Source organism: Papaver somniferum, chromosome 3, assembly GCF_003573695.1.
Source record: "Papaver somniferum cultivar HN1 chromosome 3, ASM357369v1, whole genome shotgun sequence".
Taxonomy (NCBI): Eukaryota; Viridiplantae; Streptophyta; class Magnoliopsida; order Ranunculales; family Papaveraceae; genus Papaver; species Papaver somniferum.
Window position 1 is genome coordinate 29,180,037 of NC_039360.1, and position 72,089 is coordinate 29,252,125.

The 72,089-nt window shown below is 34.9% G+C and overlaps 1 protein-coding gene across 1 annotated transcript; it reads right to left on the reverse strand.

The window, feature by feature from the left end:
* Window positions 1-50,270: 50,270 nt before the first annotated feature.
* Window positions 50,271-54,272, reverse strand: LOC113355685 (cytochrome P450 734A1-like). Its single transcript, XM_026598601.1, has 5 exons — window positions 53,758-54,272; window positions 52,526-52,749; window positions 52,191-52,435; window positions 51,520-51,922; window positions 50,271-51,171 (listed from the first exon to the last, which is right to left on the reverse strand). Exons 1-5 carry the CDS (start codon window positions 54,038-54,040, stop codon window positions 50,710-50,712), a joined length of 1,617 nt encoding a protein of 538 aa, XP_026454386.1. The 5' UTR covers window positions 54,041-54,272; the 3' UTR covers window positions 50,271-50,709.
* Window positions 54,273-72,089: the final 17,817 nt, after the last annotated feature.

A 72,089-nucleotide genomic window follows, 5' to 3' on the forward strand; every position in this document is an offset into this window, starting at 1 on the left:
AAGTCTATATAGCTATACAACTTAGTCTCAATAGGAGATAGAATATAATAGACTTCTGAGTGATAGATAAGTTTTAGTCTCCATACACCTTTTGTTGATGAAGTTCCTCCAATCTCTCCTCGACAGATCTTCGTCTTCAATCGATGAACGCCGTGAAGTCTAAATATCAACTACACATTCTATCCTAATCCGAGATATAGCTATAAGTAGACTATAAATCAAGACTTATAGTTTTGATCACATAAACTTGACAAACAAGCTTGAGATACCAACACTTGCGAGTTCGACCGAGCAGTGCTCTAACAGTTACCCCCTATTATGCTATGGAAGTTTCTACAAACCTGTAAGCCAGCACGCCATTACTTTACCACTTCCTTTAACCGCTCTTAACTGTCACTGATGTGGTTTTTAATTTTCGTTGTTGTAAATAGATTCGAACTCTAAGACTTGTGAAGATTAAATTTAAATATTTAATGAAAATAATAAATAAAAGAGAGAGTTAATGGGACTAGGATTCCACCGAATTCATAACATGAGGTTCAATTATTTATTCTCAACAATTATCGCTCAATAAATAAAATAACATCGACTCTTATTTTTGCCAAGGTAGATTCTCAAAATATCAGTTATAAATCGTAAGCATGGGACATCAAACGTTTAAGCAAGCATGACCCATCAAATAAAATGATAACTAATTAATCAAAATCATAATTATATTTTAATTAGTGCAAAAGTCAAATAGAGAATAAAATAATGTTACCCATGCATGAAATTCGGATTCCTCCGTCTACCCAGTGTAGGGGTCTAGCTTATCATGATAAAAACACACTCAAAAATATAATTAATATCTCAAATAGTGTTTTATTAAAGAAAACTAATAGTACAATGAATCTGCAACGCTGTGTTGGCGTTACAGAAGTCACTGTTACAATGTTTGTTGCAAACTGAAGCTATTTGTTACAATGGACTGTTACAAAGATATGATAAATTAAGACGCTAGGATGTTGGAAAAATAAGACACTAGAAATAACGACTGCAGTTTGCAGTCTTATGTTCTTCGTGGCTTATTATTCCTGCAGGTGACGATTCACTCTGCAACTTCCAATTTTACGCTCAGTCTCTGCCCCTAACTCTCGATATTCCTTGTTTGCTTCCCCAACTGCCTTTTATACTCCACAACATACAGATCTTCTCGGTTTAATGCAAAATATCCTTTCTTCAATTCGTTATTCTCCATTGCCATTACAGGGAAATTATTTCCCTGTTTATCTTCTTCTCGTGACTGTAGCAGTCCACATGCTCCAAACCCAATGATACACGTCTCTTGGTTGATCTGAAATCTATCCAACCACACGCCATCTTCCCATCTCAGCAAAAAAAAAATCTGAGAAATATCTTTCTCTTTTTTTCCGCGTGCATGCAGCAAAATCATGCGTGTATGGGCTGTCAAAATCTTTCCAAACGTAGTAGATATGATCTCTGTAAGAATATCTTCTTTTACAGCTTACAAAGCTTCTAATTGAAATCAAAAGACCAAGATATTCTCAACTGCCTTGTTTCTCGAGATATCAATGGGAGCTTCCTCTTCCTTCCATTCCAAGACAATTATCAAGCCTGTTCTGTCCAAACAGGCCCAAAGCAAACGAAGTCCGAGAATAAGTCCAACATAAACTCTCACGAAATGTCGCCAGAAATCTTCGCAGGTGAAGGTGAAGTTTAACTTTCCTATTTCACTTCGAACTGATTATCCTGCCAAATCCAGCTGAATCAAATGACTATACAATCCTGTTACGCTCAATACAGTTATCCCAATCAATCCAAGTCGTTCATTCTCTGTAAAACTGCTCCAAAATCCGATCCAAAATCCGGTGATTTCTCCTCCCCTGTTTACCTAAACTCAATGATTTAGCCAATTCCGAACCAATGAAGCACCTATATCATCTTTCTTTATCCATAACAGGACTATCTCATGAAAATTAGCGATTGAATCTCTCCCGAACATGCCTTAAAATCAAACCCTAAATCTGATACTTCACTGCAAATTCTTCCCGCCAAAATCCAAATTCAAATGGAGAAGATGACCCCCTCCCTAATCCTGTACTGGTGTCCCTTTAGCACTTTCCTTATGGGGTGTAAATACTAATGAAGGTTCCCCTTATCCGTTGTGATGCTCCTTAGTAATTGAGGTGTCCCTTAACCAACATTGAGAGTCCGAATAACACGTGTCCTCCGGAGTGCAAAACATCATTCTTCGAGCAACATTCTCCACGAGAGCTTATTTCCTTCAAAAGACTTAAAACAAGATTATTAGAGATAAAATAAGTCCTAGCTAATGTAATTATGGGTAAAAATGCGTCGCACTTTCGTGCTTATCAGTTACCACGACTTGTAACTTCCTTATCATGGGGTGTTGCCACGCCACATGCTGCTGTAAACCACTAGACCAATACCCGTAAATAATTCCCCCACATAACGTATTTTGATTTCTCGTGGGAATTATTATAGTCATAGATTGTCTCTTGTCTTGTCCAGGTTGCCACAATGTATTTGAATGAGTAATAACCTAAGCTATCCAGACTTTTTCGAAGTGACATAGCTTGAAGAGACAACTCAGTTCCAAGATTATGTGTGACTAATAAGAAGTTTACTATAAGTTGTCATTGTTTGCAAGCTTATGATAATGGCGTACTTGCGGCAAGTTTGTGGCATATTTGATTATGCTAGTCATAATAATACACAAAGGTGCCATCGCAATAGCCATGTCATGAGAGGCACGACGAAGTTGTCCAAGGCTACTCTGGAAGTTCGCCAAGGTGGCTTGGTAAGTTTGGTGGCATTGGACACCATCTAATATTGTCTTGGGTCATTTGGTGGCGTAGGCAACCAAGTTGATAGCTAGTCAAGTCGTGGCGCGGGGAACGACCGAGTTAATAGCTAGCCAAGTTTTGGCGCGGGACACGACCAAGTTGGCATGGCCATTGGACCCTAGGACGTTGGCCATGTTGGTTTTTGGACACGACTACAAACTTTGGTGGGACGGGACAAGCTAGTGGCCATGGACACGAACCAACCTGGCTATAAGACACGGCCAATTTGGTCTGGTCATGGTACGTCAGCCATGTTGGTTTGACTATGGGGAGTGGCCATGTTGGCCTGGCTATGGGGCGCCACCATGTTGGACTGAGACGCTGGCCATGTTTATCTGGCAACTCATCTTGGCTATTTGGCCTGGAAGCTTGGCCATGGCCAAGTGTAGTTGGTATTGGCACTTTGTTTATATCATATGAAACATATTCAAAGAATTCAGCCGTGGAAGTTCTGCGACTCAAAGTGATGTTCAATGTAATTTTGTACTAAATAATATGCTTCTAATAGTACTTTTATTTAAGATGGCATAGTATCTCATTCTGAATATTTATAATTTGTACCATCAGTATACACTGATCAATACATGAAAATTCGTATGGCCATACATAAAATAATGATAGTTCATCCGGGTGAATCTCTTAAATCTTGCAGGCATATTCAAGGACATTAGGACCATTAGCTGGATACACATTATCAATTTTCTTGCAGAATATGATGTAGAAGTACGAATATATAATTCTGATGCCAGGTCAGAAATTCACACATTTATTTCGTATTTTCTTTGCTGGGCAGAAGCAATATTACAATTTTCTCCCTTGTCAAAAATTCACCATCAACAATAGAAATAGTGGAAGAGTCTTTTTCTAGGTGGTCATATATTTTCCAAGCATTTCAAATTTGAAAATATGGACTTTGGGAAGGATATGGATTTTCCAAAAAGCGTTGTCTGAAAGGTATTTGATTAGGGGTTATTTACTGTTCAAGATCTCATAAGAAGGCTTAACTGAAAATACACCATTGTTAGATTCAAGCTAGGTGAGTCTATCCACACCAAAAGTTCATGATTTTCTAGGTCTTATCACTAATAAAGAAAGATTTAAAAAGGCCAAGTTTCTAAATTTTAGTGTCATGATCATCAATGAAATAAGCCGCAGATAAATTGTGATTTGGTTATTCCACATAGGGGATGAGATGCATTTGGAATCCATGAATATAAGAATAATTGACCATTTTTCACTTCCCATGGAGTGATATCATTAATAATTTCTAGACAAGTGCAAATGCCTTTCCAGATCCAAGAAACATCATTAGTAGTCTTATGATGCAATGGATGATAATTCTTAAAGTATTTACGCTTCAATATAGTGACCTACAAATCACTATGAAAATGAATTAGGTTCTCTGCAACTTTGAAAAGAAGAGAAAGATTAAATTTTTCAAGTTTCTTAAAACCAACGCCACCTTGAATCTTATGAGAGTAGATTTTAATCCACTGCTTAAAGTAAATGACATCTTGACATTTTGAACGATGAATGACATGCCAACTTTGGTCAACCATTTTTCTTTCCATCTGGCAACCTTTTTAAATAAATTATCTAAGAGATGGGCAAAATATTCACTCCTAATGTTCACTTTTTGACATTAACATATCCAATGAGACACACACAATGATCAGGATGCAAATTATTGCTGGAAAAACATGTTGAGTTTTCAAAATTATCGACCAGATCCTAGAGATGGAGATAAAGTCTTTGATGAGAGAATCAAATTATCACTTTCAGTTTGAGAGGCCTTGGTGAAAATTAAGTAGTCATCGGCAAAAGGGAGGTTGGCCTTGTCTTGATCCCCTAGAAGGTATGTAAGCACAACGTCCCATGATACCACGTCTATCTTTTTTCCTCATCATGTATCAACAATCTCATCAGCATGATCACATTATCGGCAATATGTCTATTAACAAGAATTTTTGAAATAATCTTGTAATTAATATTGCATAAAGAAATTGGCTGAAAGTCATCATGTAAATATGGGTTATTAACCTTTGGAATCAGAGACAAAAAAAAATATTTATTTATTTCAGCAGAAATTCAGACTATAAAAAGTTTCCACTCATCAGTTTCAAGATGATGAATAATTTGCTTGTAGAACCCTGGTAGAAATCCATCGGTGGTCAAGTACAATCAAAGAGGATATCTGCTTAACCGTATCTCTAATTTCTTAAAGGGTAATACGACTTATAAGATTGGTGTTATCCTCAACAGTGATGCAAGAACCAATGCAATTCAGAAATTCTATATTATGATAGGGTTTGGAAATGGTACCAATAAAACTGAAATGGTTAACTAGAAGGTCTTCAAGTATATGTCTATCCTTAGACCACATCCCATTTTGTAACTTCGGGACTCAACATGATTTTATTGTTTTCTCTTCTAAAAATAGCATTTCCATCAGTATTTTAATATATTCTTCCTTGGATTTCTAAGCATCTCGGTCTCCTTGAATTTTTTGGCCAATGTTTCAAATTTACCTCTACTTTTGCTATAGACCATGCATTTAAAATAGATGGAGAATGCTCTTCAGGATATGCATGTGCTTGTTCAAAAATATAACTTTTTGGTATATATTTCTAAAATGAGATGCATTCCAGTTCTTAAGGGAAAGCTTCTGATGTTTAAGTTTGATAGGAAGAAGATCCTCTTACTGAACCTGAATAAGAGTTCTTGACAACATCCTGAGAAGCAGGGTCTTTACTCCAGCAGTTGAAGTACATATAAGGTCTTTTAACCTTGGTGAGAATGTGCGTAGATCACTAATATTATTGGAATTTGATCAAATCCAATAATATCAATATGAAAAACCTAAAAAAAAATCCCACAATGATTGAATCAAAGACCATTGCCAAGGCCCCCGCTAAATCTAGCTCTTATCAAATTGATGTTCTAATGTCTGTTAGACCAAGAGTGTGTGTATTAATATAACCTAGATCATTAAGGTCAGGTTTTATCAATAACGGTCTAGATAATTGGAATTCAAGATGTAGTATGATTGATGTTGGTGGATCTATTATGGACAAACAATATTAGTAATATTATGGTCGTCCCATGAGAATCCATAGGATATCGATTCTTTCACCAATCTTCTTACTGTAGTTACATCGCTGCAACGTTTTATTATAATATTCAAAATAATAAACAACGGTAGCTAGAAATTTTGGCTTACTAGGCCCGAATAAATGATATCATTAATCATTTTGTTACTGGATTGACAATCTCACACTGAAAATCACTTTTCCAAAGAAGAGCAATACCTCCCGAGAAGCCAGCTGAAAGATAATACCAAGTACAAAAGTAATTAAAACTATTAATGTATTCGATTATTTTGGGGATCTCGTTCTTAGTTTCAAATAGAATTATTGTGTTATGATGTTTGGACCTAATGAGGTTTCTTAAAGAATTTTGGCTTTAGGTACCAAAGCCCTAATAATTTCAAGATAAATTTCTCATGCTATCAAAATGAATAACAACAAGCAGAATACATGTATAATAAGACACACATAACCTCAACACATGATAGATATGCCAAACATTGATAAAATAGTGCTCAAGCAGAACCTTAATACAATGCTCAAGTAGCTATGCAGAAATGAGATATCCAAATTGTTTAAGTGTCCTTCAATTTATTTGAAAAAACTTCAATGGAATGACTGAATCCACTCTGGAAAATAAATAGAACCTCTGAATCTTTTCTTCGACTACTCTCAAAAACTGATTAGAAAAAGTTAAAGACAATAGTATATTATACTCGCCGGATTAGGGTATACAGTGACAAAAAGGGATAAAGTTACTAAACTACCCTTATCACTTCATCTAACTCATTGGTAATATCTGCTGCATTTACTCTTTTCACTCTCATTCTTCATCTATCTAATGATCAATTCCTTTCCCCTTCTCTATATTTCCTCGTTGTCAAATGAAAAAAAATCGTCGATTAGAAGTTTTGTATTTTCGATTAATTCTTTCAAATTCTATCTAGTACTTTATTTTGTTGTTTGAATGGCATATTAGGTGGGAAAAACTGAAATTGTTGAAATGCAGTTATATGGTTGTTGAGGGGTGAATTTAGGTTTGAGGTTCTACTCGTCCTAGTTAGCCAAATGACCTCACTTTACCAAGAATAGTAAGAGAGAGAGTTGTTCTTTCATTGTACCTTGTCCTTCTTTATATAGACTTTCCAAAAGCCCCTTCCTTTTATGACATCATGCCATGTGTCATAAACTCCTTTAATTACTACTAATGTCATTCCTTCTCTAATAAAACCTCTTTGTTTCCTATTAAATTCTCCCTTATCCTTTTCATCTAATAGACACTTTCTTAGTGGACTTGGGATTTAGTCCCCAAGTCCCCATATCTCATGTTGGGCTTGTTCTCTTTTAGGAGCACATTAGCCCAGCTAAGGGTAATATTTTTCATGTATCAACAACGGTCATCATGGTATCTCTTCACCTACCATGATGACTTTTCAAATTTATTTCTGAATGTAACATTCACAGAGTCGTCATGATCTCCATCCATATATCTTGACTACTAGTGATTTAGTATGAATAGTCGTCGCGTTTTCAAAAGCTAAACCATGATGATTAATAATTCCTAGAAAACAAGTTTTCCTGAGTCCAATTTTGTAAAAATAACAAGATGACTAATATACAATCATCAGTGTGTTGCATTTTCGACTATGACGACTGTAAATGCGAAAAACCAACGTTTGATCAGCATGTTTCATTTCAGTCGAGCATGCCGACTTTTCATAAACTGAATTATGAAAGTTTGAATTCCTTGGATAGTTTCATGAATTAAACCAACAAAAAAAAATCAACTATTCGGCCAAAATCACAAAAAGCCCCTCAAATAAAAAGAAAAATCAACTTATTCCATCAAAGACATCTTAAATTCCACCCAAGTTGGGCGTTTTTTTATGTATGAGTCCTCAAATTAAGACTGTTTTAAAATAAATTTTATTAGTCGAACCAGATGTACTAACAATTGTATGATTGCCCCACTAAACGAGTAATCGAGAAATTGAAAGTGGTGAGTGTGGCCTCAAACCAACAAGATACAAGACTATTTTTTGCTCAATCATGAAGAAGATATGCGACTAGCTAGCAACAAAATTAGTTGGACAAACTATTATTTTTGATGTGATTGATTTTCCATCAAAATCAGAGGGTTTTGTCTCATTACAATGTAATGATGATTGGCGCCCCCATGTGACCATACCCTTATCTCACCTACATCAAACTATACATATCACGTGGTTTATAGTTACACTCTCACAGTCGAGAAAATGATGAACCAAAGAAGTACATAACTAGATAGTTACTATTGTCAGTAGTGTGTTTTAAAATGTATCCGGCCAATTAAATCTTTGTGACAAAATCACAGTATAAATACCAACAGCATGCTGCACCTTGATTGTAATGGCTTTTGCCATCGCCAAAAATCTATGAGTGCCATTTGGATTATCTCTTGTCATTTCTTTTGATACATGCAATAATGCAAAGGCTAGCTGGTTTGATTTGTTACACGTTCCATAAGTGTAAACTGTAAAAATTGATTGTTATTCATATCTTTTTTCTTGGTCTATAGAATAAGAATGTCGATCGACAACTACTATCATCCACTAACCATTTTACTAAAGTTTTTATATATAATTTTACTAAATATCCCATGTAAGACATGCAAATAATAACATTATGCGTGAAAATCCCAGTTTCTTTTGTGAAAATTTTAATTTTCCCAATGACATCACAAGTGAAAATCATATTTTTCGGGTGATTATCATTATTAAATTTAGAAAATTCAATTTTCACAATAATATCATGATCGGTGAAAATATCAGTTTTCACAAGTTCGAGTTTTGAAAATTCAAATTTCTTCGGCTAGTTTCATAAGAGATCGGTGATAATTCCAATTTTTGCAAATGCAATTTGTGAAAATTTCAATCTTCTGTCATGCGAGATTGGTGAGAATTTTTGTTTTCATTCCTAAATAAAGTGAAAATTTCAATTTTCCGTCATGGAAGATTAGTGAAATTTTTTGTTTTCATCCTAATTAAAAATTTTGGTTGGTAAAAATCAGACTTAACATTCCAGTTTTTCACCAGTAATTAGCACCAATCGTGCTCGATGATAATCACAATGTCACCTGTAATTATGACATGAACACGGCTATTTGCATCATGTCATGATATATTAGTAAAACTGATTTCCCAAAAATGAATGAGTACTGTTTTCCCTCCAGAAGATTTGACCCAACAAAACAACGTAATCAACCTGCTTGCATTACTAATGCAACAATCTTCTACCAATGAGATTTTAGAAGGTGCATTTTCATTTCCAATCAACTTTTCTGTATTTGTATCATTCTCATGATGCAACTAAATACGCAAATTTGTTTTTGTGCGCCATTCATTCAAAGTTTGCTTCCAAAAATCTGGCAATGTAATTATCACCAACAAATCTTCAAGCTGTATTAGGTTGAGATGGAAACATTTTCATTAGAGGATAGCCAGTTGATAAGGGGAGAAGAGAGACAGTAGTGGTGAAGACGCGCTGAAAATTACGAGAGAGAAACTGAGAAAGTGATGGAATAAATCTCTAAGTTTCCTAATTAATGGTAACAAACAAATGGAATAATATCGCAAATAATGGTAACAATATATTTGACGATGACTAAATGACCGGAAAAGACGAAAACAACCGGAAATTAAGCTGATTGACCGTGTAAATGGTGAATAACTATTTCAATGATAAGCTCCCACAAAAAACGCTCATACTAATCACCAGTATCATCGGAATCCTTATTAAAAATATTTCTATAATTAATATGTAATTAATTAAGGTTAAATTAGTCTTTCTAAAAAGTAAAAATATAAATATAATCTAAAACTATTCATCTTAACAGGAGATCTTATTTTTTTGGACTACACATATATACCATCTTAATGATGGGTTTATGGAAGAGAGAGGAACCAAACTTGGATTCCTCAGAAATTTTTACATTGGGGTGGTTATATAGATATCCAAATTTTATGGGAGATTGTCAATCCGGTATATTCGGTGGTGAGAATTATTTTGTACCATATAGATTTCGTAATGGTAAGATGCCAATAACAAATATAATGTTATACGTATTTTAATGCTTTATTTTTTTTGTCTTTATTGGAAACTCGATAAATATGTAAAACTAGATGAACAAAGTGGTATTATTAGAAAACGATATGGATAAAACAAGAAAATATGTTCACATAGAGGCTAATAGAATGCAGTTTAGGAATAAAATTGATAATCTATTAGCAACGGTTTGTACTTGGTGTAAAAACATGCAATCTTTAGAGGAACTTCTAACTAATCAGTTTCACGAGATCAATACTTCTTTTTGGTTTGTAGATAATCAACTTTTCTTCAATACATTTCTCAGTGCATTTCAGTGAGGAGTTATTGCAAATTCCAGATGAAACTGATATATATGATATTATGGAAGCTTGGACTTCTCCAGATCCAAATGGGTTATCCCCTGAATTTTATCAGTCTCAATGACAAGTGGTAAATCAAGATGTTATTCAACTTGTTCATGGTTTGTTTTATTCTGGTTTTCTTCTTAAGCAGTTAAACATGACTAGATTTTATGTAATTCCTAATAATCAGACAACTCATATATTCTTACAAGATTACTTCTAAAATCATTGCAAGAAGATGAAAAGCACATTGAGAAAATTATACAACCAATGCAAGTTTCTTATGTGGCAAGTAGGCTTATCTATGAAAAACAACTCTGTAGTCTAAGAAATAGTTCGTACTATGAAAAGGAAAAGGAAAACCGGAACGGTGGTTGCTTAGCTTTGAAAATGAACATGTCTAAAGCCTTTGACATGCTAGAATGGTCATTCATTATTGATGCCATTAAAAAGTTTGGTTCGATTATAAATAGTGTCAACTTATTCACCAATGTGTTAGTGTTACTTAAATTGAAGTCATGCTCAATGGTTTTCCATGTTAATCTTTTCATCCAACTAGAGAAATCAGACATGAAGATCTCTTTCTCCTTATCTTTTCATTACCACTATGGACGTTTTTCTAGAAGGCTTACATGTAAAGAAGTTAACATGAATAAAAATAAATAAAAAAAACGAGCTTTAAAATACAAACATTTGTTGTTTTTTCTTCTTTTTCTACAAAGCTAAGATCACCCCTTAACTAGGTATCTACTTCAGGTGATTGCTAATATCAGTGAGTGTTTTGGACATGTCATTAATTTCAGTAGATCTTCAGTCTACTTCAGGACCCAGCTGATTGTAATGACTTAGCATGTAATTCAACCCAAAGAAAAATACTTAGGTCTCTCATATTTCATAAACAGAAACAACACGGGTCTTGTTAGAGCATTGCTCGGTTGAACCCACAAGTTTTGTTATATCAAGCTTGTTTTCAATGTTAGATGATCATAACTATATCTTCATTTCTAGTCTACTAGGTCAAGTCTCGGACTAGGTTAGAATTTGGTATGTTGAGTATCAGACAACACACTTGAAGACTGAAGATCGACGAAGACATTTGGAGAGCTTCTGTATCAGGTATGTGAAGACTGAACCATTCTATTTTACTCACTATCTTACCATTCTATCTATTTGAGACGATTTCGTATGACTTCTAGTAGATTTAAAAATAAGAAGAGTTTCAAGTCAAGGTTGTCTTGTTACAAATCTCGAAATATGATTCTAAACAAAGATATTCAACGATCCTTAACAATATTAATTATATAAAATTTATTGTGTGAATTAATTTGTGGATCAATTGAAAATTTCCCTCACAAATTATTTCATCATGTGGGAATGTTTCAAACATCATAAAAGAGAAATATTGAACTTTCTAATATTTCTACTTAGGGTAGGTTGGATAACCAGTTCGTAAACTATGGATATATGAGTTTCAGAAATACAGGAGGATTGGCGAACCAGTTTATAAACCGCAACTTCAGTTGAGGACTATTCACAAACGCGGTTCACGAAACGTTGGGAACTGAAATTTGAAAGTTGGTATTAAAGGGTAGCAGTTGACGAACCTGTTTCACGAAGCGTGATCAACTGAGTTGGGTAGTCTTGTATGGTTGGCAGACCCCATTCACGAACCGTTGCACCATGACTCGTGAACAATCCTAACGGTTCACGAACCATTCTACTATCCCAGTTTAAGATTTTAGTATATGCATTTATTTTTCAAATATGTTTAGCAGTACTAGAATTCTATCAAACACTTCTAAGACTTCATTGATCACTCAAACACTTATGTATATGCATTATGATTAAATTTTTAGGTGTTTTGATGAACATCAATTTGCTTTAGTTCTTTAGCATACTTGCCAAACTGAACAACATTATACACGATTCCAGAACTGATTCCTAGTTTTTATTCTTCGGTTGTATTTTCAAGAACTAAAGTGTTTGCTTGATTCTCAAGTTATCTTAGCTTGAATTCTAAGCAGCCCCTGGTCCTTGAAAATCTATAAATAGAGATGCTCTTTCAACTGGGAAATTCAATTATTGATAATTTGTGTCCTAGTTGATTCTAGATTCGTCCTCTATAGACCTAGATTTCCTCTTAGAAATATAATTAGGTCTACGACTAAAAGATTTTACTTTGAGGATTCGTGAAGCCAGTTCCGACTATCTTTACCTTGACAGTTCTGACTATCTTTACCCTGATCTTGCTTTTCTGTTATCGAGATTTTCGTAATCTCTTTCAGGCAAGATAAATAGTAATTACAAAGTTCTCTTCATCTCAGACTTTATGATTCCTCAAGATAGATATCTGAAAACTGATCTTAATTGATATTTTAATGATTATTCTTAAGAGATGGTTAAGAATCTAGGATGCTCTTCGGGAGTCATAAGTTCCGGATTTGTGAGGTTTGCTAGCTTCGTCTATTGCAAACATATTTCCTAATTTGATCTTTGATCATGTTGATGGTGGTTTTTAGTTCAGGGCTAAAACCGTAAAACTCCATACTTGTATACCTGCTTTCTGCAAAGAAGTAGAGTTGTCAAGAAGTTGATGAGCGTATATACCTCTGGTTACATATGAACTATGTAATTCAATGTTTACGAAATTTATTAGAATGAATTTCATTTAATCTCCCGTCTGCATTATTCACTAATGCAGAGCTTACTGAGTATATGTCCCATGCTATGTTCCCCAGTTGAACTCTTAATTGACATGATATGACAATTAATGTTCACTCTCGGCTGAGTAGCATGAATTTACCGGAGTATCAGGATTAAGATGTGCATGAAGGTACTCAATCAAAGACGCGCAAGCTGCGCTGCTCTCCAAGATAAAAATTAGTGATTTTATACCAACTTGTAAAATTAACCAAAACTGATTAATTTTGTGTCAGCTCACAAAGTTCAATTTTTCCGACCTAATTTTACCAATTTACAAAAATTAGGTTTTTGCTCTAAACGGTTGCACAATATCTCGATCCCTATTGGTCGAGACTAAACCTAGGCAAACTAGAAAATTGGTCCATCATGGAACTAGCAGGAGCATCATCCTACCAAAAGTTGAAATATAAGAAATAAAGGGAAACTACGACAAATAGAGGAAGCAGCAAGAGAGGCGCAGCCGCGCCACTTGGCCGGTCGGTTTTCCCTAACTGGCGCCGCATATTACCGACCGACCATGCTCCATATTGCCGTCTGCCGACCCCATTTCCCTTTCAACCAATCAAATCGCTTTAAAGTAACAACTTAAAAGGCGAGCTAGGTCATGACTAAAACTGACATAATTCCTCTTGAATTCTTCTTGAGTTTTTACTGTCGGGCTGTTTTCACCCCCTAAACTAGCTCAAAACCTAAATATTCCCGCGTAGGAAGATAAGAAATTCTTTTCTGATAAGAATGGAGGGGAAGATCATCAAAATCCGATTTCTTATTAGAATTCTACAGCAGTTTTAGTACGGGTCTCATACCTGAATTTTCTGATTACGAAATTTCACGAATTAACATAAACTGTTGCAAATCATCTCAGCCATCCAACTTGGATAGTTGATTTAACCGGTTTAGATCTAATTTTAGGCCGACCAATGAGATGTCATAATGGCTGCCAGCCATTCCTCTCCTATAAGGACCGATCGCCTCGTCCTCAATCTACTCGAATAGCTCCTGGCAGCTGCTTGCTTAAAAGCGATGCTCTACAAGAACCGATTACAAACCATATTTTATAAATATTTATTTCACAAATAATTCAAGTATTTGACCTAAACGCATCGCATGCTATTTCTCGCGGCAAGTCTCACGACTTGACTTATCACATATGACTGCCTGCCGCCTAGCTTACGCATGATTGGTCAAAATAATTAGGTCTTTCAAGCAAGACTCCTCAGCAACTACCATGTAGGACTTGTCCCATTCCTCATGTAACTTGCTACATATTTTCTACAAAATATTCGAGACATCAAACATGTCACAAGATGGGGGATGTTCATCGAGGTATTGGTATGGCGGTTTACAGCGTGCAGCGTGCAACACGCCCATTACGAGAAGGTGTCAGGAAAGGCGGACAGCTAGTGGCAGTAGAGAAGTAGTGGGAGTAAAACCAACCAGCTTCCCCTTATAGAAGGGACGTGATTTTCACCATTCTACACGATCCCCACTTCTCCATCACTCAACTACTTCCACTTCCTATAAGATCAGTGAGTGTTCGACTATGACTTGTATAAATAGATTTTCAATTTATTTCAATCGACGGGAGTTCATTAACGCAAGTATCCAGAAAATACCAAATAACTGATAGCTTACATTCTGCAAGCAGGTTCCATATTCTGATACAAGTCATAAAACAACCACATCTTCATAGTTCACCATTCTGATCTCAACACCTTATTTGCTTCCCTCCCTAAGATCAACCCTTCTCCTTCATTTTGTGACCGAAGCAAGACTGATACAGCCATTTCTTGGTTTATTCCAGAATTGTACATATTAATCTCTTAAATTTAAAGTACTCATGTGCAGTGCATTTGTTCAGGGTATAGATTCATTTCTCATCGACACACCCAATTTACCATTTTCAGCAGAATCCGTTTTTACCCTACTACAAATTGGCGACCACAGTGGGAGATTAATCTCTCGGTTGCAAAACCAATTTATCAATTTTTATTTCAATTTTCTCAATTTCAAAATGGTGGATCTTAGGTCGGGATCAGTAACAAATCCTGATGCTATCGGTGTCGACAATACTCCTGACGCCAATATTCCTACTGCAGACACCTATGTACCGCCTGCCAGCACCATCGATACATCCTATGGCGTTACATATTATACCACGAACACCAGTGGTGCTGGGAGCATTCCTTATGGTGTGACGCCCCCTTTCACCATAGCCAGAGTCGCTGCTACTCTTCCAAACATTTCTTCGAGCGTAACACCTCCAATCACCACCATCAGAGCTGCTACCACTCCTTCGTCAGGACGGGAGGCCGGAGAAACCCGAGGAAACCAACCTTCTATTACCATTTTTGATTTAATGGAGACGCAAGAATTCCTTGCTAGAGCTCAGACAGACATGGCTGCAACCTAGAAGGAGGTACTTACTTTTCTCAAGACACTGACAAAGCGGACAGAGCAGCAACGTCAACATCAAACGGAGCACGCATGGAACACTTTCATGACTCCTAGTGCAAAGACTTCAACAGAGCGAGCCTTTATAGATGAAAAAGATCGTGTAGTTTTTGAACGTCCATCGAAAAGAAATCAACGATCCAATTTCGTCACGTGTGAAGATCTGGAACGATTCCTCCAAAATCGAGGAAAAGAAGGTTCAACCACCGTTCACCAACACCAACCTCCTTACCCTCGTGATGTGCAAAGATTTCCTCTTCCAATAGGATATTCCTCTCCTTCTCCCCTTATGACGTTACTGGTAACGCTCGTGAACACATCTCTCGTTTTTGGAATCACTAGGAGAACACGAATACAACCATGTCCCACGCATGAAGGAATTCTCAAAATCACTTATTGGGAGAGCATACACCTGGTACAACAACATTGCACCGAACAACATAGACAATTGGTATGCGATGGTTAACGCCTTCTATGAAAAATATTTCTTTGTGTTTGAGAAAATCACTCTATCAGACCTAGGAAGAATGTTTCAGGGAAACAATGAACATCCGAACGATTATGTCAAGAGATTCAGAATTCAGACACTGGATTGTCACGATCCAGATGTGACTGAACAAAAAATAATTCAATTATTTGACCTAAAATCATCGCATGCTATTTTTTGCGGCAAGTCTCACGACTTAACTTATCACATATGACTGCATGCCACCTAGATTGTGTGTGATTGGTCGAAATAATTAGGTATTGCAAGCAAGATTTACTCAGTAACTACCATGTAGGACTTGTCCGATTCCTCATGTCTTGCTACATACTTTCTACAAAATATTCGAGTACATCAAACATGTCACAAACTGGGGGATGTTCATCAGGGTATTGGTCTGACGGTTTACAGCGTGCGGCGTGCAACACGCCTATTACGAGAAAGTGTCAGGAAAGGCGGACAATGTCGCAGTATAGAAACAGTGAGAGTAAAACCAACCAGCTTTCCCTCATAGCAGGGACGTGGTTTTCACCATTCTACAGGATCCCCACTTCACCATCACTCAATTACTTCCACTTCCTATGATATCAGTGTGTGTTCGACTATAACTTCTATAAATATATTTTCAATTTATTTCAATCGACAAGATTTCATTAATGCAAGTATCCATAAAATACCAAAGAACTGATAACTTACATTTTGCAAGCAGGTTCTATATTCTGATACAAGTCATAAAACAACCATACCTTCATAGTTCACCATTCTGATCTCAGCACCTTCTTTGCTTCCCTCCCTAAGATCAACCCTTATCCTTCATTTTGTGACCGAAGCAAGACTGGAATGACTATTTCTTGGTTTATGTCAGAATTGTATAGATTGATCTCTCGAATCTAAAGTACTCATGTGCAGTACATTTTTTTAGGGTTTGGATTCGTTTCTCATCGACACACCCAATTTACCATTTTCAGAAGAATCAGTTTTCACCCTACTACAGATCTAAACAGAAATCAAATAGGATTATTTGTTATAGGAAGATTAGTATCAAAAGTCTTCACTTAGCTTGAAGAAACTCTTAGGCTATAAAGGAAGTCAGTTATGGGAATCAATTGGGTAGAGCCTTGCGGGGTTCAAGAGACTTAAGGAGCGTGAATGTAACTGAATCGTTTGGAGGGTGGATTCAATCTCAACTACATTCCAGTCCGAAGTCTGATAGTACGCTGGTTTTTGTAACGGCTTAATACAGTTTGGTATTCAAATATGGACGAGGTCCAGTGTTTTTCTACTAATGCGATTTCCTCGTTAAAAAAACTTCTGGTGTCTTGTGTTTTTCCTTTTTCGCATTATATTGTTTATCTTTATAATTGGATTTACACACGTTTGTACGTATTCAATCTAAGTAGATCTTCCTATTAATTGGAATCAATTACGAGACTAGTTTCTTGTAAATTCGTATCTTGAAAGATAGATAAAAAGTTTAATTACTTGGCAGAATTACGGTTGAATTATTTGGATACGACTAGATTGATATTGGATATGGATTTTTGAGATCGACGAAATACTCTGCTTAACAATCAGGTTCATAGAATCTGTATCTATATACATATTACTTGAAGAAAATTTAGAGATATAAACTTTATATACATATTTTCAAGGATCATTGAGTTTACTAGTAATTTTATTAAGTTTTGTACATATGGGTTGCCGAGCGAAAAAGTTGGGTGTGTACTTGGTACCCCTGCGTTTTCAGGTCTTTTTTTTTTGTTCTCATTGAAGACCATAAGCTTGCAATATATGAAAATCATGTAATCTTTCTGAACATGGCAGAATAGTGATAGTTAAGCATGTTCTTAATGCTCTTCCAGTTCATCATATGATATCTTTGAAGTTGCCTAATTGAACTGTTTAAATCTTAAATTTCGTGCAGTCTGAACTCAGGTGAAGGAAAGACAACAATAGAGGTGTTATAATATTTTGGAAAAAATTATGCTAAGATAATGAATATGGGGCCTTGGGATTTCGTGACTTAGAATGTTTTAAAGGATTTCATATGGCCAAATCCGCTTGGAGGCTACACTAGGTCGAGCAATGTATGAGGTAAGGGTTTAGGAGCTAGGTACTTCTCAAATAATAGTATTTTAAATCATACATAGTTGAGAAATATCTTCTTTTGGTTGAAAAGTATTATCTCTGAGATTCATTTTATTAATGACTGCAACTTTTGGTATATTGGTAATGGTTCTTAGATCAAAATATGGTTTGTAAGTGGATATCAGATTTTGATTATCCTCATATAACAAAGATAAATGTAGTAAATGAAAGGAGAGGGTACCAAGTACACCGACAACTTTTCATACGGCAACATGTATGGACAAAGCCTAATATAGTTGCAAGTATGCTAAATTAAAGATCCTCGAACAATAGGCATATATAGTTTTCTCTTATCTCTTCCACAACCAATATGTCTATACTAAGAAGTCTATGACCTGATTGTGCAGAAAAGTTTTAGAACGACCTCACAAATTAATATCCAAGATCAATATAATCGCACCGATATCAAGAGGATCTTAATTCTAACAAGTATGAAACTTGCGATTTATCTTTCAAGATATGAATTCAACAAGAACAAGTCTCATTATTGATCACAATTAATAAGGACTTAAACTACCTAGATTGAATACGTACTACTTGTGTTGTTCCTATTATAAAGATAAAACAATATAATGTGGAAAAGGAAAAACATAAGACACCAGAGGTTTTGTTAACGAGGAAAACTGCAGTTGTAGGAAAACCTGGGGACCTCGTCCAACTTTAAACACCAAATGATATTAAGCTTCTACAAACACTAGCCTATTATCAGACTTCGGACTGGAATATGATTGAAATCGATTTAACCCTCCAAGCAATTTAGTTGCAGTCATGCTTCTTACGTTTGTTGAACCTCACAAGGCTATATGCAATTGATTTCCTTAGTTATCGTGATTTACATCCTAAGAGTTGCTTCAACCTAAGTGAAGAATTTTTGTATCAATCAGTATGTAACAGATAAACTTATTTGATTTCCTTTTGACCTTTCGATCTGGGTTTGGAAATATTCTTGCAATAGACAAAGTCTAGGAAAACTCATCATTCTGGAAAACTTACACTCAGTTAGATAAGAAGCCTAGATAACTTACCACCTCTTAAAAACAATCCAAACAAATCGAATAAGAGTTTATATATCTATCTTGAGGAATCACAAAGTCTGAGACGAAGATAACTTTTTTATTTCTATATATCTCGTTCCTGATATAAGATAAAAAGAGCCTCGAAGGTCAATAAGAACAAGATCAAGATACACGGACTATCAGGTAAAAGATAGTCAGACTTGGCTTCACGAATCCCTAAGTGAAGTTTTTAAATCGTAAACTAATTATGTTTCTCAAGGAAACCTAGGTTTTAAGAGGACGACTCTAACAAGCAACTATGATATAAAAGTGGAAGGGATTAGGAAATCATATTACATGTGTCTCTTTATTTATAGATTTTAAAGGATGTAGGTAGCTTTGAATTCAAGATAAGATAACTTGAGATTCAAGCAAACACTTTCTTAGTTAAGATTAAATTCTTATTAGGAATTTTTGTAAGCATGTGAGAAGTTCATCTTGAAAATACATAGAAGAATATACATTATGGTTCAGGGTTATGAAACCGTGTATAGTGATAGTTCGTACTGTCAAGTATGCCTTATGAACTTCCAAGCATAAGTTGTGATAATTAACACTCAAGAATTAAACCATGATTCACATACACAGAGTGATTTATCTAGTGAACAAAGTTTTCTTAGATTTGTGAGAGTTGTAGAAATGCCAAACATATTTGTGAAAATAGTATATCAACATCTTGAAATGACGAGGGTACCAAGTGCACCACAACATTTTCGATATCCACCTATTCAAGACACACCTTATGTGATATAATTGTTAGAGCACTTCTCGGTCGAACTCGCATGCGCTGCTATCTCAAGCATGTTTGTCAATGTTAGTGATCAAAACTATAAGTCTTGATTTCTAGTCTACTATAGCCAAGTCTCGAACTAGGATAGAAAGTGTAGTTGAGCTCAAGAACTCCATGGCGATCATCATACAAGACGAAGAACTACTCAAGGAACTGGTGGAACTTCATCGACTAAAAGGTATGTGGAGACTTGAACTTATCTATTACTCAAAAGTCTATCTACTTTATCTCCAATCTTGAGACAAAAGTCGTTTTGCTATATAGACTTTGATTATACACATTTGCTATTTCGAGCCGAGTTTATCTCGCCTACCTATTTATCGAAATATGTGTTGGTAATCTTTCGCTTTGGCCAAGTTCATCTTTACCTAGTGACGAAAGTCATGTTATGCTTCAATCACTTTGAAAATGGCTTTGACGAAAAATGGTTTGTGAATAACAACTATATAACGTCCTCTAAGAATGTTTCAATGATTGAAACGAGAGTTTAGATTATATAACCATTTTTGGATATAAGCATGGTGTGTCAACACATATATATATAAGTCCTTATTCCTTGAACCAAAGTATGCGTACTTTGTTGATCAGGAAAACCGGAACAAGAGCTATGAGCTCAGTCCGCGAACTGGCGGAGGTTCTCATCCCGAGAATATCTGCTAGAGTTTGTGAACTCCTTCCGGGAACTTAAGTCCGCGAACTTGAGTAGGTTACATCTAAAGACGATTATTTGTGAACTTATATTTATATTAACTAAGGAATGCAAATTGCAAACCGTGGCTATAAAGTTCATGAATCGATTCGAGTGAATCAAATCGTTTTTGCTTCGATTGTGTCTTGTATAGCTATATAAGATTTATACAATTGAACAACTCTCTAACTAGTTAATTTGAGTCACTTGAACTAGTTATGGTAAAGAAGAATATGGTTGATATGAAAGTACTCATATGGCTAACCATTTGGTTAATTACTGTTGAACCAACAAATGTATATGTTTGGGTAAGGTACAAACCTAAAAACATGCATTTCATTTGTGTGTAACAAGCTAGGTTTTCGATCTAATCAAAGATATTATCTTGAATCTAATCAGGTTTTCATCTAACGATGAATATTTAATGCTTTGTTACTAAGCTAACATTGATTGGAAACCCTGATTTGAAAGACTATATAAGGGAGAACTCCAGCAACTGGGAAACCTAATCCCCACACCTCTTGTGTGATACTAGTTGTATTAGCTAGAGTCGATTCTCCTTTAACCTTAGGTTTATTCTTGTAAACCAGGTTAACGACTTGAAGACTTCACTGGAATTGTGAAGCCAGACCGATACTATTTTCTCATAGTTGTGTGATCTGATCTTGCTGATTCTATCGTGTTGAGTATAATCGTAACGATTGGCTTGAGATTAATATCTTCGACAGGCAAGATATAAAAGTGGTCACAAACATCTTCGTCTCATCGTTTGTGATTCCATAATATCTTCTTTCACCACGTCGATTACGATTATTGTAAGGTGATTGATAATACTAGGTTGTTCTTCGGGAATATAAGTCTGGATTATCAATTGGTTCCTGTTCACCTTGATTTATCAAAATACGGAACAAAAAATTGTAGGTATTTCTGTGGGAGACGGATTTATCTATTACCATAGACTTTTCTGTGTGATACAGATTTGTTTATTAAAGTCTTCGACTTTGGGTCGTAGCAACTCTTAGTTGTGGGTGAGATCAGCTAAGGGAATCAAGTGCGTAGTATCCTGCTGATTAGAGATTTTTCGTGGTTGTAGTAGTGAAGGTTCAAACTCTCGGATTTGTGAAGGATAATTTTTTTTAGACTTAATAAAAATAAATAAATAATTTTATATGCACAATATTAACAAAATATGGGAGATAATTTTTACCGGGGATCAGGATTCCACCATTCACCAAAATTTATGTGATTCAATAACAATTCTTATCATGCAATTCTAGACAATATAACTCCAATCAAAGGAAATTGTGATTCTAATCATTGCCTACATTAGATTTTGAAAACATCCACTGTTAATCGCGAGCATGAAGTATCAAAAGCAATTTTAAGCATACTCCATCAAGAGAAAACACAATTGATTAATAAAAATCATTTACTCCATTTTTATTCGGTGCAATTAATCATAAAAGAGTTGCATAAATAAATTTAAATAAATTTTACCACATAACTTTTGGAAGAATGACTTCCTCCGTCACCCCTGGGATTAGGTTTAGCTACTCATGATGAAAAACCTCTCAAATTGATTCATTGATACTCAAAAGTTGTTTACAATCAAGAGAAAATGGAGAAAAACGGTTTACAACAGTGTTTGCGACACATATAGAGCGTTCAAAAAGAACGATACAACAGAGGTGTTGTTGTCCCGAAGTCGGGGAAAGGAATTGAGTATTGTCGCAATTAAGCGACACTAATCAACGACTGTCCCTGAGGGTATTATGTTCTTTGTGTTCTTCCTTGCACCAGCAGCAAGCTTTTCTCCTGCGTGACTTTCTTTCGATTCTTCTCGGCTCCTAAACTCTCTCAAAGACTCTCCAACTCTTATAAACTCTTTAACCTTGTATTTATAGTGTTTTAGAACAAAAATATCCGACCATAACACCGTATAATCTCCTATTAATCCCGTCATTGCTCGCTGCCCATATTTAACAATAATTTCCATTTTTGGCTTCTACACACGTAAACTTTGATCTTGCACGCTCTAGTTAACCTTCCCCACGCCTCCGAAGTCATCGAACTCCTCCAAAACACTCCATGCATGGCAAACACACAATCAAACTCATGTTACAGGACACGTTGCTCTGTTTTGAGCTCGTGACTCAAACCAGGATTTCCAGCCAATTCCGATCGAATCCGATGCCCACAATGTGTTCCCTATCCCATATCACAACTTCCCACCAAATTTCAACGATTGAATCGCACTAAAACACCTTCATTTTCTCGATCACAAATCTGTCAGTTTTGAATATATTTTTCCCGCCAAAAAGCTGTTTTGAATTTAAAGAGAAGATGGGTGCCCCTTAACCAGAGCTTGGGTGCGAATAGCAATTGGGTGGAAATAGTAATTTTTGGGTGGAAATAGTAATTTTTATGGGTTCCTCCGGGACATTTCTGGGATGCTTCCGGTGCATTTCTGGGGTGCCTACGATACATTTCTCTGGGGTGTAAAACACTGCTTTTTGAGCCCATTTCGACGCAAGGGCTTATTTCTCTAAAAAGTCCTACAAAGACATAAAAGAACACAATAAATACAAAATTGAGCACTAACAATACATACAATAGAGATATATTAGACACATAAATGCGTCTATCAACACCCCCAAACTTATTATTTGCTAGTCCTCGAGCAAATTTATTCTAGAAAGGAAAATCATTTGAACCCCTAGGTGGCCCTAGTGGCGGAGTGTTGTCTCCGGAGGGTTTACCAGAGGTGTACCCACAAAACCTTTACTCCATACCCTAGCTATCTACGCAAAACCTTGGAAAGCACTAAAGAACCTCCTTGGTTGGCATACAATTATTGACTCTAAGAGGAAGAACCCTTATGCGAAATTCCAATTGTTGTACACGAGTTTGCACTCAAGCATACTAAAATTCATATAAGTGACAGAGCTCTACTAAGATAGTTTCACGATGGACATCATACTCGTAGTTAGACTAATCACATGAAAAGATTAAGAAGATGGAAAAAGAAAAATGTAGATGGTTGAAAAGCGAACGGTGTTTCCCATATCTGTCTGAAGGCCTCTGCCAAGATGAACCTAACCTAAATGACTGAGATACCAGTCTGACTAATATTAACACACTGGCATATACAAGGGAACCAGTGGTTAATAATCCTAACTCTAGGTCAACATTACTGGCATATACAAGGGTACCAGTGGTCGACTTTATTAAACACACATTTATTTAAGAACTAACAACATGATTGGACCTTGTGGACCGAAGCGCATGTTTCTTGTCAGCAGATTACATGGTGATTCCCGTGGATCCTGCATTCCACGCTTGTTTAGGCGACGGAGACAGGGAGAACACACACATATTGTTATCCAAGTGTTAGTATTTATTCCGATTGGTCTACTGGTCTGGTCTAATTTTTTTTTTTTTTTTGAAAAGGTAACTCAGTCACTCTATTTCACCCTAGCAAAGGTAACAACTTGAATCGTGTGCCCCACCAAATCACTTGAAATAAAAGAAAACTAAAAATAGAAAGTGAAAAGGACTCGACGAGATATGGCGAAACTATCATGTTAATTCTAACCTGAGCTCTGTGCTTTTATGAATAGACTCTATAGATGTTTCCATCTAGTCAGATTGGTTCCTCAACTCCTAAAACAAAAATGTTTCCATCCACTTAGATTGGTTAGTGCTATCCTTAATAGGCGTAAATTTCTAGGCTCTGGAGTTTATTTATTGCAACTAAAAAGTTTCTCCCATACCCCCAAACTTAAAATTAACATTGTCCTCAATGTTCTAAAGATGAAATTAAAGCATGAACAAGGAGAGACAGTTACTATTTGAAGCAAAAGAGTGAAGGAAGGATATTACCGGGTTGCATGAGATTGGGTTACCTCCCAAGAAGTGCTAAGTTTATAGTCTTCAGCCAGACTAAGAAAGGTTTAATCACCTCGAATCATATAGCAATAGCCGAAATAATTGTGGGTTATCGAAACCAAATAGAGCTATCACAAGTAAAAGGAATCTGCAACAAGCCAAGAAAATGAACATGTACTGCATACCCTTATCTAGTTTCCTGATTAAGATACCTATGTCCCATTGTGGTTCAGGTTCAGGTTCTATGAAAGGATCTTGATAGAATATTTTCATTGGATGCACTTCCTCATAGCTAAGATCCAACAGTTCAGGTTTAAAAGTCTGGAAAAACTCAATTAAAAATAATAACAACCTGAATAACTGGGGATCCTTAAAGTCAATCAGATTTGACTTACACAGCTGACCACAAAGAGAGTGGTGGTCTTCCTTAAACAGATGTGTCGACCCTAATCTCCTAAAGTAATTAGGTTTAGTCTCAAAACTTAATAATTGACACATCTGAAATTTATATGTTCCCACAATTGGTAGAAAAGTTTTTGGTGGGAAAACAAAGTCAATCTTGGTATTATTGCCTGGGCTAACCTCATCAACCAGAGGATGGGTTTCTAACAGTTGAGACTCGTGTTGAATATTATTAAGTTCGCGAAAACGAGTACGAAGATAGTCTTGTAAGATGGTTTAGGCATTGATGTCAAGTCCCACGTGAGGGATTTTTGGAAGAGTTAAAGAACATGGAGAATGATAATCACCCCCAAACTTAGAGTTTTCGGCGTCTCTAGGTAGACTGGTCATAATCTCCCTAATTTCTAGGTCATTAGATTCCTGAAAGTGGGCAATTGATTTTTCTAAGTCAGGTTCATCCCCGCTAATCTCTACGAGTTCATCTAAGACTATTGTTTCTAAATCGTTTGATTCGAAAACAGTACTCTCAAGATAAACTGGTTCCTCTAAACCATCATCGGTTTCGTAATCATCGTCTAAAATGGGGGTATTTCTAGTCAAATCCTCGTCCTTTTGAATAGGTAAATAATTATTAAAATTATTTGGATTTGAACTAGAAATATCATTATAATTATCATCACCATCATCCTCCTCATCATCATCACAATATAATTTTTGATATTCACGAATTCTCAAGCTTTGTTCCCAACTACATGGTCTATGTTTATAATATTTCTCATAGATCGTTAGAGGTGATTCCTCAATAAAAGTTGGAGTATCCATATATCGCTGCCCACGCATATATTCACCAAGAGTCATTTCCGAAGACGTCTCTTGATAACGAGAATTTCTAGACATATATTCTCGTAACGTCATCTCAGGTGGCGTCTCCTGAAAAGGATTCATCACCGAGGAAACACAAACTACAGAGGAATTCTACACAATCACAAACAAGGCTGACTCGACCAAATCAAACCTATAAATTCTAGCAAACAAAAAGCATGATGGCTCCACTTAGATTGTTTCTAGACCAGCTTCTATCTTTCGAAAGGGAATTCGTTGCAATTTGAGCAAACCCCTCTGGAATCAATCCGAGTCAAAGTAAGTTGAATAGAGACGAGGGAAGCTTAGTAGAGCTTTGATACCCAAGGCCTCACTGCATTAGAAGGCGGCGCAATCACGCATTCAACTCACAGAAACCATCATGAACTTTGAAGTGTGCTTAAAGAGCAACCAATATTTTTCGAACGAGTTTCCTATAAAGCTCGTTACCCTATAGGTCTCGTTCTAGTAAAAATTTTAGGCTTAGGATCGCGTTTGGTTTCGTTTTCCTAAGGCGGGCAAGAAGAGAACGGTGATGAAATCCGAACCCTTATCTTGTATTGGCCAGGCCTTTCCCTTTACTAGGAATTTAAAACAGCCGTATTCAAGTCCTCAGCATATATTCACCTTAAGGCAAACAGTAAACCCGCTTGCAGGAGATTCGCGGGTGTTTAGAAGTTTACCTCTCGTACCAGACGGGCGAAGAACCGCTGTAGTCGACTCGGGCCACTGACTCCGGTGTCAGTGTGCGAACCCGAGGGGCCGAGACGATATAGTAATCGTCGTCCTTCCCTGCAAACAGTTTGTATTTAATTTTTTTTTTAATTTATAACCCTTTCTTAGGGTTTTAAAAATAATGTCCAATGTTCAATGTCCGGAAAAAAAAAATAATGTCCAAAAATAAAAGATTACAAAAATAAAAACTTTAATTACAATTTCTAAAAAAAAAATATCTAAAAAATAATAATAATAAAAAAGTCCTTCGTCTTCTTTCCGTTCTTTTTGCTTTAAGCTTTTCTCCTAGTCTTTATGAAATCGCCAAAAATCTTTGACAACTTCTTCTTCTTCTTTTTCTTTTCGATCCAAGCCTCAAAACATGTATGACATAGACAAATACCCAAAGAACGTAAAAAATAACAAAGAAAAATAAATCTAAAAAAAAAATTCTACCTGAACACAATTCCGCGTCGGCGGCGCCAAAATGATTAGAGATTTTTCGTGGTTGTAGTAGTGAAGGTTCAAACTCTCGGATTTGTGAAGGATAATTTTTTTTTAGACTTAATAAAAATAAATAAATAATTTTATATGCACAATATTAACAAAATATGGGAGAGAATTTTTACCGGGGATCATGATTCCACCATTCACCAAAATTTATGTGATTCAATAACAATTCTTATCATGCAATTTTAGACAATATAACTCCAATCAAAGGAAATTGTGATTCTAATCATTGCCTAAATTAGATTTTGAAAACATCCACTGTTAATCGCGAGCATGAAGTATCAAAAGCAATTTACTACGCATACTCCATCAAGAGAAAACACAATTGATTAATAAAAATCATTTACTCCATTTTTATTCGGTGCAATTAATCATAAAAGAGTTGCATAAATAAATTTAAATAAATTTTACCACATAACTTTTGGAAGAATGGCTTCCTCCGTCACCCCTGGGATTGGGTTTAGCTACTCATGATGAAAAACCTCTCAAATTGATTCATTGATACTCAAAAGTTGTTTGCAATCAAGAGAAAATGGAGAAAAACGGTTTACAACAGTGTTTGCGACACATATAGAACGTTCAAAAAGAACGATACAACAGAGGTGTTGTTGTCCCGAAGTCGGGGAAAGGAATTGAGTATTGTCGCAATTAAGCGACACTAATCAACGACTGTCCCTGAGGATATTATGTTCTTCGTGTTCTTCCTTGCACCAGCAGCAAGCTTTTCTCCTGCGTGACTTTCTTTCGATTCTTCTCGGCTCCTAAACTCTCCCAAAGACTCTCCAACTCTTCTAAACTCTTTAGCCTTGTATTTATAGTGTTTTAGAACAAAAATATCCGACCATAACACCGTATAATCTCCCATTAATCCCGCCATTGCTCGCTGCCCATATTTAACAATAATTTCCATTTTTGGCTTCTACACATGTAAACTTTGATCCTGCACGCTCTAGATAACCTTCCCCACGCCTCTGAAGTCATCGAACTCCTCCAAAACACTCCATGCATGGCAAACACACAATCAAACTCGTGTTACAGGACACGTTGCTCTGTTTTGATCTCGTGACTCAAACCAGGATTTCCAGCCAATTCCGATCGAATCTGATGCCCACAATGTGTTCCCTATCCCATATCACAACTTCCCACCAAATTTCAACGATTGAATCACACTAAAACACCTTCATTTTCTCGATCACAAATCTGCCAGTTTTGAATATATTTTTCCCGTCAAAAAGTTGTTTTGAATTTAAAGAGAAGATGGATGCCCCTTAACCAGAGCTTGGGTGCGAATAGCAATTGGGTGAAATAGTAATTTTTATGGGTTCCTCCGGGACATTTCTGGGATGCTTCCGGTGCATTTCTGGGGTGCCTACGATACATTTCTCCGGGGTGTAAAACACTGCTTTTTGAGCCCATTTCGCCGCAAGGGCTTATTTCTCTAAAAATTCCTACAAAGACATAAAAGAACACAATAAATACAAAATTGAGCACTAACAATACATACAATAGAGACATATTAGACACATAAATGCGTCTATCACCTGCTGGAATCAGAGGCGTAAGGAGTGCAATTGTACCTTGGATCAGTGTGAGATTGATTGGGGTTCAACTACAGTCCAAACCGAAGTTAGTTTGTAGTAAGTTAGTGTCCGTAGCGGCTTAATACAGTGTGTGTTCAATCTGGACTAGGTCCCGGGGTTTTTCTGCATTTGCGGGTTCCTCGTTAACAAAATTCTGGTGTCTTTGTTATTTCTTTTCCGCATTATATTTTGTTATATAATTGAAATATCACAGGTTGTGCGTTTGAATTAATCAATTGGAAATCCCACCTTTGGTTGTTGATTGAAATTGATTGACACTTGAACATTGGTATTTAGTACCGTTCAAGTGATTTCTCTTGTATTCAATTAGAATCGTAGATTTCTATTTGCTTGAGTAAGAATTGAATCACAAACTAGGTAATATCAAGGTTCAACTATACCGTTAGTCAATCAAATCAATAGTAAAAAATTAAAATAACAATATAATTATAGTTTCCCACCAACGTTACTACTAGACGCTTCTTGATGTCAAAGAAGTCTTTAAACGAAACACATGTAAGATATTTCACCTAATTTGGATAGTTTCCTCTCCAGTGAATATTACGAGAATACTGCTATTGGACTTACCTCACATAAACTACAAAATGAAGTATTGTGTGTCACGGGATAAGTTTGCAAGAAAGAAAAACTTCACTATTTATAGTGACCAAGGTAGTTTGGACGCCAAGGAATTTCCAAATCCAAAATATTAAAAGATATGTAATAAATACCGAATCTCGGTTTTGAATAATTTCAACTATAGTCTGATTACTGGGAAATTAAAGACATAAATTCCGAATATCAAAAGGTCTTATGGAATATTTCGGTTTGGGATCTCACCTTGAGATCAAGGCAAATACTTGAACATTAAGTAATAAGAGTTGAAAAAATGTTTAAAATATTATGTCGACATTATGAAATTTCCATATTAACCAAACCATATTTACGATAATCATTCAAACCCTAAGTTTATAGTCGGACTGGGAAATTACACTAAAGATCGGTCTTATTATTGATTCCCAGGTAAGAGATCGGTCTTGCTATAAATCCCCAGATAAGGGATCGGTCCTGTTATAGATCCCTGGGACCGGTCCTAGTATAGATCCTTCTTCAAGGGATCATACCTAAAATAAATTATTTGATTCCTTTCAACTAAGAAACAGTTTTGCGAGTATACCTCTTTAAACTCATATAGTTAAACATAGTTTTCTAGGCATGGAATCAACCCAAAGTTCAACACACTAACTATTAGCGAATTACAAAGATAATGTTTTGTCGCATTTACAAAGCTCAATTGATAAACGCTATACTTCGTAATCCAATATACAAAAGTTGTATAAAATAACTAGTATATTCTTCCATGACACTTTGATCATAATGGAATGATCAAGTCACCAATACTAGAGATACATAAATATACGTAGTATGTTGTGTTTTCGATCTAAACAACTTAAAAGAAATGTAGATAGAAATGGAAACAAGTCAAGTCTGTATTACTAACCTCGAACGGAAGAATGATGTCTACATTAATGCCGATACGTCTTAAGTTTCTTCAGAGCAACACGAGTTTCTCTCAATATTTATAATGTTCCCGGTCTATGTAGAAAAGCTGACTTTAGTGATGCAATCAAGTAACTACGAAATTTGGAGCTAATATATTACAATCAAACTTGACATGCCAACACTTGGTGGGTTCAACTAGACAATGCTCTAAAACATATGCTTTGTTTGATACTGGGTAGGTATAATAGGTATGGTCAGTGAAGCACAATGATGGCGCAACACTGCATGGACGACCTAGTCAGTGAAGCGCAATGATCGCACTATACTGTATAGTCCGTAAAACGCTAGGATAGTGTTAGGATGATGCTACAATATAAATTCAGTGGCCAAGTATGAAGCTTATTGGCCGACACAATGAAGCTTCATTGAGGAAAGACAATACAAGGACAAAATGACAAATGCAGCATGTGATGCTTGCATTGATGTATATCTGTGGGATTGAGTTAGATCAACTCAAGGATGATGCAAGAACATGGAATAGGCCAAGACTTGGCCTACACATTAGCCCAAGGATGGCCAAATCTTAGACAGTTTCAACAAGCTAGCTAATGATGCCAGAGTATGCATTCTATTATCGAGCAAATGGCTAAGTAAAACATATGATGCATGGGACATCAGAATGATCTAAGTGAATTGTAAGGACCCTCAAGCTCGTCAACGCTATTAGATTAGTCAAGAGACGTTTTAGCCGATAATAACTCGATTACTTTAACACGAACGTTAATTAGTATATAAATTAATCTAACAACGATCTAGATACGAAACTAGTACCGTTGAATAGATATCGAAAAGTTATGCGAAATAGGCTACTCGAACGTGTCAAATAGGCTACTCGAACGTGTCATTCTAATACTGGATGAAGAAGACATCATCAGATTTGAGTATGAAGGGCAGATTAGTCATTTTGAAGTCTGACGGACCTGGGCTTCCCATATCATTTGGGAGAGTGCATTTATCACTTCCGTTGGTCTTATCTAACCAAATCAAGCAGATAGACTTGGATTTCTTTCCTTCTTTCTCTGTCATTCTTCATTCTTCTTCTCCGTGCTTCTCCTTCTCTTTTCTTCTTCTGTTCTCGCCTCTGGCGATTCTGTGAATCTATTTGTGAGAAACAATTGATGAAGTTGTCTAGTAGATGAATGTGATGATGTTCTGATTAATTAATAAGGAGGAGAGTTAGGGGTTGTTTTTTGAGATGCTGCTGTTAATTGAAGTTAAGGTTTATAGTTTTGGTTAATGGTTTGAGGACTTACAGGACATAGAATAAGGTTACGAGTAGATGAAGAAGCAAGGGTTAAATTTTAATTTTAGTTATGAAGTTGTTTTGGAGATGATCAAAGAATTAGGGTTTCTGCTGATAGAAGTTAGAATTCGATTTACTGATGATTAAGAAGAAATTGAAGGATGGGTTTTGAAGATTATGAGGTGAATAAGAAATTAATGATGTTGAATTGAAGATTCAGTTACTGAGAAGGTAAGGTTTGAGAAATTAGGGTTTCATGTTCTTCCCCAAATTAAGAATTAGGGTTTTGAGAATTGAACAAATGGTTTAGGAAGGAGATGGTGTTGTACTGATTCGTTTGAATCATAAGAAAGAAGGGGGTTTCAATTTGGTTGAGACAAGCTATCCTGAGGTAATTATTCTTCTTAGGTAACTTGGTGATGTTTATCTACTTTCATTACTGAGTTATGAGTTTGTTAATAGATATAAGAATTGAGATAGAAGTATGTGTATGGAATTAGAGGAGGAATTATATTACAATGAACTAATGATTGAGGCAGTGAAGAGAATGGAGTTGGGATATGTTGTAACTTGTTGAACTGGACTTATTAATGGTGAATGAGTGTTGTTGATTTGAAATTATGTTGTAACACTGGGAGAATTAGAAGATGGTGTTTGAGTAGATGTTATATTTTGAATAAATGTTGTTTGGATGTCAGTGGCGGTGTTATTGTTGTTGCGGTAGTTTCGTGGAATGCAGGGAAGGGTAGGAGGTCTGTTAATAAAGGTTTAGTGATGAATCAGTGAGTTGCAGAACTCCGAAAAGATAATGGTAATGATGATTGAACTTGTGGTTATAGTTTAGGTTTGTCTTGATTGACAGGGAGTTAGTACTGAGATGATGCAAGGGTTGAATTTTAGGAATTGGTATTGAGATGAATGTGGAGTTATGAATCATTGGTAGTGATGATGTTAAACTAGTATATATGTGTTGGGATGAAGATGAATGTGTATGATTGGGAGTTTTATTTGGGACTGTGTTAGTGATGACAGTACATGGAGGAGGTCTGAGATGCTTTTGAATGGGTAATGGGATTGCAGTGAAAATGAAAGAATAAAATGAACTTTGCATTGGTGAGGAAATGGTGGTATTTCTGGTATTGCGAGTGAAGTAGTAACTAGTGGTGTTTGGGGATAAATGGTGGAGTTGCAGTTAAGGATTAGATGAATGATTAGGAAATATATATGAACTGGTGTTGGTGTTAGTGTTGGAAATATGCTGGTGGAATGTTGTATCGGTGGTGGTTGAGATGAAGTGCAGATTAACTAGTATTGCAGGTGGAATGGGAAAGAGAAGTTGAAGTGGTGTAATGGAAGTATTGAACTATAATGGTGTAGTTCAGACTGAATACAAATGTCAGAGATAGAAGTTGCAGATGAGGTTTGAGTTATGGTGCCGCTGTTAGAAATTAATGTTGTTGAAGTAAGTAGTATTGTAATTCTAGGGATGATGATTGTAGCGAATAGGAAATAGCTCCAGTGGAGGCTTGATACTGCATTTGCAGGTAAAGCTAATTTTGTAGTTGAAGTTAAATCACGAAGTTCAATTGAAATGTCTATGTTTTTGTTGTAATGAAGTTTGTAGCTTTAATTTGTCTGAAATTAAAATATAGTTTAGAGTCCCAACTGTGTGAGAACCTTTGGCCTGTCTGACTGAACTTATTCAGTCTGATTTAGTTTTGCTTAGCTGACTCAGTTAATATGAGTGAGTCAGATCTGTTGACTCACCGAGTTCCCTGTTTTGACCCGAGTAGACTCAGTTGACCGAGTTAGACAGTTGACCTGACCAGACCTTAACAGTTAGACTTTGACTATTGACCATACCTTGGACGTTGACCATTAATGGACCCTTTTGACTGTTAGAGACCGTTAGTTGACCTTTAGTGGACTTGGGCCTAAGCTTAGATTTCCTATTTTGGTTGCCTTGGACCCTTATGGTCCGAATTAGCCTTCGACTTATTCTACAAAGTTGTAGATATTCACAAGACTTGTCTAATGGACTATAGAACCAATCTAATTGAATTAGTAAACCTTATCTATGCTAAAGATATAGAATAAAAAGGGATAGAACCATAAATGGGCTTAGAATCATTATATAGAATTGTATGATTCTTGTATGAGCCATTTTAGCTAGATTCTTAGAGTTCTTGTGTGATTAACAGTTAGTTATTAACAACGATCGATTCAAGGATGAACCAGTGGATCATGGATCTCGAGGTAGGCGAGGCTTGTCATCAAAAGAGGTGGGAATCGATAACGAACTCTCTTGTATTCATTATTGTTTTACAAATCAATCTTGGTGTTGTGAAATTCATGCATATCTTTGTGTGCTTGGTGTGGTATGAGATGTGTGCCGACACAATATCAGTATTCTATGGCTAGGGCGATACACCGCAATATTACACGGCTAGGGCGATACACCGCAATATTATTCTTCCTTTATATATCAGTATTTATGGCTAGGGCGATACACCGTAATATTACACGGCTAGGGTGATACACCGCAATATTATTCTTCCCTTATGTGCGGCAACACACATCTCATACATGGATGTTTTATGTCATTTATGGATGTCTTTGAAGAAGTTTATACTTTGTGTTTTACTGTCTTTCCGTGTATTATTGACTTTTCGATAAAACCTGCATTGTCTTCGAATCATATTAATGATTAATTGAAAGCTAGTTGTCATTCCTACGGGGTACCCCTTTTAGGGATGATGTGCTCACCCATTCCCACTTTCAGTTTCAAAGACAGATCAGAGTTGCTCAGCGGAAGTTGTGTGGCGTTCAGTCTTCTGCTATGTTTATTATGTTGTATATTCTTTTTGCAAACCAAATGACTATTGTATATGTATCATTTGAAAGGAGTTTTTGTATATATATTTCAGAGCGGGGCTAGTTCTTGGGTTAAGTTTTCATAACAGACTATGTGTAGGGGTACACATACCTATAAACCAGTCCGTGAACTCAGGTTATGTGTAGGGGTACACATACCTAAGGAAAACTCTGAAATTTTCAAGCGTATAGAATTTCAGACGTTTGATCTTTATCGGTTGAAACACAAAGTCAATACTCTCATTGGTATTATTTATTAGTATGATTCCAAAACAAGGATGCCTCTCGAAGATGATGCCTTGGAGATCGCTTAACAAACGAATAAGAATTATGTTATATGTTATGATAATGAATCCAAAGAAACTACCATGGTGACAGATTCTGTACAAGGCGATGAACTAGAAAAAGCAAGAACAAATTATGTTCATGATTTTCTAACAAAATCGCAGTCAGAAAGTAATAATCAAAGTACTACTTTGATAAGAGACGATCAGTTGAAATTCTCTAACCAAGATAAAACTGTGTCTCCAAGGAGGAAAAGCTCTTTACAAAACTAAGTTGTCAAGACTACCCATTCTGATTTCCTTGAAACTCAGAAAGTGTGCTTCTATTGCAACACTAAAGGACATGTTTAAAGAAAGTGTAAACTGAGGTTGGAAAACTTTCAGCTTGACCGTCTTCAAAACTCCTTGGATTTAATTATAAAAAGGTGTCACTGATATTCAGATATCTAAACCTCTTGAGGTGAGATCATATTCAAGCAAACCTGGTTCTGGGAATATCAGCACTTCATGGTCAACGAATATTCGAACAAACCAAAAGGGTAGTATGCAAAATCTGTTTAAAAAGAACTTTGTGAAACCGTCACAAATATGGGTTCGAAAGAATATCCATATACCTCCTAAAAGGTTGGAAACTTTTGAAATAGCTCAAAAAGCTAACCTGAATTTGACCGTTATAGGATACAAGGATCTTATTGACAAATTGTCCGCTTCAAGACAAGGAACTTCAGGTAAGAGTTCTAATCATATCTCTTATTTTGATGACAGTAATTTCTATGATCATTTTCCACGTTTCAAAAGAAAGAGCAACAGAAAACAACAACATTTTTCCAATGGTGAGTATAGATTGTGCAAACTAGGTACATACCATGAAACCTTATCCATAAAAATCCTGCTGGATAACAGGTGTACTATTTGTCTCAAGTAGTATTTGTTTATGATAGGCAACAATCTTTTCTTATTGCAATACCTTCGTGTCAAGTCCAATCACTTTAGAATATTTGAACATTCTCTGATCAAAATCTTCACATTAATATTGACACGTTTGTTGAGCTAAGAATACATTAATATTCAAGGAAGAATATATGTCATTAAGCATGGTTGTAGTATTGAGAAATTGTTGTGTGATCATTAAAAGATTCAAAAATGATTTTTATACCCTCGGTATTGTGTTATGATGCCCGTTAGGTTAAATCAATTCCGTTCAAAAGGTACACGTACCTCTTTCACCTTGATCGTGCAAACCCCTAATTTCTAAGTCGGGTAACGAACCGTCGTACATCCCAGGAAATATCTTTTCCTTTATATACCATAACTTGTGATTGAGAATTCTCATCCAAGGTTCCGAAACCAAGAATGTATCCTATGTCTCAAATTCTCGAAAGCATGGAGAAATCTTTTAATCGCAATGGTATTGAAACAAGATGAAAGAAGAGAACGATGGTCGATGAAGAAGTTATTAATTCATCCGAAATTCCATCTGATGTGAATTGCTACTTTGCATATGATCATCGAGATGTTGAACAAGAAGAGATGATTTCCGCTGATGGTGTTTATGATTTTCTTAAACAATTTGAAGAAGCAAAACTAGAACTTGTTGAAACACTAAAAAGTTTATGTGTGGTAAAGACTGAGTTGAAAAAGGTTTTTGTTGAACTTATTCTCATGAAATCTCATGTTTGTGAACTACTCGATGAGGATATTTTCTATGAAGAGCTCGTCTGCTCGTGGATACAGTTGATGAAAATTCAAGGGTCTCAATAGCAATGAAGAGTCTGGAAAAATCTAGTTTATTTTGTTATCTTCTTTTTATGTCTAGGAAACTTCTTTTGAGGATTTTATTCTTGAGAAGGATAACTAGGGTTTGGTATAGCAAAGATTGTGATTGCACATATCTATTTCCAACGTTTTTTCATCTTGCATATTTTTAGATTTATTTATCTAAATTCTAGAGTTGTTGGAAGATGAACTTGCAATATGTATTCATTATTGGTTTAATTATTGCAAAATTCTTATGAAATATTGTGTCTTTACGTTTTCATGAAGCGAGCTAATATTTCATATATGCTCAGAAGTTAAATCCATTATGTTTTTATAAACAGGAAAATAGAACAAATTCTTTGAGATTTTTCTCGCAGTATTGATCTTTTTGTGATCACACTTCTTGTGTTTTGCTGCTTGATACACTCCGTAAGATTCTCTTATGTTGAGTAAAATCGAGTAATTTGTCTCGTTGTTCATAACTGGCCTTGAGATTAGTTTATGTCGATACTGGATACAAATCCTTGTGATTTGTTAATGTCAACCAAATCCTTATTTTTCACAAAAGTAAGGTCACTCATGTTGTTCTCTTGGGAATGACATTTTATTGGGGAGAGTTCTTAAATGAACTTGTGCTTAATTGCTATATCTTTGCGGGGAGTGTCGTTGTGGAATTATAAAGGGGATGCTTGTACCTTTTTAATCTCCTAGGATGAACGCTAAGTATTTATTACTATGTGATTCATCTAATAAGTTGATATGAGGAGTTAATTTTAATTATGTTATTATGTAGTATCTCCATCTTCCTTAAACTTGAGATATCTTTTGGTTATATTCATTATGATCCCGCGATTTTCGTACCTTTGTTAATTTTATTGACAAAAAGGGGGAGAATTATGTAGCAGTTTCATACTACATACATATGGTTTACGGATCATTATGTAAGAGGGGAGTGAATCAATTAAGAAATAGGTTTACCTATTAAACAAAAGATGTAAGTATTGATTAAGGGGGAGAAACATATCACCATAGTATTACTTCGGAGTTAAGATACAATCGTACTTTGGAGAAAATATAATAATACTATGTTTCTGTATAACAACAATTGAGAATATTATTTTCAAAGTTGTTATCGCTATGGAATCGGTTCTTCAACAACAACGATGCTGAGTTGAGCACGTTCAGAATCATTGCGACTTGGAACATCTAAGAAATCAAGGAGAGTTGACTAAACCAAGGAAATCAAGGCATGGTGGATCGAGGAGTTTTTCAATCTTTATTTTGTTATCCATATGTATTAAATAGTTTTGTCACTAAAATTGACAAAGGGGGATTTGTTAGAGCATTGGTCGGTCAAAGTCACAAGTGTTGCTATATCAAGCTTGTTGTAAAATTTAGTTGTCAAAAATATATCTTGATGTCTAGTCTACAATTATTAAGTCTCGGTCTAGGATAGAGGTAGTAGAGAAACGAGCCAGTCATCATTTGCGTTCTACCGTTTGAAGGCGAAGATCAACCAAAGATTTTGGAGAACTTCATCAACAAAACGTAAGTGAAGACTGAACCACCCATTTCTCAAGTTATATTCACCTTCCTATCTTTGAGACGATTGTCGCATAACTAGTTAGACTAGTTTGCATAGACAATAATTTTGAGTCGAGAACTATTTATTTAGTTTACGAATTTCTCGAAATATAATGACTAAGCTTAATAAACATTTGCTCATACTTGATAAAATTTCGGTGGAGAACAACTTTTTGTTCGAAGCCAAATCATGTTTCAAGTTTATCATTTGAAAATATCCTGGAACAGTGATATGTGTCATTGATATTATTCGGAATATAGAACTACTGCATTCGGAATACAAGACAGTGTTATATATTAGTCTTACAAACTGAGAAAAATGTCAAATTTCTGAAGCTATATTACATGTATTCATACACGTAGCGGATTAGCTATATATCGAATTTCAGATTTGTGAGATTTCCATATTCGCATGTACATCATGGGAAAATTTGTTTGTTTTGTGATCCGGATAAGTATGCATATTCGTATGCAAACCATTTTGGAACTGTGGTAAGGGAACCGGGTTAAAATAATCAAACCGGTATGCAAACCAAAACAGTTCTATGTTCTAGAACTAGTTTAGTATCCAAACCGGTACGTGAACTGAAAAAGTTCTTTGAACTCTGGAACCAGAGGAAAAAGTCTTAAGTTTGCAAACCGGTACGTGAACTTGAAAAGTTCTGTCGACTCCGGAACTTTGATTTGATTCAAAGGTTTCAAAATGGTACATGAGCTGCAAAAGTTATTTTAACTCCAGAACTCGGTCATTGCGTATAAGTTTGGAAACCGGTTCGCGTACTGTGACTCTGCCGATTCACGAACGATCCAAGTAATTATACTTTGTGGATTTACCAACTATTTCGATTATGATTCAAGTGTAATTAAATTATTTCTATGAAGTGATTTGCATCTTATCAATTTTCTAATTAAAACTAGACTCATTTGATCACATGATTGTGACTCAATATAAATGTCTTAGTGAACATGAAAATGAGTGTTAAGTTTTTAAAGTTCAAATCGGTTAGTTTCAGCTAACTTTGTTGGAAATAGTCTTTATACACGGTTCGGTTATGGTTTACCTAACCATAATGTATATCTTGTATATGTGATTAAGATTTAAAGCTTTCATCTAACGGTTAATATTGATTGCTTGGTTCCAAAGCTATCTTAGCTTAAACCTAAATCAACTTAGGCTTTGAAATCTATATAAGGGGAACTCTTGGCAACTGGGATCTTTGAATCCTGAAACCACTTTTTGGTATGTCCTAGTTGTATCTAGAGTCATCCTCTCCAGAAATACTTTTAAGGTTTAGCGACTACAAAGATTTCGTTGGGATTCGTGAAGCCAGGTCCAGTTATCTTTTATCTTGATACTCGAGTATCCTGATCTTGATTGTTTGTAGAGCCTTGCTCCATCAATCAAGATAGATAGTATTCAACAAAGTCTCTTTGTCTCATACTTTGTTGGTTCCATAAGTTTTATACTTGTGAGTTGAATAATAGTCTATGATGTACTTCGGGTTGCATAAGTCCGGATTTTGAGGATAACCAGACTTTTGTCAAGTTTCTATCGATTTCCATCACCTGGATCTTTCATTTGATTTGATTATCCGTTTAAATCGTAAATCAGGATATCAATAATAGGCTTAATCCATGGGAGGAAGATTTGGTTTAAAGTTTTCAATTGAGTTTAAGAAACTCTTAGTTGGTATGATACCGTCTAAGGGAATCAATTGCGCAGAGTCTTGCTGGGATTCAAGAGGCGTAAGGAGCGCGATTGTACCTGAATCAGTGGGAGACTGAGTTCGGGACCAACTACATTCCAGATCGAAGTTAATTGGTAGTAGGCTAGTGTCTGTAGCTGCTTAATATAGTTTGGTGTTCAATCTGGACTAGGTCCCGGGGTTATTATGTATTTGCGGTTTCCTCGTTAACAAAATTTCTGGTGTCTGTCTTATTTCTTTTTCCGCATTATATTGTTTATCTTTATAATTGAAATATCACATGTTGTGCGTTTATCAATCACAGTAGCTAGGTCCGACCTTGTTAGTTGAATAAGACTTGATTGATCCTTGGGTATTGGTCTTTGGTACCTTCTAAGAACTCTCTTTGTAGTTAGGTTCACGGATTCAGTTCTGTAAACGTTCTAATAACAAGAGATAGAGAGATAACATTAGACACTTTCCTTGATTGAATTTCTACTCTCGGAATTGTGTTGAGTTTGTCCACACAGATTGCCTATGAAAAAGTTTGTGGCGTATTTTGGTACCCCCAGTGTTTTCTCATGAGAACTGTGTATTTATCTCAATCAATATTTTTTTCGTATAAAACTAAATAAATAATAATAAAAAAATGGTATTACTAAAGAAAAGATGTTAAATTCCATATGACTGTTCCATGGACTACTTTGAAATTTTACCATGTCATCAAGTTTATCCTAGTGGGACTCATTCATGTAACACCACTTCTTTAGCCAAAAATAAAAAAAATCCAAACCACAATTAATTTTACTTGTGGGACTCATCATGTGCTAAATTTTTCGTTTTTACAAAGTTAATTTTCCTCTAAATTCCTTTGGGCCGGTTGCAAGTCCAAATCAGAGACACTGTGGGAAGTGATCTTAGAGAGATTCTAGAAGTGATTGAGTACTCGGCAAAGGAAATATCTCACAAAAGGAGGAAGAATCATTCTTATCAAAACAAGTTTATCAAGTCTTCTCATTTATTATATGTCTCTTTTCCAGATGCATGTTGTTGCTGAGAAACAAATGGACAGAATTATGAGGCAATTCTTTTTGGATGCTTTTAGTTCAGGTAAATTAAAATAGAAGTTGGGACGGATGGGAAAAGGTTTACTTGCCAAAGAAAAGAGGTGGGAAACTCAAACTAATGAAATAAGGCTCTTCATGCAAAATGGTCCTAAAAGTATGGTACTGAGAAGCCGGCTTTATGGAGATCAGTTATAGACCAGAAATTTGGTGGTTATATGAATGCTTTGCTTCCAAATGATATTTCCAATTCTTTTGGGATAAGTCTATGGACTGGCATTGTCAAATCCAAGCATATTATCCATCAATTGTGATCCAAAGTGGAAACAGAAACTTGTTCTGACATGATTTCAGATCTAGTAATCAAACTCTTCCTACTAGATTCTAGTAACATTATAGAACATCTCTTCATTAACAAAATAAATATGAGTTTCTTACATTCTCTGATTTTCGGAGAAGAGATAGAAAAGATAAAAACTGAAATCTAAAATTCAAATTAAAGTTACAAAGTACAACTAACAAAGAAAGCTATTTAAAGATGCCACCACGAGTGTTTCACACGAGCTGAATTTGTTTTGAAGCACCCTGAGTGAATTACTCAGTACCACCATCATTTGAATTGTCAGGCTTTGCACACTCTTGTGTAGAGTCTTCTGATGTCATAGTAGATATGCCATCAGCCCCCCCACCCCCACCCCCAAGTGTAAGGTGAGTGGAGAGGAAACCTTCAACTTGGATCTTAAAAAGTTAAACCTTGGACCATGGAAACCCTTTGTAAAAATGTCAGTTGTTTGATCCAATGTAGCTACATAGTAAACCTGTAAAGTCTTGAGCTTGACAAGTTCTCTGACATAATGAAAATCAACCTTTAAACTCTTCATTCTGGTGTTCATGACTGGATTAGAGGCAAGAGAAATAGCACTGGCATTGTCACAACCAAGCCTGGGAGGTGCAGTGAGAGAGAAGTGAAGATCTTTTAACAACTGACAAATCGAAACTAATTCTGCAGCAGCAATTGCTAAGGCCCTATACTCTGATTTTGTAGAAGATCTAGAAACAGTAGCTTGTTTCTTGGCTGACCAAGAAATTGGATTTGAGCCAAAATAAATGCAGAAACCCCCAATAGATCTACTGTCAGTTACAACTCCAGGCCCAGTCAGCATCTGAGTAACCATGAAGTGTCATAAGGCCTTTTGTGAAACAAACACCAAGATCAATAGTGCCCTTTAGGTATCTGACAATTCTATGAGCAGCTTCAAGATGAAGAGTAGTTGGTTGAGACATAAATTTACAAACTTGTTGAATTGCAAAGGAAATTTCAGGTCTGTTCCAAGTTAAATAATGAAGAGCACCAACAAGAAATCTGTATGTAGAAGGATCTGGTAACAAGGGCCCTTCAGAAGTAAGTTAAACATTTGCAGCTGCAGGAGAAGTGTGGAGCTTAAAACCAACCATGTTTGTCCTTTTGAGAATATCCAGAATATACTTGGACTGAGAAAGGAAAATACCAGTTGAACTTCTTTGTATCTCAAGACCAAGAAAATAGTGAAGAGCTCCAAGATCTTTGATAGGAAAGTGAGTGTTTAATTCAGAAATAAATGCAGAGATATGAGCACTATCATTTCCAGTAACCAAAATGTCATCAACATAGACAAGTGCTATAGTAATTCTTCTACCCACTTTCTGAACAAATAAAGAAGTATCGGCAAATGAAGAGACAAACCCCATGGAAAGAAGAACATTTTATAATCTTGCATACCAAGCTCTAGGAGCTTGTTTCAGTCCATAGATGGATTTGTGTAACTTGCACACATGATGAGGGTGATCTTCATCCTTAAAACCAGGTGGTTGTTCCATGTATACTTGTTCCTATAAATTGCCATGGAGGAAGGCATTGGATATATCAAGCTGAGAGATAGGCCAGTTAAAATTAACAACAAGGGATAGAATAAGTCTGATGGTGGTAGGCTTAGCTACAGGGCTAAATGTCTCTGCAAAATCAATGCCAAACTGCTGATGGTATCCCTTGACAACTAGGCGCTTATCTTTATATTTATAAATTGTCCCATCTGCCTTGTATTTAATTTTAAATACCCATTTGCATCCCACTAAATTTTGACCTGGAACAGGTGGTACTATAAACCAAGTACCTGCCTCCATAAGAGCTCCATGTTCATTGGATAAAACAGTTCTCCATTGAGGAATTTTAACAGCTTGAGAAAAGCAAGTTGGAACTGGTTGAGATGAATCAGTAAGTAAAGCAGCAAGCAACTTGTGTGAAGTAGCTAGTAAAGTTTTAGGCTTAAAAATTCCATGTTTACCTCTGGTGATCATATTATGAGTATTAGAGAGAGAGGTAGGAGTAGAAGAAGAAGGAGCTGAGGCTTCAGGGAAGTATGGCAAATCATAGACAAATCGTCTTGAAGAAGGAGCAATGGGAATGGAAGCAAGAGGAGAGACATTGGCTGTAGTAGGATATGCAGATGGAAAGAAAGATGTGTATAGAAAGGATTTCTCATTAAACAAGACATGTCTGGAAATGTAAATTCTCCCTGTAGTGGGGTCTAAGCATCTATATCCCTTTTGATTAAGACTATAACCCAAAAATATGCAATGCTTGCTCCTTGGCTGCAGCTTAGTGGTAGTGTAAGGTTTGAGCCAAGGAAAGCAAGAACAACCAAAGAATTTGAGAAATTAATAGTATGGAGATTTATGAAAAAGGAATTCAAAAGGAGATACAAACTTTAGAGATTTAGTAGGAAGTCTATTAATGGAATAATTGACAGTATGAATGGCTTCAGCCCGATATTTAGTTGGCAGAGAGGATTGAATAAGAAGGGTTCTGGCAACATTTAGAAGATGTTTATGCTTAGTTTCAGCCACACCATTTTGCTCGGGTGTGTGGGGACAAGTGAATTCATGGAAAATACCTTTTGTGGCTAAAAAGGATTTGAAAAGAGAGTGTAAAAATTCACCCCCACCATCTGTTCTAAGAAATTTGACCTTACAAGAGAGTGGGTTTTTTATTTGTATAACAAAAGTAATTAACAAAGTTTTAAAATCAGATTTATTAGCCATGATGAAAATCCAACAATATTTTGAGTAGTCATCAATTACATTGGCATAGTAATAACAACCACTAACTGAAGCAGTATGGCAGGGACCCCAAAGGTCAATATGCAGCAACTCCATAGGTTGACTAGCACTGTCACAAGACATTTGAAAAGGTAGTTTATAAATTCTACCTAGCTTACAAATCATTGCAGAACACAGGTTGTTGAGCTATATTAGTAATATTAGCTGACTTGCAAACATGTTGGAGAGTCTGGAAAGATGGATGGCCTGGGCGTTTGTGAAGAAGATCACTTGAAAGTATGCTAGAGAATGTTGTAGGTGATAAGGCAGTAGAGATGTGGTTGTTGATGTTGTTGGTGAAATTTATTGGATACAAGCCATTTTTATGAGGCCCTTGGAAAAGAATCCTCCCTGAGGTCAGATCCTTCACATAAAAGCCATGAGAATCAAAGGTTAAGGCACAATTGTTATCAGAGGTGAATTTGTGTATAGATAACAAATTGTGAGATGAATTAGGAACTACAAGAATGTCATCTAGATGGAATGTATGTTCACCAACAGTTTTAACAGAATTACCAGAAGAGGTAATGGTCATACCTTGTCCACTTGTTGTTGCAATAACTTCAGAGCCATCATAAGGAGAAGAATGAGCCAGTGAAGTACCATTAGAGGTAATGTGATTATTAGCTCCAGAATCAGCACACCAGTAAGATTCATCATCATGAATTGAGGCGGCAGCAAGCATGGCATGAATGTTCTTTGGTGGTGCACGACCTTGATAAGTGAAATTCATCCTGTGAGTACATTCAAGTGCACTATGACCAGGTTGAATGCATATATGACAAGGACGATCATCTGAGGCATTTGAAGTAGCAGCGGGAGGAGAATAGTAGTTGGTTCTGTGAAATAAATTTGAGAAACCTCTTCATCCATGATGATTATGACCTCGACCACCACGATAATATCCAGTTGAAGAAGATGATGAAGATCTCATGGATGCAAACGCTTTGGCTTCATTTTCAATCTTATCAGATGCAATACGCTGATTGATTATCAATTCCTCACTAATAAGTAGATTATGCAACTCAATGCTGCTAATTGGTGGATTACGAATGTGAATCGAAGTTGCAAACGAAGCATAATCATTGGACAAAGTTGATGGGATGATAACAACCATTTCTGTATCGGAAATTGGAGACCTGGCAGCAGCTAATTCATCTTCATTTTTCTTGAGATCAGCAAGCAAAGTAGAGACTGAGTTTGTACCTTGTTTAATAGTTTGAAGACGAGTTCGAAGTTGAATCGCGTGAGTAGTCGAAACTTTGGAGAAGCGGCGTTCAATGTTGTTCCATAACTCATGAAAAGTAGAAGCTCTGGCGACATATCCAATGACTCAATCAGATATGGTTGATTGAATCCAGAGAAGAATTGTAGAGTCATCTTGTTCCCATTCTGTGTATTGAGGATTGATAATATTACGATTTTCATTAACTCTGGATATGAATTTGACAGGACAAGGAAACGATCCATCAAGATACTTCTGAACCTGAAACTTTCGAAACAAAGGTGTGATCAATGCTTTCCAGACAAGATAATTATCATCCTTGAGTTTAAGTGAAATGATATTAGAGATTGTATTTAAAGGCAGAGACGCAATTCTTGAAGGTTCCATGAAAACAAAATTAAAAATAGATCGAGAAAATTAATAAAGAGATTGATGAAGAAACGTAACAAAGATTGAAATTAAATCGAAAATATAGCACAATAACTGAAGAACAACTCAGATTGAAGAAGAGATGATAGCAAACAAATTTTGAAAACCGAAAACATAGAACATAGATCGGAACAGAGTGATGAAGAAGCAACAGGAAGCAGGATCAAAATAAAATAAAAGAGGAGATCTCTTCACCTGAATGATACCATAGTAACATTACAGAACATCTCTTCATTAACAAAATAAATCTGAGTTTCTTACATTCTCTGATTTGAAGAGAAGAGAGAGAAAAGATAAAAACTGAAATCTAAAATTCAAATTAAAGTTACAAAGTACAACTAACAAAGGCAGCTATTTAAAGATGCCACCACGAGTGTTTCACACGAGATGAATTTGTTTTGAAGCACCCTGAGTGAATTACTCAGTACCACCATCATTTGAATCGTCAGGCTTTGCACACTCTTGTGTAGAGTCTTCTAATGTCATAGTAGATATGCCATTAGATTCCATGTGCTTTACATAATCTCTAAAAACAAGAATGATGCCTTAAGTTACATGATTATTGCTACTAATAATGTTCCTGCTTGGGATTTTAATTTCTCAAGATTGTTAAGAGGTAATGAGGTGGATATGGATGCTCAACTATTTACTCCGTCAACAATCTAATGGTTTCTGATATTGATAATAGCTATCTCTTATGGAATTTAAGAACAATTTTTCTATTACTTCTCGTTACTTAGTTATGTGAACTGATGGCTTTCTAAGATTTCCCGACAAATGCATTATTTGGACTTTATGTTAAAATGCATCCCTGTTATGGATAATACTATCATGATGAATGGTTGCATACTCTGCAAGAAGGCTGCAGAATCAAACACCCATCTATCTTTACATTGTGAGAAAACAACTAAAATTTATAATTTTTCCATTCAATGTTAAAGCAAACATTTGGAAATGGGTTCGCAAAAGAGGTAACTCAAGAAAGAGGAAATTGTGGACTACAATTCCTTTTGCTTAAAGCAAATATTTGAAGTTGAGTTCGCAAAAGAGGTAACTCAAGAAAGAGGAAATTGTGAAGTATGATTCTTTTTGCAATCCGGTAGATTTTCTGGTTAGAGCGTAATAAAAGATTATCTCAGGATAAATACAGGACATCTGAGAAGCTTAATGACGACGTGAAGGGCTTACTCTTCGGTTGGTCATATGAAACTGCCATCTTTCAGAACATTAGCATTAGTATGTTGCTTTCTAATTGGTCTGTCGTAACTAATTCAATTTACTTTGTTTTGGTTTCTTTTGTTTCCTTTTCTGCATAATCAGTTTACACCTTATACATTATTGTTGTTGCAGTTATGTAATAATTTTGGTTCTGTTATTGTGTTTTTCTTACTTAATCGTGGAATTCCAGTTTTTTCTCAATATACTGCGCTCTTCAATTTTTTAAAATAAATAAATATTTTTTTTTAAAATTTAGATATATACGATTTATGATCAGAATTCTTTCTAACTCTGTCATTAATTCGTTCGAGATTTGAGCAAAATCCGTCTAGACGACCGTCCATTGGGAATGATCCTTCGGGCTTTGTTAAAGATGCTAATTAGCCTTGTGGCTGTTTATCAACAACCTAACAAATAATCTATATACACCACCATTGCTGGTTTCAAATCTGGAATAATACATTATACGTTTCTTTTAAATGCACTTGGTTGTACCACACCATCAAACTGTATGTATAATCTTTTTGTTTATGTCTCTATTAATGCTTCATACAACGCGTTGTAAGCTCTGGGATCCTACAAAGTTATAGGAGGAACAAACAAGTACAATGCGCCATTTAATACTTCATATACGCGTAAAATAATTGAACAAAATAACATTATTTTCTAGACACAAATCTCTGGCAAGGAAACACAATACACAACTAATCAAAGCACTAATTACATTAAACTACTATACTTAGTTGTTACTGATAGAAATCATTAGCAGTAAGATTCGATTTAATGTCGCTTGATATACGGTTAATAATGTAGCTAATCAATCATATAGATATAGTGTCTATTGGCTAATCATAGGTATCCCTGTACGCCATTTTGTACGTACGTACGTGATTATCTCCGGCGTTCGCATAAATACCCGACAAGGTGGCTTAAACCAAGGGCAAAAGTTGCAAAAGCTCCTGTCTGATTGCGCTTTAGCATGCAAGAAAACAATCAATTGTAAGACAGTTTAGTGAGTAATTTAGATTTAAAGCTCATTTAAAAAATTAGCAAAATCAAAAAGAAAAAGAGAAAGTTAAGTAAAGAACTGGCTAGATGGGCTAGCTTAGGTTGGTTATAGAAGACTCTCTTTTCCAGATAACTTAGGGTCTAGTTTATTTTGTGTGTTGCAGTACTAGCTAGTTCTTCTAGGGACTTAACTGGCGAAGTTAATTGAGCATGAGATCCTATGATTCCAATCTAGCCGGGATTTTCAAGTATAACTATACTAGTAGTAAAATACAAGTGCATATTAGGTTGATTTGTTTAATTTTGTAGGGCGGCTGGCTCTCAATGAGCTGGAAAATCTTGGGAAGTAAAATCTCATTGAAGTATACTCTTTATTACCTGACAGAATTTTATTTTAAATGCAAGATTTGATCACTGATTAATTAAAAGACTAACCCATAAAATGATAGAAAACCCCAGTAAGGCTCGTGCTATTATGCAAGCAAGTGCATATATAACAACCAAATGATGCACCTCTAAGCCATTAAGTTTCGCATCCATTGATGAGCATGAGCATTTTCGTAATAACAAGTTTAGTAGTTTGAAAATACGGAAAATTAGTCATTTGTCCAAACATTTTTAAAACACGGTTCAAATGGACGAGTAAAAATTAGTATGGATGAAATGAACACCAAAAAAAATAGTAAGGATGAAACTGGATTCATCATGACTTAAACTTAAAAAATAGTAAGGATGAAACTGGATGCATCCTGATGTAAATTAAAAATAAAAAAAAGTATTTGAAAATTGGTAGGATGAAACTGTTTACATCCAGACTATTTTTACATTTTTGTCCATTTAAACGGTATCAAAATCTAAATGTCATTTTCACCCAGGAATTGTTGATTTTGATCATTTTAACTAATTTTATGTTGAAAATACACTATCATCTGCACTTACGCCCATGATAACACTATTTTTTTGTTAGTTATAATTAACTAACCGAGCTTTTAAAATCTTTTTGTACTAGTAATACTCATTTAATTGTATACTTTCCTCGAAGTATATCGAAAGTTGGGAAATAAGAATCCTATTTTGTCATTTAACTTTTTTATTAAATCATTTTTCTCTTTTTGAAAGGAATGTCTGCTTCGAAATACCTTCCTGGATAGTATAGATTATCTTTTCGTTTCTACTAATGGTTTCCGATTTTCAGTCGGTTTAATACTGTTATCTTATCGTTTTACCCACAGTAAAAAAGAAATGGTGAAACAGAGAAAGTAAATGGCTTTGGTAAACTAAAATCTTCTGTGCAAGCAAGGAATTGGAAACTTCCAAGTTCAACGACATGTTCTGAAGATCCCCATTAAATAAAATTCAAACCCTTTGCTTTTTTTTGAGCTAAGCTTTTACTTGAGTACTGTGAAAGAACCAAACTCCAATAAAATTAAAGAAAATCAGGTTACTAATGTTGGATTACAGCAACCAACTTTGCTTTGAAACTAAGGTTTGTTGTACTTGGTAATCGCAAGTTGTGATACACACGAACTTATTTCCAAATCTTTCTTGCCTTGGACAGTGCAAATATATGCAAGTGTCACTGTTTTGAGGGGAACAGTGAAATCAATCTCTCACATAATCACTGTTATGGAGAAAAATGTTGGCAAGTCGCAAGGCAGTGCTTCACAGTTCACAGAGCATAATACTACCTCTGTTTCTAGAAAACAGATACTTCACAGTTCACTGCACGTATCACAGTGTTACAGTGGTAAAATGTTTGATAGCTCTTACTATAGTCATTTGTATCATGCATTAACAATGCACTTCATCACCTCGATTAACACCTGTTAACAAAGACCAATTATCTTGTTGTGTCTCGACATAACCTCCATAAGCCATTTGGTCTCCCTTACATTATTTAGATTGATTGTCGCATTTTAGTTGCGTTTACACGAGAACAGTCCTTAGTACACTCTATTATGCAGTGCGCACTAGTAAGATATTTTTCAAAGAAAAACAAAAAAATCATTTCAAAAATGTTTATTCAGATGCTTTGTTCCTCGACAGTGTATCTAAAAAATAATTCTCTTATTTAATAAATGGAGTTGGTTTAATTATATAAACAACTTAGGTTTCAACACCATTAAGTACACTAATCTGACAAAACCACAAAAATTATGTCCATGTACCTTCCATTACCCACACAAAAATTTATGCACATTGTTTTATCTTTTATAATCAAGATCTCTCCCTCCTAATTAAGTAACAAAACCTTATAATGGAAACACCCTTATGAATGTTGTCCGCTTCACATGCTCCCAAAACTTGTTGCATTTGTTCTTTTCTTACCTTGGGTTTCAGCCATCACTTGGTATTATCAAGTTAAGCAGTCCCCTGACATATATTTCTTTCGAGATGTTTTTTCATCGCCGGGTCGTTCGCGTCTTCCAGACCTTCGAAAACATCGAGCATTCGGGCTTAAATCGAAAATGCATACTTTTTGGTCGGAATTGAGTTGGTCGACATTTGGTGGTTGTACCAGGAGATCGGATTGCACTTAGATGTGGAGTAGAAACCATGTAACATTCACAAATGCGTAGGGGTTACAAAATTGTACAGGATGAAATGAAAAAAAAAAAAAAGGTTAACAAAGAGTATACATTGATTACATATACGCAGAGATAAAAGATCTCTCATTGAGAAAGCACCCTGAAGAAATCTAACAAATGCTACAGTAACACACTGAGGTTAATTTGGACATTTGATAGAGAACACAGGCTGTGGGTTGTTAGTAGTACCACTGTACTTGGGTGAAGGCTGTATATATATCCAATCGGTGACAGAGGAGGGCAAAATGGTCTTTAAATCGAGTGTACTACCCACAGGGTGGTTTCTTGTGGTGGCTCAGCCCTTGCAAAGAATCTTGATCCTTGCATCTTGTAATCAAGACCCTTGTTGCATCTTAATTTGGTATCGGTGGTGTTATAAAACATATCTTGTAAATCAGCCTTGATCTTGACTACTACTAGTGGTTGGTTCCGTCAGTCGCCGGAATGTAATGGGTGCACCGTGTTGTGGATATAAAAGCATCAGGACTGTTGGCGCGTGTTGGTAACTCGGCGATAAGCTAAACGAAAACCGTTGAAGTATTGCAGCTATTGCTAGTTTTGCTTGTAAAATTGCAAGATTTTGTCCAATACATGTACGTGCACCAAGCCCAAATGGTATAAATGCCATAGGATGCTTAGCAGCACGAGCCACTCCTTCGGAAAACCGGGCCGGATTGAACATTGTTGCATCATTTCCCCATAATGCCTGATCATGATGCACTGCTAAGATCGGTATTAGAAGCTCCGTTCCACTTGGGATCTTATAACTGCCAAGTTCGACGTCTGTTTTAGCCCGTCTAATCGTTGCGATCGCCGGTGGATACAGTCTCAATGTTTCATTGACGATCATCATTAACTGCAAAAATACCCAAAACACCCTCAGTATTTTGCTAGAATGACGATAATACCCTTGTGATCAAAGTACTTCTAAAATGACATAATTGCCCCTAAAAGAGGGAAAATCTAATATTAGTAAAAGGACTATAAAGATGTGTTTTTGGTCTCTCCACTTTTGGAGAATCCATCCATGTTAGCTCACATCTGATATTGTAAGTTGCAAATGAGACAAAAATGTCAGGCCTACTCTCGAAAAAGAGGCAAGGGCGTAACGGTAATTTCAGGTCTAACAACAACAAACAATGTACACCTGGAGTCAGTAACTCGACAAAAGAAAAGTAGTTTTTTCTGGATTTATTGAGCTTACCGTCTTAAGTTTCGCCACGTCATCCTTCGTTGGTACATCACGTGATCCACAAACTTTCAAAACTTCGTCACGTGCCAATTGTTGCCATTCCGGATGCATAGCTAGTAAAATTGTAATCCAGGTGAGTAAATTTGATGTTGTCTGTTTGCCGGCAAAGAAGAAACTCTTGCACTCTTCAACAATGTCAAGTATGGTTATAGTCGAAGACGACGACGATGAATCCGACCGGACTAACGTCATTTCTTTCGAACCGGCATTGATCATAAGTCCCAGTAAATCTTTAGAACACCCATCAACGAATTGGCTGTTGTTTTGTTTTCGCCGTTCTATTAACGTAATCAGAGACTTCTTGATTTCTTTATCCAGCTTCCAAGAACACCTGTTCTTTTTCGTAGGAAGGAACCTGAGGAAACAAAAACAAATAATTAATAATTTAATGCGGTTCATCTTGTTAAGCGTGCTTGGACGGGAGTAGTAAACAGACGAAACAGAACAGAAACTACTGAAACAGAAGAAAACTGAAACATCACCAAACTTATATGCTATAAGTTCAGTACACAGCTGTGAACCAACTAATATAGATTGTCAGGAACAGTTTCACTTACACCACCTCCACTGATGTTTTAATTAACACTGTGATTAAGAAATAATAATAATAATTTTATTTTTACCTGTATCCTGGAATGAAAACCTTTTGAAAAGCTTCAGCTGCATAAATCATTTGTTCTTGTTGCAACTTAAAAACAGCTTTTCCTTCTTCATGACTGCTGCCAAAAGCAGTTCTAGTAATAACTTCTTCAACCAAAGATTGAAACCATTCTGTTACTTCCAACTCTACTTCTCCACTGGTACCACACATTTCTGACCATTTCTCTAACATCTCCACTGCACTGTCTCCCATCACTGGTATCAACAACTGAAGAAAAAAAATATTCCAAAAAATTAATTTTTATAGATAATAAATAAAATAAAATGATTTATTTTAATTAGTTGGATTACTGCTTACTTTGAGATTTTCCATATGAAAAGTTGGGGTGATGATTTTCCTATGGTGTGCCCATTTTTCACCTTTAAGGCTTAATAAACCATCACCTTCAAGCTGTCTAATAAGTGGGTGATTCTCATTCTTCTCATAAAATTCTGATTTTGATGTGAAGATTTCCCGAATGAGGTCCGGATCCGCAACGGTTAATCGTGGCGTCGGTCCGAACCACACAAGAAATGTTCCTCCTGCCATTCCGAAATACCAAACCTCGCATCAGTATCAAAAATATGCAATGTAGTAATTATTTTTTTACTAAAAAGACCCCACAAAATAGAAATGAGAAAAACTACTATTTGATACATGAATTTGAAAGAGGAGAAGAAGAAGAAGATAAGGGGGGCATTGATGTATGCAGGGTACTATGCCTAGTAACACAATCAAGAGATAGTGAAGCTGCCAAACAAACAAAAAGCAAAGACAGAGAAGAAGACAACTCATGATACTAAACCACTAACAAACACTGCAGGCTTTAAAAAATCAAGAAGATTCAGAACTTGAAAGAAAAAAAAGATAAACAGAAAGATAAGAATAAATGACAATGAAAACTCATCAAACCAAAAATAAAAAAAAAAATTATGATATAGATGATGTCATGATTCACCCAAAAGAAAACAAATTCTGAAGCTCCCTTATAATTATCATGATGAAAAAAAAAATGTTCTGAGGAGGAGGAGGAGGACCACAATATGAAACATCAAAAAAGGCCTAACAATCTCCAAAAGTAAAACAAATAACTCCAAAAAATATGACCTTAATACAGAAAAACTCTCTTTAGAACAAGACACCAAAAAAACTGAACAGCAAGCCAATTCAATTCAGCAAACAACCACAGCCACAACTAGAATAGTGTAATGATAACAACAACACCAACAGCTATACTTGTTTCTCCCCCAAAGATTCAAATTAGCATTCAAACAACAACAGAAGAGTTAGTGATTGGATTCCAGACATTCAAAAACATGATCATGACTTTGAAAGAAGAAATTCAAAAGAGATTAGTTTTCAACTTTAATGAATAAAATTGAAGTTGACCCATTATGAGTATAAATAAAAATCAATGATTGCTTTTTTTTGTAACCCCAAACCCTTTCCCATGTATATTTGATACATTAAGAAAGATCAAGACAATTTCAAGAAGAAGAAGAAGAAGAATGGAGGAGAGGAGGAGATATAGAAAAAGATAATACACATACCATAGATTTTCTTCCAATGATGATAAAAAGAGAAAACTCTAGGCAGGATATTATGAGAAAGCGGCATAGGTGTAGAAGAAGCTTTAAGCATCAAAGAAACAAGCTCTTTAACATTCCCTATAAAGAATCTATATGGAGGTCCTTTGATCCCTTGTTTTGAAAAATGTTCTTCAATTCTTTTTGGTCTCCACCATAAAAACCCCATCACTTTTAATACTACTAGTAATACAAAGGACAGACTGAACAGTAACCATATCCACTTCTTTGAACCCTCTTCCTCCATTCTCTCTTCACTTCCTTCCACTCTCTCTATAAAAACACTTCTCTTCTCTTCTATCTCTCTCAAACAGCTCTCTCTCTATATATATATATGTAAGGGATGATGGGTTTTAGTAGCAGTACATAATAGTAATATACAGTGGTGGTGGTAGTAGTAGGCTTTGTTTTTCTTCTTCAGAGAAGATTGAGATTATCTCTCTCTTTTCATTTATAGTTTGTTTCTCTCTTTTCTTCTCTAACTCACCTCCTCCCCCTTTATATTCTGTTGCTAACAGCAACTCCCCCTTTTTCTTTATTACTAAAGTGTTGTTATGTGTAGAGTGGTACGCAAGGCCGGCGCCGTAGGGGCCGCCATGGGGAGTTATAGGGGTCAACGCGGAACTAGTTTAACAAATCTTTTTTTTTGGACCAAAATGCCCTTGTTTGCAATTTTATTTGTATTTTTTTTTGTTGTTAATTAATGTTTTTAGGATTGGAGATATTAGTTAGTAGCTTAATTAAACGATGAGTGTATTATTCATAATAAAACATAATTATTTGAGGATAATTGATAATTAAATGCAACAAGAATTAATTTGCATTGATGAAAGAATGGTGGTGTGTTGGTTATTTGCTTGTGGCCATCATATCATGATTTCATTTAAATGTAAAAATAAAAGAGGATGGATATATGTAAAACGGAAACATGGGTGTGTTACTCAATAGGAGACATAAAACGATATTTTTTATCTTTTGATTGGTAAAAATTTTAATTTTGGCATAATAAAAAAAATTAGTTTATTATATTTTTTTTTGATTAGAGGGAATCGTAGTCTAAAATTCTTAATCGAATGAATAGTGTCACTCACTCGCTCAATTATCATTGTGCATGTTTATCAAACCGTAACAAAATAATTGTGCATGAAATGATGGGATAAAAATATTTAAAATGTTAGGAGAATGAACTATAATCTCAAAACATGACAGTGCTCTTGTTTTCCTTTTCCGGCAGGTATTTATTATTTCTGGTCGTCTATGTCTTCTTCATCAATGTGCTAGTTTATAATTTCTCTTAACTTAATCAAAATGATTAGTTGGTATCAAGGAAAACAATCTTAATCTCAGTGAGTTCGAAAATTCGATTAATAATGTCTTCTTTCGCCTTTTATGGGTGAATTTTTGATAGCTAGTGATATGATCCGCCGAAACTCCTTGTACATAGAGTTAATTGAATTTTCAGGGTGAAAATGGTAATCACTCGTTTTTGTATAATTTTTATGAAAATAAAGACTGAAAAAAGTTTAAATACTCGTCTTGTTTCTTTTTTTAGAAAAGAAAATTGTATGCTTTTTAGAAAAGAGAGGCGTGTGAATATTTTTTCATCCAAGAGAAACGATGAGCAAAATCGATAATTGTATCTTCATTCCAGTTAGATAAAATGATTGAAATGAAAATCCTAACATTTGGTTCAAAACAAAGCAATTTCATGATATACTGCAAAATTTCTAACAAAATTTTTTCCCGGAACAAGAAGATTTTTTTTTTACAAATAAAGAGATGTCAATATTTTTTTACCAAGTGAATATACTTCTTTAGTTAGAAATCTTGAAAGAGAAATGTTATCCCTCAAAGTCGTGCGGGATAGCACTGCTCATCCTGAAAATCTGTGATACCATAGATGTGAACTCCACGTCAAATGCAAGATATGTTTGCCAGCTAGGTCGAGTGCCAGTATTTTGATGACCCAATATAAATTATCCTTTAGGACCCATATTTTACCCGTTTAGAAAACCATGTTTACAAAGAAAAAAAAATCTAACTGCATTGAATAAAAATAGACTCCAATATGATCTTTTGACATTCGATTTATTTCTTGTATGATTCTAGACAGAGCATCCAACAAATAACATAAAAACCGTCTCCCCATGATAGAACTCAAAACAAAAGGAATGACGTGTAAACCTTTTAAGATGAACGCAGGATTCTATACACATATAATAGTATCACAAAGGTTTGTTGTGGGGCGGTTTCGAAATTGTTTTTTCACACAGATTTGTTAAGAATTTTTGATATTTTCTGAAAATTGACGGTTTTTTATCACCAATTTATTTTCTTTTTACCCCTTTTATGTCCAAGAACATGCTACCTAGTTGGAACAAAAATCATATTTGGAAGTTTTAGAGTTGAATGAAGAGATGAGAAATTTTCGATTACTAATGTCTTCTTTCGCCTTTTGTGGGTTAATTTTCTGATAACTAACAATGGTAAATCCTTGTTCATACGAGTCGATTGTACTTTAGTGGTTAAACTAGTACTCTTTTCGTCTTTTAAAGAATAATATTTTTATTTTCTGTACATTTTTTATGAAAGTAAAGAGAAAACAATTAAATACTCCTCCAACCATCTTTATTAAATGCATCACAGAAAAAGAAAATATCACTCCTTGAATGACGAAAGAGTATACAGGAGAAAAAATTTATATGCTTTTCGATGAAGAAGTATGTGAAATTTGTGTCCATCTAAGAGAAAACGAAGAGCACAATCTCTTATAGTATCTCAAATGTGATTAAATTCAATAACCGAACCGACACTCTAAACATTAAGTTCGAAACAAAGCAATTTTATGAAGTACTGGAAAATTTCTAATAAAAATTAACCTCAGAGTAATCTTTTTCTGACATATAAAGAGATGCCAATACTTTTTACCTGGTGAATGTAGTTCTTTAGTCATAAATCCAGAAAATTTAGGAAACCATAGATGTGAACTCCACGAATGCAAGATATTATGTGTTTGCAAACTAGATCGGGTCCCGGTATTTTGGTGGCTTAATATAAATTATCTTTGAGGACCTCCTATCTTACACGTTTAAAAAATCATGTTTACTAAAGAAATAAAAATCTCTAATTCTATTAAATAGAATACATTCCATTATGATCTTTTGAGAATCGACTTATTTCTTGTATGAATCTAGACAGAGCATCCTAGAAATAATGTAAAAACCGTTCTCTGCAATAAAACCTAAAACAAAAAGAATGATAGGCGAATTTTTTTAAGGTGAATGGAAGATTCTATAAATATAGAGCACAAGACAAGAGTTTATTTCGCAGAAGTTTTGAGGTTATTTATTTTGACAGATTCGTTAAGAATTTTTTATATTTTCCGAGAATTAACAATTAAATACTCCTTCAACTGTTTTTAATACAACTATTTTTAAAAATTAATTTCAGAATAAGAATATATTAATTTTTTTTGACAAATAAAGATATGCCAATACTTTTTACCAGGTGAATGTAGTTCTTTAGTCATAAATCTAGAAAATTTGGGAAACCATAAATGTGAACTCCACGTCAAATACAAGATATTATATGTTTGCCAACTAGGTCGGGTCCCGGTGTTTTGGTGGCTCAATATAAATTATCTTTGAGGACCCCTATTTTACACGTTTAAAAAATCATGTTTACAAAAAAGAAAATGAAAAAAATATCTAACTCTATTAAATAGAAATACATTCCATTCTGACCTTTCGAGAATCGGCTATTTCCTATATGAATCTAGGCAGAGCGTCCAAGAAATAATGTAAAAATCATTCCCTGCAATAAAACCTAAACGAAAAAGAATGACGGGGGGACTTTTTTTAAGGTGAATGGAAGATTCTACTATAAATATAAAGGCACGGGACCAGAGTTTATTGTGGAGAATTTTTGAGATTATTTATTTTGACAGATTCGTTAAGAATTTTTTATATTTTCCGAAAATTGACGATTTTTTATTACATGTTTATTTTCTTTACATTCCTCCCATTTCCAAAAACATGCTACCTAATTGGAACAAAAAAAACGTATTTGAATATCTTAGTGTTGAAAGAAAATTGAAAGTTTAGAGTCCATATTTGAATCACAACTAATACGGGGAAGAAAACGTTGGTTTTCTTAGTCTCTTGGTGACCAAGTTAAACAAAACAAATGTCACACAAACTTTCTTTCTTTTTCCTCAAACTAACAATTAATTATATTAATTCACCAAAAAGCCCACATCACAATTCCAATGACCACTAGGCACCGGAATCTAGAGGATTCACATTACAAGCTCAAATAAGAACAAATTTGGAGATTCAATTTTCCTTCAAAAGCACAAGAAGAAAGGTCATACATACTACTAATCAGCCTTTTTTGTGCCAAAAAAAGAAAGAATACTAATCAGCCTTGACTTCAAAACCGCGTTGAGCCATAATTCATCTCTTTTGTTGCTGCAATAACGCATTTCCTTTTGTCTTTAAGAATATTTGTTGGCTCTGGACAGTAAGACTGAGTCCCATTCGAGTCAGAGTTGTGAATTAATACGAAGGCTGATCAGAAAAAACATTTAGAAGTACCCATGATGCAGCATGTTCTTCATCTTCTTTTTCATTAAGTAATGAAAAATCCCAACTCATGAATCGTCTAGATAATAATGTCTGCAATATACCTAACTCACTTCCATTGCATTCATTTCATGTCTAACATTGACTTCTTTTTTTGATTTTCCATATCTTTTTTCCTTCCTTTACTTGTGTACTAGTAGATGACAGCCGTGGAGGATATATATATCTTCTTCTTTCGGTTACTTAAATTTAATTATCAATCAATAATATTAGCAGCTTTGTAGCATTCCGTGAAGAAACCAAATTCCAGGTGTTGCAAGGATGTTTTGGTCATTCAATAAATGTGAAGCACTTAAAACAGATAAAAAACATGATTGGGGATAACAGAGAAGCATTAGGTGTACAGTTGGAGTACCATATTAAGATTTTATCATCTTCTTTTTAATAAATGCCTGTCCGCAATTAATTATCAATAATTTTAAGCAAATCCCGAGGCATCTCGTAAGAATTTATGGGCTGTCTTTAGTGATAAAGATTTTGGTGCCAGTTTCGAACTTGAATTAGCTTCGGATAATTCTCTCCACTGTGCTATAGTGATACCGGTAATATTTTTTTTCTGTCTCCAGAATTCGTAAATTATGGCATCAGAGTCTAGAATGTGCGACATAATTTTGAAAGAGATTTTTTCACAATTATTTGGGAGTGTATAAATAGCATAATTGGTTAGATGGATTATGTGTCTAAACATAACCCAAGCAAAAGAGATGATTTATGTCTTGTCATGGCTTTTCAGTTGATAATAAAACCAGACAAAATTTTGAGGTAAACAGTGTTTTCTATTTTTCAATAACCGAAAGAATAATGTTTGTTTGTGATAAGGACAAATTTTAATAGACAAATGTGAACATATATCATGAAATGGGCCTCATAATCATAAATTGGGCCCTTCTTTACTGTTAATTGACATGGACTCCCCATATCATTTTATTTTGCATTTTCTATTTGATAGTTTATTTTGTATTTTGTATTCTTTTGTGATCCCTCAAACTAGGCATCATTTCAAAGCATCCGCATATGGAAGATGTATTGAGATGTAAAATCTCCCAATGGATTGTACCATAACTTATATTGATCATAAGCTAAATTGCTTCATTTAAAAGTTTTGCATTCATACACGAAAGGCAAACTTTGAACGTAGTCTTCTTAACAACTATGATAAAATTGACTTCAAATAAAATTGAGAAGTGGGGTTCTAAAATTATTATGTAAAGTTTGGTTTGAAAAAATATTTGACCATGTCAACTGGGTTTTTTTTTTTTTCAAACTCGGTCTAAGATAGCTTTAAAAGTAAATGAAGAAGATGGATACAATGTTGTCTTGAGTATGTAAGAATTTCAATACTGGTCAATGATAATACGGAAGAACATTCGACGAACTAGAAAGATATATGATAATGATAGAAAAACCTTTTATCACCTTTCTTATTCTTGATTTTAAGTGAAACTCTTCCACACGTAATGCATAAAACTCAATCTTAATAATTTTTAAGCGGTTTCAAAGTCGCAATTATGATATCTTAGGATCGGTTATGGAAATTTCCACATGTGGTGCAGGTTACTCTAACTAAACCTGTTTCTCATCATATTCCTTTGCAGGTCGAGAGTTTTGAGGAGTGTTAAGGTCTTCCTCCTTTGAGATACTATCTACTAGTTTGACTCCGTAGATTTTGTATATTCTGTACTTTTTTCCAATTTTTCTAATATATACATCTAATTTTCGGAAGAAAAAAAACGATCACCCGATAAAATAGGATGTTATCGGTAGGAAAAAAATAAAAAACATGATTGTTTGCTTACTTAAATATTGCACCCTATGAAAAACACACTAATAACTGTTCATGTATCGTTATTAGTGCGTTTATAAGTGGAACTTAAATTTTTTATGTTTTGATGATCCAAAAAGAACAAAAACTAATCATGTATTGAATCCATATACATACATACATATATACGTACATAACGAGAATTTGTGAATTATACGTGTATCTAAATTATTTATACATGCTTACAGCTATCAATTTGCGTGTTAGCCCCTAGATCAATCTTCAGCTAACCTGTTGCCACCTAATTTGGACCATAAATTCTTCTTTGGAGTTTGGCTTGTAAACTCAAGAACCATGGATGCCCCATATGCTTGTGATGGAAAAAGAAACAAAATGTGAAATGGTGATTGCATATCTCATTTCATTGAGATAGTGAAAGAGGGGGTGGGTCGGAGGGGAGGGTGTGAAAATGAGAGGGAGGGTGGTTTCTTCACTCCTTGTTCCCAAGGAATGCTGATTTAGGTGATTACGAGGGTAAGGGAGGGGGGGGCACAAAGGGGGTTGATGTTTTGGAAGTATGCTATTAAATTTGAGCACATGGGAACAATGCTGTCTATTTTGAGGGTCCTCTTTCTCTTTTATTTTTGATATCTCCGTTATTGGTGGGGAAGGGATTTATGCCTTTGGCTTTGGGTCCACCCGAACAATAAGTTGCCCTACACTAGGACACCTTCCCTTAATCTTGTCTTAATAAACCCAAGACATGTTGGGGCCATGTGCCCCCTTTAACCTTGCCAGTTACCACTCAATCCCCCTCCTTCTCACAACAACGCATTCCGCAGCAACCAATTTTGGTTTCACCTTTTATAGGCGTCTAGATTTTTAATTCGGTTATTTGGTTTGACATTATGGTAACTTGGGAAAAAATGATCACCTTTCTTAACCCAATACTAGTTTGTCACCCGTGCAATGCACGGGTCTATATCTTGTTTATTTTATATCATTTAAAAAGAAAATCATCTGAAAACTAATGGAAGTTCAGTAAGCGATACTCTTTTTGTCCATGTTTAGACAGAGGTTTAGGGAGCAGTTTAAGGAATGAAAAGAGGTATTAATCTTTTCTAACTATGTTACAAATTGATATTAATACGTTAAAACAGAGTAAATCTTAGTTTCTCGACAATATGTTAGGGAGTTATTCGTAATTTGTGGAAAAATATGATTTTCAGGTATTATGAGATTCGTACAAAATCATACTTTCATTCAAACGGGGATGGAGAGAGTAAAAGGCTTATGCAATAGAATTTTTTTTTTAAAAAGTCATTGCCTTGTGGTGCAACATCTTCCAAGTATAATCCAGTTTCATTTATACAACACTTCACACGAAATTTCCTCATTTGAAGATGAAATGCAATGAGTTGGAAGATACACAGTATGGTACTCTTACTGTATGAGTTGTTCGACCAATATGCTCTCCATCTAATTTGCTTCCACCCTCCCCTCCCCCCCCCCCCCCCCCCCCCTCCCCCCTTTTGATCGATGAAAATTTTAGTTTTGATACGTTACTCACTCAATTCTGTTACTAAAAGTATATTACCCTTCTTCATCTCATTCAGGTAATCGATCTCCATGTCTGTGAACAACGTCATTCAATTCTAATCACCTGTTGCAACATATTATCAATGGGAAAGCATTATCATCAAACTGGGAGTCACTTGGGGAATCCTTGGTCCGTTTTTTAACCAAGTCCTTAACTCCAGTCAACTCAAATTTGGCGTGATTTTTGCTTAAATTAATAGAAATCTCGCCACATTCTCGCAACATAAAAAACGTTTTAGCTGATAAAAATACAAGCCATCCAACGCAATGTATAGAAGCTTAAATAGTTAAGCTTTGACACGGCTCATGCACCCAATTATCCATGCATGCATGTCATATGTATTGATATATTATATTAGAAAATTAAGAGTGATATCGATAAAGATTAACAAAGAACTCGTCTAATGGACTTCCCAACTAACAATAAATTAAACCATACATGCAAGTTCCTAAAAGTTAGTTGGTCAAAAAGAAAGAGTTCTACCGCACGAAAGCCGATAAAAAATGACTCAAAACTAAGCTAGTCATGATGTATTATCACAAAATAAGCCCAAACAAACATGGTCTATTGAAATTTACATGAATACATGTGCACCATTTAACTGAATTCATGAGCTACACATTATTAAAAAAGTGCAAAAATTAAAAACTTAATTAAACTCTAAATGCCTAAAGTATTGATCCTGAAGCTAAGCTTTCACTTGTTTGAAGTATCCTAAATCATTCCCATGGACCGTGATAAAATCTAAAGAGGCAAGAAACTATGGAAAGAATTGCTGCAAAAATAAATACTCCAAGAAATAAGCATCGAAGATATTGCAAACCTAACACAACACTATTAAAAAAAAATCTGGTCTCATAATAGAAAAAGATTCATATTTAACGCAAGTTTGGTAAAATATTTCTTAGTAGACAATATTCAAAGTAAAGTCTTTAGGTATATCATCCTTCGGTTTCTCAAGCAGTATATCGTAACGTAGATTCAGCTCGTTGTCGTTGATACTGCAAACGTAGATTTGACCATGAGAGAAAATTGACTTTGGAAGATAGACTGCCACTTTCTTCATGTTCTGATGTATAGTCATTGTAAAACATGCATACTGCAATTGGAAACCGCATTCTCCACAAAATAAAAGTTAGATATGACTATGTTGGATGTAGTAAAATTCTTGGAATGTAAACATAATTACTTAGAGCCCGGAAGGAACTTGGATTTATATTTGTAAGAAGCATCACTGGTGTACCAACTTTGAGATAAAGCATATGGTTTTTATAGGTATTATGAAAGTTATGTTGATCCAAACGTAAGGGAAGAAATTATGATCTAGCCAATTAAGAACACACAAGGCATAAAGATACTTATATATGTAAATCTCTTCATGCACCGCTCAGGAAAGGCGAGCCAGTCGAGTTATTGTTGCATCGAGATGCATTGGGTGGATTACTTTTTTCTCAAGAGCCCGAGAGCGCTGGAGTCCAATGTAAATTTCTAACAGCTTCAGGAGATGATATAAATCAAACAACGTCTTAAGAACTGGACCCAAAGCTAGTCATGCATGACCATATATTACACAAAGTTGTTATAGGTCCAACATGAGAAATATCATTAATAATTTTATTATAACTTTTTCCATTCGAATTTTTTTTACTAATTTTAAAACCCGTAAAAAAATGAGTTATATAAAATGAACAACCAAATAAGTCGTAAATAAGTTAAAACAGCATAACAGGCTACAAAGCAAGACTAACAAAATCTAAAACTTAAAAACCCCGAATGATTATAAATAAAATTTTAAGTACATATGCGCATCACTCTGGACGGATGTGTTGCCAAATTCTCTTGTTAAGCTTCACTATCAAGTTTCCGCCTTGCGACTCTTTTTTGCTGATTAATTAAATCAACAATAAAAATAAAGTAGGATAATAAGAGGATTAAAATCATAGAAAAGGAAAAAAAAATCCATAGGAAATTGAAGAAACATTTATCTCCTCATCCGTGTATCGAGGGTCTTCTATCTTCAGATCCTCTTTTTCGCAAAAAAAGAGAGAAGCAACGGGATAAAAAACAAACCCAAAAAAAAGAACCTAGATTGAAAAGAAAAAGAAAAAAATTAGTTTCATCGTCTTACCCATGAAAACGATAAAAGGTATCACCAACATCTGCAATAAAATGCTTCAAAAAAAAACAACATCCGCAATAAAAAAAATCAATTAAATATCACAAGAACATGGGAAAAGATTATTTCACGGTACCTCTCATGAGTCTATTTTGCTGCCATAAAGCTCCATAAGGACTAATATCAACCCTAATCACCTTTCGTTGCAGCAGTCATCAGCACCGATTGCTACGCTCTCGAGGAACATACATAACAAATAAAAACAAAAGAAAAATATCAGACAACAAAACCCTAAGCCGCAAAAAACAGAAGAAACAAAAAACACTTAGCAAAGAAGCGGTGCAAAGAATAAAATCTCGCCTTCCCTTGAAAGCTTTAAATAGAGAGTCACCAAACATTAAAGTTTCCATAAAAATAAATAAAAATAAACAGACTCTTGGAAATAATATCAAGCAAATATTTTTAAAAATAAACCGACTTCATTTGGATAGCCACCATATTTATGGATATCTCCATATTTACCATTGTAATATTTTTGCTCCAAAATAAAAAAAAACCGAGCATCATTACACGTTAAGAATAAAAAAAAATATTTATTATGGAATGAACAATATTTACACTTTTCACTAATTTTTTTTGTTCTTCTTAAAATTTTAATTACTTAATACCTTGTTGTAATATCTCCACGATTCTCCACTAACGATTCTGTAATTTTGGCTACAGAACAATGTAGAATTTAGAATACCACTTAATATATAAGTGAAAAATGAGTTGACACATCATGGTAATAGAGACGCAAATCTCACATATTCATTGATCAACCATGTAGAAAAAAAGAAAAGATTACGGATCATCAAAACAATTGGCAGTTTTTTTTTTATCACGGTAGACTTTAACAAAGATTTTAGACTTGAATAAAGAATTAGAAGGAAAATAAAAATCACCCGACCAGTTTTCACATTAGAGAAGAGGTGCCAATCGACTGCGCACATTTCAATTATATCCTGCAAAACAAATAAAAACCACATATCAGACCATGATCAATCGTAACATCCATAAACGAAATGAATAAAAACCAACAAACAAAAAATCCAGAGAAGCCAGCCAAAAGAATGAGGCTTGGCTTTTGCTCAAGCGTTTTTATACAGGAAAAGTGCCTCTCTTTTTTTAAGCATAAGAGTATTACTTTTGAAATTTATGTATTTTATTTACTAAGAAAAATCTTTTCTTCCCTAATCTTTATTTGCATATTAGAACTTTCGGAATTAAAATCTCATATTTACCGGAAATAAAATCTTATAATATAATGTTGTTATATATCTATCGATTCATTTTCGGAAAATAACTACACTATTATTAGCTTTTGTTCCCTAAAATAAAATTTAAAATCCACAGAAAGTATTTTTTTATAAAATCCTCAACTCAGGAAATAATAACACAATATTGATGAAAGTTAGATATCTTCCTATTTTTGCACACATTATATCTAAACCATTTTCTATTCTAAACATATTTTATTCTTAATTATGGAAAAAACAAAGTTAACAAAAATAACAGTGAAATTAGGACGATTATGATTGTTTTGGAGTTTGTTTTTTCATGCTCGTTTTTTTTTTCATAATCTTTGCTCTCAATTATTTATCCAAAATACTAACAAAAATTCTAACTGATGTGCATACCACTAACAAAGATACGCGCAAAGAGATTTTCGGATCAAAAGGTTAGTACCCATGACCGGGATAATCAGTTTTTTTTTCTTTTTCGATTTATCTATTTTGGAGTTTAATTGATAGTATGGGATTGTAATTAGGAAAATTCTATTTTTTAAGACTGTAAACGGACACTAGACATTCGACGTTATTTTATTTATTTATTAAGTAATGATTATTGATTTATTGTGTGATCGATGGATAATTTGTTGATTATCATGATGAAATCGTGGATTCTGTGATTTAATTTGTTGATTATCATGATGAAATCGTGGATTATGTGATTAATTATGCATTAATATATTTTTGGCATGATATGCGATTTTTAAGATTTAGTTATTTTAGGTTAATTTTTTTTTAAATATTTGCTATTTTATTATTGTAAAAAACATATTCTCCTTGAATTTAATTGGTCTATTAACTTAAAATAAAATAAAAAAATTGGTGGGATCAGAATCAACCAGAAGAGAGAATTAACGTGGAGCTCTGGTGAATGAGAGCGCTCGAAAAAACTCTGTTATTATATAGAGAATTTCTCTTTTCCTTTACCAACTCCGTCTTCCCGTCTTAACCTGACTCGACTTATTACTCCCACCATTTGGTCAAGTAAGGAACAAAAACAACAACAACAAAAAAAAAAAAAAAAAAAAAAGGAAAAAAAAGGTGGAAAAAAAAGAATCTAGTGATCATAAAATAACGAATAAGGAATATGTTAGCATCTGAGACCGGAATTAGGGGATCTAATACTAGAGATAGATAAATGATCGTTTGAGTCGAGATATGCTTTGCATTAGGAAATTAGTCTATTTCATCGAGAGCATTAGGATCTTTCAAAGAAGGAATGTCATAGAGTAGATATGTTTTGCATTGACTGAGAAAGGAAAGGTTCTCATGAGTCGTATATTCTACCTTTGAATGCTTGGTTCAAATCCAAGAGTCGATGAAAGGAGCAAGAGAACTTCTAGAGCAAGGAACTTCGCTATTGATTTAGATAGTTCTTTCTGGGTATTCGCTTTGTTCGAAGAAATTTTGTCTCCATTGTCTTCGTCTGGGCAATGTCTCTAGCTCTTGATCTATTGCAGAACCCGGTAAAAAAGAGGATAATAAAGAATAGATCGGGGGAGAGTGATTAGACGCCTTAATTAAGTTAAACTTAATAAATATATTGAATTAATTGATGTTAAACCCTGGATCAAATTATGAATACATAGAACATAAGTTGAGTTATAAGCTAATAACTAATAAGGAAAGATATACTAATTCCTAAAATAATTTTGTTAATTGGTGTTGGGGCCCGACAAAGTATAATAAAGTTGTACCATCTAAAGATCGTAAAGGGGGAAAGAAGGGCGAAGAATATACAAGGGCTATCAAAGTCTAAAAGTTAGAAAAGAATCGCAAAATTTATAACGGATCAACATACACATGCTTTCAATCCTGCAAATTCAAAAGAGACTTCTTCACACTCCTAAGGTTTGTTGAAACAAAAAATACCTTATCAATAAATGATATGTCTTGAGTTGTGAATGTTATCAGTAAAAATGAATTCCTTTCTTTTCAGGTACACCAAAATTCATAGAGGGTCAAAATACACATGCTTCTCATTCTGCAATACATACTTAGAAGATACTTTTTCAAGCTCATTAATGCCAAGTACCTATTGAAACAAAGAATACTTCACTATATGAATGAAATGAGATGATTTGTGAACCATGTCAGTAAAAACTGGTGAAATCCTTTCTTTCTAAGTACACCAAACTATAATGACAGCTAATACGTATCATTGTATCAAAATAGTTTTAGAAACCAGTTGACGACTGAGGATAACTGAATTTTTTACTTTCCATTACAAGGTTTTGTCCATGGAGAATGAGATTTATGCAATTATATTCGTATAGTTTGCGAGAATAGTTAATTGCTATGATGGATTTGTAAAATTTGTAGGAATGTAATTCATCGGTTAGAGTGTCGAGGAGATATTTATGCTTATAGTTATTACCTTCTCATTGAATTCTGGTTTTCTTTCTTTTTCTTCTTTTTTTCTTTCCTTTTTCTCTTGCGAGCAAATTGAGTGGGCATCCAACGCGCTTAAATACTGATGGTGTGCACCAAACTTAATAAAATCAATGTGGCATTTGCGTAACCATGAAATAAAAAGATGATAAAGGTTACGTAATTGACATGGATGTTCTTAAGTAGGTAGGTGCATCATAAGTGAACAAATTTTTCAAGTTCTTTTTTTGTTTTGATTATCCTGAATTTAGAGTGCCCTGATTTTTTTTTTTTTGAACGACTAATCTGTTCGGATGAATGATATGAATTTTTATATATTTTTGAAACGTAATTAGTAGTTTTGATGCGTGAAACATAATTTCAACCCATCTAGGCTATATTGATTTTATCGTAGTGTATAATATTTAGTTACAAAATAATATTAGATGTTAACCGCAGTACAGACCCTATGAGCAACTCTTTTAAATTCAAAAATTCCTGAAAAAAATGGAAAGACACCATGATCACTAAGAAAATCGAAAAACATTATAGTTTTTTTTTTCTTTTCTCCTTTTCCTTTTTCTTTTGAGGTTTTAGTTCTTTATCTATCTGGATATTGAACTTTAAGGAAGATGATACCAGCATCTGTGCAAGAGCCACATAAGGTCTCATCTCTCGACTTCAATAAGCAGAATATTTAGCTCTCAAGGAAGCAATCAAATAATCTTTAACTTTAAGGGAAACCTTTAACATTTCCATAGTGGGTGACTGGAAGAATTAGATTGAATCTTCTAAAGTCTATAATGTCAATATAGGATGGAGAGCGGGAAAAATTATCACGCATATTGTGAAACTTTATTTGGTTGTTTCACGAAATGCTTTTCTCAATTTCTTAGGAGGGATCATATTGGAGTAGTTGATGATTTAACAAAGAAGATTAAATTACACCAGTCATTTCTTTTACAATTTTGAACTTGGAAGGAATGACAATGCTAATTTCTTCGAGAACTTGTGTCCAGTTTTATCCAAAGTGATGAAAAAGAGTTTGTTATAAAAATAAATAAATAAATAAATGAATAAATAATAATAATAAATAATAAAGAATATGAACTATTATGTGGGATAATATGGACTATTATCTTGATTTTAATTATTTTTTTAATATATATGAATTTGCTGTATAAAAGACATCAAGAAAAATGAATTTTTGGAGTTATTTGTTTACGATTTATAACTTTTTCTTCTTTCTTTTTTCTAGTTATTGTTTCGCGAATCTCATCTCAAAATACATTTAGGTTTTTCTATATTTGTATGTATGATGATGTCATTTTGGTTTGATAAGACATTAATAGAATTCTAAAGTAAGGGCCAGATTCAATGATTATATAAAGTTTGGACAAGGAATTAATTTATCCATGAAGATTTAATAATTAAGTGATTAATGGCATACTGATAGATAAGACTAATTAACAAGACAAGGCGCCACACTGGTGTAGGTCATGGGCTCGATTGAAGTTAATCCTTAAATATTAGTTATATTGTTGTAGTAAATTAGTCGAAAACTAAATGGACAATATAAATCCTGATTCCGCTTCCATAAGACGGACCAAGGAAGAAGTAATATGTGACGGCGTTGTTACGAAATATTTCCTTCATTCTTAATAACTAAAATATTACCTCTTTCATTTTGTTTTGTAAGAAAAAAAAAAAAAGGTTAATTCGGTCCAGCTTCTTTAGGAAATTAAACTGTTTTTCGTTTTCTGTTGTACAACGGATTGGACATCTAAGCCATGATAGCAACAATGCAGCTGCAAGAAAATACATAAAATGAAAGTCCCTTTTCCTCTTTATATCCATGAAAAGACATCTTTTTTTATCCTCCAAATGATAGTCTTTTTACTGTGGCTAAAAGAAAGCAATTTAATGTCAAATTCAACTTGATTAAAGTTTAGATATCACGCCATAAAATCTATGGCCCCGATCGACTATAATCAATTGTGGAATCCCCTTTTACTGATATAATGTACTTGCACTAACCATTAAATTGAGCGCCTCTAAAAAGATTTGATTGATAATAAGTCTTTCATTATTAGATTTTATTTTCTTTTGGGTTAAAAAATTATTTAAAAAGGACATGCAATCACACTTAAAAAGAAGTGTGGATTTAAGGAAAATGGTCAAGAAAAAAATCAAATCAAATCAGTATAAAAAGCTTGCAAGTAATTGCTGAGCATTAGCTTTTTTACTTAATTTTCTCTTTTTTCTTCTCCCTTTTTATTCATTTCTTGATTGATTTTTTGTATTTTTCTAAACTTTAATTTTCATGTCAGGAAAGCTGCTGACTAGTTTCAGTTTTGGAAGGAGGAATTGAATTATTTGTCATTTTTTTGGCGGTCAGGTTTTGAGATATCTGTTGGATTTAATTTCGTACATGATTTTTAATAATATCTTTTTGTCGTCCCAAAGCCATGAGGTACCCGTACCACAGTTGCATATGGGTAAGCTGTAATATATATCCTTCTTAAGATTCGTTGATAATTTCATATATTTTATTATTATTATAATTTTTGATGTTATTGATCGCCTCTTCTCTTATGTACGAATGTACAAGATAACTGAACTCTTATGTATGAATGTATAAATTATGTAAATATATCCTACTTAGGAAAAAGGGGCATAAATTTTCTTCGGGAAAAGAAAACAATATATTTCCTCCTAAATTCCATCCCACGCAAGAACTTATCACCATACTATGAATTCACATGCAAATGTTTCAATTTCAGCACAACTCAAAACCCCACTCATTAAATCAGGAACACCTGCCCCCTTATTTTTATTTCTCTCCCGAAACCCATCCGAAAAACCTTACTCCAGATCTAATGGGTTGTGAGACAGTGATGATGATCATCATCTTTTTCCTACCAAATAAATACAGAGACACGACATGACCAGTTGATAAATCTCGCAATAGTAGAACGCGGATTCTACAGCTGCATTCCTCATTGCTCTCTGGTCATGCGCCCGCATAATTAGATGCAAATAATAGGCGTCTAGGGGTGCGTCATTTGGATAATATGCTCGCGATGGTAATGCAAACAAATACCGTCATGTCCGAAGACAGAATCATGTGGGACAAGAATTCCTTATATGGATGTCGGTCGTCCGACACGTATCCCTGTTTTTCACTGTCCATTCTGATTCTAAGTGTCTTGATCACGACTGCTGCCATTGATAGCCAGCCATCACCATTTTTGTGCATCATTCATTCTAACTAACAATCACTGTTGCTCTCTGATCACATGGCTCCAACGAAACCCAAACAGCCAAGCTAAAGATTGTACCGGTCATGAGCCTCTCTAGTCTCTAGCTATGATCATTGATCAAAGTTGAGAGGTTTTGAGTAGTTCCATCAATACAGATGGAGGGAGAATCAAAAAGGTACATGCAATGTATTTAGTTTTATTGGAGGGAATGATGAGTGTGTTTTTCGTCCACGCAATCAACGGCGTGGCGAGTGAAGTTGACAAATTGATAATGGATGGCTTGACAAATCTGGAACATACATGTGTCATCCAATCATTTTGATGTTTCTGAATCATGATGCGTCGTCCCTCTTTTGCTTTAGCATCGATGGAGTGCAGGAATCGGATTAGATAGATGAATAGATATGGATGCTGCGATGAATGATGATGATGATGATGCTGCCTGCATATATGAGAGAACAGAACAGAACAGAATCAGAATCAGGGCATGTGTTTTGTCCGGAAGCAGACAGAAAAATAAAGCTGACTAACTCTGTGTTTACTCAGATCCCCAGTAGTTCCCTTCTCTTTCTAATATTTTACCAGATTCGCCCTCTTTCTTGTCTTCTATTGGTTGAACTTGAACCAACGGGCGCTAGGGCTGGCCTTAGGGCCAGAATTGATGAATTGTCAACTGTAAGGAGAAGAAGCACTACCGATTGTTTCGCTTGGCTATAGCTTCAAGTAGAGTGACATACAACTATTATCGGACATCGCTTGACTTTAATGTGGCGAGTTTGCGTGGTTTCTCTACAGAGAGGAAAGTGATGCCAGCTTCCGTTTGAAAGGGAAACGTTTTTGTTTTTTTTGGTGAAGTTTCCGTGCTGTTTTGGACGGATAATGAGTTCCAGTTTCCAATTCTTAGTTTTAAACTGATTTTACTCCTAATATTTCTCTTTTAACTATTTTTATTTGCTAAAGTGCTCTTTCTTTCTATTATATCTCCTTTTATTCTCTTAAATATCTTTTAACCCATAACTAATATTTATCTACATCAACCGGATATAACTCCTTTTTATCTCTTAAATATCTTTTAACCCATAACTAATATTTATTTACATTAATTGGATAAAAATTTGAAGAAAAAATATAATTAGACGACAACTTTGTTTCCGAATTACACGTAAACTCAATCACCGTGTCTATATGCTAAGCAATGGAAGTTTCCCATA

Coding starts and splice junctions, on each gene's coding strand:
- LOC113355685 (XM_026598601.1), bottom strand. CDS start 54,040: ATGGAGGAAGAGGGTTCAAAGAAGTGGATATGGTTACTGTTCAGTCTG. Junction 52,750..53,757: donor TCATTGGAAGAAAATCTATG/GTATGTGTATTA, acceptor TCGGAATGGCAG/GAGGAACATTTCTTGTGTGG. Junction 51,923..52,190: donor GTTTTCATTCCAGGATACAG/GTAAAAATAAAA, acceptor TTGTTTCCTCAG/GTTCCTTCCTACGAAAAAGA.